The 71,790-nt window shown below is 33.4% G+C and overlaps 4 protein-coding genes across 13 annotated transcripts; 2 read left to right on the top strand and 2 right to left on the bottom strand.

Moving 5' to 3' along the window:
• Positions 1 to 2,895: 2,895 nt before the first annotated feature.
• On the bottom strand, positions 2,896 to 6,101 carry LOC126689172 (acyl carrier protein 1, chloroplastic-like). The gene is made up of 4 exons (XM_050384238.1): positions 5,864 to 6,101; positions 4,685 to 4,792; positions 4,109 to 4,231; positions 2,896 to 3,250 (listed from the first exon to the last, which is right to left on the bottom strand). Exons 1-4 carry the CDS (start codon positions 5,915 to 5,917, stop codon positions 3,122 to 3,124), a joined length of 414 nt encoding a protein of 137 aa, XP_050240195.1. The 5' UTR covers positions 5,918 to 6,101; the 3' UTR covers positions 2,896 to 3,121.
• Positions 6,102 to 19,889: 13,788 nt separating this feature from the next.
• On the top strand, positions 19,890 to 25,450 carry LOC126689171 (vesicle-associated protein 2-2-like). Of its 2 annotated transcripts, none has more exons than XM_050384235.1 (9): positions 19,890 to 20,247; positions 21,340 to 21,392; positions 22,055 to 22,125; positions 22,377 to 22,458; positions 22,877 to 22,992; positions 23,062 to 23,244; positions 23,489 to 23,683; positions 24,123 to 24,200; positions 25,125 to 25,450. In XM_050384235.1, the coding sequence occupies exons 1-9, from the start codon at positions 20,234 to 20,236 to the stop codon at positions 25,245 to 25,247; spliced, it is 915 nt and encodes a 304-aa protein (XP_050240192.1). In that variant the 5' UTR covers positions 19,890 to 20,233; the 3' UTR covers positions 25,248 to 25,450. The 2 variants fall into 2 exon arrangements, with proteins under 2 accessions (XP_050240192.1, XP_050240194.1); XM_050384237.1 differs by having other exon boundaries at positions 19,894 to 20,247; positions 25,137 to 25,450.
• A 1,545-nt stretch (positions 25,451 to 26,995) lies between these two features.
• Positions 26,996 to 32,993, bottom strand: LOC126689170 (sodium/hydrogen exchanger 1-like). 2 transcript variants are annotated; one of them, XM_050384233.1, is made up of 15 exons: positions 32,970 to 32,993; positions 32,260 to 32,608; positions 31,659 to 31,777; positions 30,839 to 30,936; positions 30,295 to 30,354; positions 30,145 to 30,191; positions 29,863 to 30,057; positions 29,741 to 29,787; positions 29,379 to 29,445; positions 29,176 to 29,276; positions 28,945 to 29,046; positions 28,670 to 28,808; positions 28,517 to 28,579; positions 28,144 to 28,227; positions 26,996 to 27,708 (listed from the first exon to the last, which is right to left on the bottom strand). In XM_050384233.1, the coding sequence occupies exons 2-15, from the start codon at positions 32,431 to 32,433 to the stop codon at positions 27,382 to 27,384; spliced, it is 1,623 nt and encodes a 540-aa protein (XP_050240190.1). In that variant the 5' UTR covers positions 32,434 to 32,608; positions 32,970 to 32,993; the 3' UTR covers positions 26,996 to 27,381. The 2 variants fall into 2 exon arrangements, with proteins under 2 accessions (XP_050240190.1, XP_050240191.1); XM_050384234.1 differs by lacking the exons at positions 31,659 to 31,777; positions 32,970 to 32,993 and having other exon boundaries at positions 32,260 to 32,438.
• Positions 32,994 to 54,868: 21,875 nt separating this feature from the next.
• Positions 54,869 to 68,051, top strand: LOC126689168 (uncharacterized). 8 transcript variants are annotated; one of them, XM_050384230.1, is made up of 13 exons: positions 54,871 to 55,210; positions 57,519 to 57,624; positions 58,013 to 58,099; positions 59,923 to 59,969; positions 61,261 to 61,318; positions 61,800 to 61,913; positions 62,167 to 62,283; positions 64,203 to 64,296; positions 64,738 to 64,826; positions 65,510 to 65,617; positions 65,870 to 66,084; positions 66,826 to 67,039; positions 67,704 to 68,051. In XM_050384230.1, exons 2-13 carry the CDS (start codon positions 57,540 to 57,542, stop codon positions 67,754 to 67,756), a joined length of 1,281 nt encoding a protein of 426 aa, XP_050240187.1. In that variant the 5' UTR covers positions 54,871 to 55,210; positions 57,519 to 57,539; the 3' UTR covers positions 67,757 to 68,051. The 8 variants fall into 8 exon arrangements, with proteins under 8 accessions (XP_050240189.1, XP_050240187.1, XP_050240188.1 ...); XM_050384231.1 differs by lacking the exon at positions 67,704 to 68,051 and adding an exon at positions 67,491 to 67,604 and having other exon boundaries at positions 62,161 to 62,283; positions 64,185 to 64,296; XM_050384227.1 differs by having other exon boundaries at positions 54,872 to 55,210; positions 64,185 to 64,296.
• Positions 68,052 to 71,790: the final 3,739 nt, after the last annotated feature.

Genomic DNA, 71,790 nt, shown 5'->3' with positions numbered 1-71,790 from the left:
GAAAGAGAGGGTGAAATGGGAGGCCAGTGAGGGAGAAAAAGAGTTTTGTGTGAGAGTATAGAAGACAAGGAATAATAAAAAATTGGCATTTTAAGGAAGAGAAAAGTTTGGCTCCAAACTGAAGTGGAGGTTATATTATGTAGCGATTAAAGAGACCATTTATATGTAAATTATTCCCACGCATTTTTAAGTGAATCGTATGATTGTTTAAATAATGCATATGCATAGTCTTATTGTTGGAGGATTGATATTTTAATATTTTAATAAATAATAAGTTTTTTTATGAAATAAATAATAAGTTGATAATTAAATTTATTGAAAAAGATACGAGAGTTTAATGGAGTAATTGAGTAGTTAGTGTGTTATCAAATTTGTAATCGCACACAAATAAGGAAAGAAAGTCCTTATTAATTTATAAGCAAGGGAAATTTATTGGGCTAGAATGTAATGTAGGAGTAGTGGCGACTCCAAGAATTCTTTTCTAGGGAAGTCAATAGTGTCGGAGTTAGGAATAGTTCGGAGAGAAGGTTTATTTATTTATATTGTTTAACGAAGAATTGACACAATACTTTCATAATAAAATCTAGGTGGTAAGTCGTTAAAGGTATGTAAAAAATTGATGTCAGTTGTGAGTCTAGATAAAAACCAATTACAACATACTCTCCGTCCCAATTTGTTTGTCATCTATTCCATTTTGGGATGTCCTAAATTATTGTCTTATTTCTAAAATTAAAAACCATTAATTAATTATTGTTACTATTATGCCCCTACTTTATTTCCAAAACCATTTTTGATAAATTTATTTAAGGATAGATTTGAAAACTTACACATTTTTATACAATAGAATACATAATAAATAATGTTCCCTTAAAAAGTTGAATTTTTGAAACGGGATAAATAAATTGGGATGAAGGGAGTACCACTAAACCATTATTGTAAAATTATTGTGAAAGTTGAACTAAGATAATTATATTTAAACTTATTGTAGCTGGGTTTAAACAAAATTTAGATTCAAGGTGTTCAAATTTTTTATTTAGGGGTAAAAAAAAATTTACATATAATTTTTTTTTTTTTTTTGGGCCAAGTCAGGGGTTCAAATGAACCCCTTGGGCTGGCTGTAGCGCCGCCCATGTGTAGGAGAAAATGGGCCAGGCACATGCATAGGGGAAGGTGAAAGAAAGAGATATGAGAATTTAGTTTGGATCCCGTATGCATGGAGTGTTTAACAGAATATCTTCTGGTGTTTAATAGAATATCTTCCTTCAAAAGCCAACTACATCGAAGCTCATCACATAAATCCAACTACTTTAATACCCCACTTGGTACAACCCTACGTAACAAGGCTCGGCAATCAGAATTTTATTTAAATCATATTGATTGACATGTTGGATAATTTAAGCCCTAACTTATTAAGTTATAATTGGTTGCAACTCTGTCAAAATTATCAAAGAAAAAACTTATGTAAAATACCATATTATTTAGCATGGGCCCAAACTAGATATTTTATGCGAGCCATAGCTTCAAAATTGGTATATAGCAACATGGGCTTTTATTGCCAACGTTCTCCGCCTACTGGCACTGCACTTGATTAGCACTCAAAGATCTCAATTGGAATGGATATATATATATATATATAGAGAGAGAGAGAGAGAGAGAGAGAGAGAGAGAGATGCTCACTTGTACATAGTTTTTTTTTTTTTTTTTAAATCTCACTTGTACATAGTTATGCATGCTTGCTACCATGCTTGAAAATGTGAGTGAAAAGTTTCATACTAATGACAAAGAAATTCTTAGAAGGTGAACTTTTCATTTTATTTAAAAAGTGAAAAAAAAAAAAAAAAAAAGCGGGGGGGGGGGGGGGGGGGGTCAGGAAATTGCAATTTAAACCTAAAGTTTTTAAATTTACAAATTAAATTCTGAACTTTTAAGTCATTTTGAGTCAAACTCCAACTCCTTCTATTGGTAACAGGACAAGAGATAAAGAGAAAGTTTGAATCAGAGTAGATTTAAAATTTTAGGGTTTAATTTGAAATCCTAAATTATAAGGTTTAATTTTAAACTATCTATAAATGATGGGATTTAAAAAATGTGAGAAGGATTAGGCTTCGAGAGAGGTAATCAAATGATAAGGAAGAAAGGCAAACCCCAAATCCCAATAGCTCTTGCCATGCAATTTAGTATCCACGCCCTATGCCAATACCTGATATCAAAATCCTACCTTCAACACCTGACTCCATTATTTATATGGAAGATCTAAATGGTCACTCGAATCTTCCTAGGAAGTAGAAAGTAGAAACTATTATGGATAAGTGGATAACATAGAAGCGTCTTACATTGAACCTAGATTAATGTAGTCTAGTTTGGGCAAGTAGACCTACTCATAGAGTTACCCATTGGCTTGGCTAATGTTCTTGGTTGCTTTGATCCAAAAAGAGTACTTTTTCCCAAAGGCCGCCTAACTCACTCACTTCCAAAAAGAGTACTTTTCCCTTTGAAAGCTCTTTCGGTAGAAATTGCCCAAAAGAGTACTTTAAAAGCTATTTTAGTAGATATTGCCAAACACTAACGTTGCATTTGAATTTGAATTTTAAATCAATAGTTTTGAAATGTTTTGATTTCAAATCCATTGATTTTGGATAAAAGTGGCAAATCCAAATTCAAGTCCTTGAATTTTTTTTTTTCATTAAAAAAAAAAAAAAAAAAAATCCTACTATCCAAACGTGCTATAAAGAACTCGAGTCTTTAAAGCTCTATATCAGAGGCTATATTTCCTATAGCGGGCACTAAATCCATACTATATATCTAGATAAGTAATTTATGGACAGAAAGCTAGGAATCCCAACCTTTGGACCAAAATGAGAGAGAGAGAGAGAGAGAAGACATACCCAAGCAAGATATGAAACGGAGGCATCAAAGTTCTAGACAAATAAAAAAAGTGAGGGACATAAGAGTCCCAGGTGAGTTCTTTTGGAACGCTACAAGCTCCACGAGCAAGACATGCAAACTGAGTTTAAAAGAACTGCATGAAATATAAAACTCTAGATAGACTAATATAGAAAAATGTCTGACATTCTCTCAAACTATTTTAAGCAACCTTCTCAATGATCTCTCTCAAACTATTTTAAGCACCCTTATTCTCAATGAGCTTCTCAATCAGATCTGCTGCATCTTGAACAGTGGCAATGCTCTGTGCACTATCTTCTTCCACACTGATCCCAAACTCCTCCTCAAGTCCCATCACAATCTCAACCTGTTCGGAAAGAGGTATTTTCATGAGTTAAGACTTACAATGAATAAGACCATCCACATGTATTAAAATCACATGATTCATTAAATCAAGAACCCCCCACCCAACCCACTCTTTTCATTCTAGTTTCCTCTTATATTGGATGTCACTTCATTTTTATACCACCATTCTCATGAGATGTATGCTGATTGGTAGTGGAATAAAGTATAAGGATTTTTTTTTTATTGTTACATATTCTTCAGTGAGGTCAAGCAATAAAATAAGTAGTGGCACAATATTGGCTATAGAGATTGAGTGCATTTTATCAGGAAATCGATTCAGAAGGAAGACAATAAATACAGTTTGATAAAGAATCAATCATTATCAATGATAACTCCATGTATATTGCTTTCTTTAAGGCAGCATGTGAAGTTAAATGTAAAATGCCTCAGCAAGATAAACAAAATAGTAGAAATAAGCTGAAGCAAATTATTGACTTATTGTTATTCTTGGAGAAGGTACAAGTTAAAAGGTTAAGGGAACACATCTACATTCAAAGAATTTGGGGCCCATTTGGTAGAGGAGTTTGAGTAATGTTGTTTGTAGTTTTTTGAAATACGTGTGGGTGAAAAAGTGTGTACTATTGTTTAAAACTGAAAATGTGTTGTTTAACTACTCTACCAAACAGAGCCTTGATTTCCCTCTCATTTCAGATATATTCAAGCATTACCTTTCCAAACAAGTACAACAGCAATATCAAAGTTGCTTGATGGTTGTACAGTAACAAAATAAACAATGGGCCTTTAATTAAGAGTTGCATCAGAACAAAACAATATGTACAGGCAAATATAACAGATGTTTCTTGGGTAGATATTAGGGTACCGTGTCAAGAGAATCAGCTCCAAGGGCAGCAAATTTTGACTCTCCAGTGACTGCGGAATCATCAGGTAGAGCTAGCTGCTTCTTCACAATTTCACACACCTTTGTCACTGTCTCTGGTTTGGCCTGCACAGGAGCATTAGCATTCTTGTTGCTGGTTACATCAACATACAAACACTATGCTTGAAATCTATATATATATGTACTAGTTTCATTATTTAAAACCACATAGTATGTCCAAAGAAAACAAATGTTCACATGGATAACCCAAAGACAAAAGCAGCTTATACAATAGGTCAGGAGAGAAACACCCACTTATGAACAACCCTGACAATCACATGTAGCACATTGTTCATGATACATTTTAGATATTTAGGAAAACTTTCTGACTGACTGCCACTGGACTCGTAAGGTTAACCTCGTCAAGGTTATGATAGGCTTTTGTTTGACAAACAAATGATGAATCAGTTAATACAATGCTAGTGAACATATCTAGAATGCAAAGAACAATATACCATGAGTGTTGAAAGGTCAAAATATTGATAAATTTGATATGTTCTGGAATAGTGAAGAAATTACCGCACAAGAAATACGGAAACGTGCTGGCTGCATCCTAAGAGTTGTGAAGCTTTTCCCACTAATAGGAAAGGAAACTGATTTCAGATTAGAGGTCCTGCTGCTTGGTGCCTGGTTAGCCAATCAACCACAATAACTGAATTAAGACCAAAAATGGAAAGAATTTTTATTAAAGAAAAAATGATTATCCTCATATATTTTCAACAATTTGAAAAGTAAAATCCAGTCATCAGTTCTGGCAACTGACAATATTTGTTTAGATTAAAGTAAAAAAATTGGCTTAATCTCTCTATTTTTACACAACAAGCATCAATTAATCTACTAAACATCTAATTTGAATGGTCTTATCTCCAAACAGTCTAAAGCCATATCCGCCAACCATAAAATGGGATTTTCTAGTACCATCAAATCAGGCTGATCACGCAAATGGGTCTCCTTAATACATGGCATGCTATGAACATTCAAAATTATATATATATATATATATATATATTCACTCCATGATAATTCCTCTTTAGTATTAGGCCAAAACGCCAATTGATTTTTGGGATAGGTGTGATTCGAAACCAGGTCCTTTGTTTGACCACAAGAGAATTTACGGGTTGACCAATGAAATAGTTATGTTCGAAATTAAATAATTCAAAGTCCAAACTCTGAATAACATCAACAGAAAACAAAGAGTTAGAGAGAGACTAAAAACGGTCCTGTATATTTTACCGACTACAAAATTTTCTTTGGTAGAATATAAAGTAAAAATATTTGTCTCATAAATCATTGATACTTTTAATCATACACAACATATCAGAATCTTAGTCACATAAATTAAAATAATAGCCAGTAAACAAGAACTTAATTGAAATTTAATCATTCCTTAGTTATAAGATGCAAATTATAAACATCAATATTGAAGAAACCGATCCAATAACACAAATTGCAACAACCACAAATACATAACCCACTTTAAAATTCAAGATCAATATCAAACATTTCTAGTTTTCCTTCAATTAAAAAGGAAAATAGAGCTTATAAAACGAAGATCTGAATCACTAAGCAGAACCACAGTATGATTATAAAACAAATATCAAACAATTAAAAAAAAATCATAAATCTGAAAACAACGATTCACTGATTGAATTATAAAAGAAAAACAAATAACAAAAAAGAAGATCGAAATATCATTACCAAGCTGGCCTTGAAGGAGGCCATGGAAATCGAAGTTCCTGTAACAGAGGCCATTGAGAGAGAGAGAGAGAGAGAGAGAGAGAGAGAGAGAGATCTGAGGTTGTAGAGAGAGAGAGAAATGGGGTTTTGGGAGAGACGGAGAGCACGAAGGTTGTGTGTTGAGTGTGTGTGTGTGAGAGAAGAGGGGTTTTTGACAACGTTATATATAGAAAGCCCAGCTCGTTTTTTTCTGTGTTGTTTGTTGAGGTTTGTTGAGCATCGTTAGTATCGAACACTCTTATTGGGGAGTGTTTGGCTTCTCCTTTCTTAATTTTTGCCTTTTTCAACCGTTTGCTTGCGGAGATTATTATGCAATACCTACAACTTTTAGGTGCACTAATTAAGGGCCAATTGACTTCTTAGTTAAATTCAATGGTCCTTTTAAAAAAATAGCACATTTTTTTATTATAGATTTTCTCTTTTTTTTTACTGGATATGTTTTTTTGTTTTAAATATATAATAGCAAGTGATAGTGTGTTTTAATCTCCACACTTTATTTAGTTAGTGGGTGATGTGACAATTTCTCATTAAAATAAAATTAGATTTTTTAAAAAAAAATATTGAAGGTAAATTTAACCCTTTTATTAAATACCGGTCAAGGGTTAATCAAAAGACGACAGTTACATTCACAACATTTTCTTTTTTGAAATTAATTGAAAGTCCTTAACAACATTTAAGAAATTGTATCTAAATTTTATTATTGTATATTGAATTCGAAAAATGCTAGAGTTACAAACTTTTTATAAATTTCTTTACAAACTGTTGATGTGATGAATGGTTATTAATAAATGAAAAAGTGATATTGGTGGTGGGCCTAGATAAGAACTAGTAAAAAGTTGATCATGATAACAGTTTGTAAAAATATTTTAAAATAAGTTTATGTCTGTAGTATTACTCATTGAATTTAATTTATATTTTTTTTTTTTTTTTTGGAAAGCGTATCTTGACAAGATTCTACTTTCTTTTTATGTCATTCAAATTTACAATTAAAATGATCAGAGGAAAGTGACAATCTCAACTATGAAAATGTTTGAATTTTCACATATTATATGCAAAATATGGGTTTATAGATTAAATAATATTCTATCAATATGAAATTTAGTATACAAATTAAGAAAATGTCTAAATGTGAAAACACCCCATTTGATTTTGGTTAGTTGTAAAAACATCCCCTAAGTTTCAATTATTCTTTGTAAGTCCCTGAGGTTTTCATATTGCCAATTTTGCCCATGACACTAAATTCCATTAATTTTTGTGGATTAAAAAATCTTTTGACCATCAAATGACCAATGATGCGATTCGCGAATCAGTTGGTGAAAAATCCTAATATCAATCAAATTTTGAGATCTTTTGAAATGTAAAAACCAAAAACTACGTATCTTTTTTATTTTGAATTATTCGTACAATTTTTTGTAATTTTGGGGGAAAATGTAAATTATTTTACATATATTTTCTTTAAGTCATGTAACCATTGATCTTTTTTTCCCTCTCCAGTGGAAAATGATGACTCTTGAAAAATTATAATTGTGCCAGGGTGAGTTATTTGCTTAGTTTTATTGTTGTTGTTGACAACAAAAATGCTAAAAAAATAAATGTTAAAATGCCAAACACACCCCTAAAACTTGAGGTCTTTAGATTTTATACTATTAAATTTCAAAATTTGAATTTTACTATGTAAAAGTTATATTTTATTTGCATAAGTAGCCGTTTTGTCCATATTTTCAGTTAAATATCACACAAACTTGTCATGTAAATTTAATTCATCTAATAAAATGATATTACATCATTTTCATTATGCCACGTCATTTTTTAGCCTAAAAAAACTTTAAAAAATCAAAATGAAATTTCTAAAATCTAAAATTACAATGAACTAAATAAAAATAATAATGAAATTAAAAAAAAATAAAAAAAAAAAACTTTAGGGGTGTAGTTTCACCCGTTTGCAGTTTAGCCCCCAAAAAAAGCAAAATATTGTAAATAATACCTTAATATTTCTAAAAATCTACAACTTTACCCTATAATATATCCGATAAGTTTGCTCAGCCAAAGGTTATGACGCCAACATGCTTTCCTTTCGACGTGGTGATAAACAGAGTATATAATAAATGGATTTAGAATATTATATATTTCATTTACAAATGCACTATGTAAAGAGAGCTGCTATATAGACCGAAATTTTCACTCTTTCACATAGGGTGTCATATTGTCATCAACTTTTACTTGGACCCATCCACCCAAAAAAAAAAAAAAAATTGTGAAAATTTCGATGAAGTTTTCTGTCCATACAGACTTATTGCTTTGGAATTAGACATTAATGAGAGGTGCCTTACTTTGAAGTTTGTCAAATTTCCCAATAGATCCTCCCATGCCATGATTGGAGTGTTTCAAGGTTTTTGCCTTTTCTTTTGGGTGGAAATGGAGATTCACCATAACTCATTCATTGATCAAGGAAACTCACTTTGGGGAATTTAGCTTCATAAGAAAGAGTCGTATTTTCAAGGATTGCACTCGATTGTTAATGGAGAAGGTATCTTATGGGATGAAAGTAGCTCTTCCAACTATGGTCAATATGCTCGCTCACAGCACAAGGCAAAATGGACAACCCTCTAATTGCAAGTAAACAATGGTTCATCAATTGAAGACCTAATAGATGATGTCATTTAAACCAAACCTCAATACAGAAAGATACACTCTCCTAAATTAAGATCTGAAATTCTAGCCCATCAGGCATTAACCCTTCAATTATTGGCCTAAATCACTAGATTTGTGCTCCCCATAAATGTCATAGTTCTCATTATTCCAAGACAAAAGATAATGAAAAAGAATAAAGGAAGGAGTGGAGATATTATTCGATACTCATAGTGGATCACGTCATCTGTCTATCATTTCACTACAAGACTTACACTTGTTTAAAATTATTGAGTTAGTCAAACTTTTTTTTCATAAGCTAACTTAGCAATTTTAGAAAGATGAGAGTTTTTTAGTGAAATGAGAATTGTATAATTTGTCAAATGAGTGGCCTTAAGAGACCTCTATATAAGCAACAATCCGCACAGTCCCTAAAATATAAGAGAAAACACCATAAAACTCATCGTTTTCTTCACATCTTTATTCCTTACGGAGTTTTGACTTAAGCATAGAAGGAATTTACTTCAGCATTACACTGGTGCTCTCCGATTGAGTGTTTACATTTTATAGGTCTTCTGGGCTCTTGTTTGGACAAGTGGACCTCTAAAAAAAATTTATATGCTTACCTTTTCCATGATGAGATGTTGAAGTCAGTTAATAGATCTTTTATTTGTAGGTTTATGCAGAATGCAGGGACAGCTTGATGCATTTAGGGGCCTAAGACGAAAATTTATTATATTGTTTTAGATGTAAAATTACTACTAATTAACATGAACAACATATAATTTTTTATTTAGAAATTTAGAAATTTTATAGACACAAAAAATTTGACAAAACTTTTCATACTTGTTGATGTAGCAGATTGATAATGGTAAGTAAAAGAGTGGGGTTAATGGTAGACTTAGATGAAAATTAGTAAAAGTTTGCTAACTCAACTCTTATTATTGTTTTATTTTTTAGAAGTGCAACATTCACAATATTTTTCACAATAAATCCTAGATTTTAAGTTGCTTTTTGTTTTCTATTTGAAAACATCACTATAATTATTTTTTTTTGCTGTCAATAACAAGTTATAACAACCTATTATTTAGCATTTGTTGTAAAAGTATTGTGAAAAATATTGTGAACATAACATTTTTCTCTCTTTTTTTTTGTTTGTTTTTCATTTGATAAAAAAAATATTATTTTATTTATTAATTATAAATAACACTATTGATTAAAATTTAGGAGCTTTTTTTTATTTGAGGGCGACTGCATCTATTGTTTTTACTGTTCAGCCGGCCTTGGCAGAATGGTGTTGGTGTTTCACATTGCAAGGAAATGTGAAACATGTGTGGTGCAGCGTGTGAAATGCCATGGTAGGTTCTGCTCGCAATGTATGACATAAAACACCCATGTGGAAACCAAGTTACAGGTGTCCTCTCGTAGAGTTCCAAGAGAAGCACGTGCTTAACATCATAGCCACAACAACTTTCAACCACTATTTGCATCGGCCTAATTATAAAATTAAGCTAAAATTTAAATTGGTCTAGCTACATACTAGCCCAATACTGGTCTTTTTCTTTTGGATTGGGCTTTCAAATATTAATGAAATTAGCCGAATGGGTATTATATTACTAATGTTCTGAAGTAATATAAAGTTTGTTCCCTCAAAAAAAAAAAAAAAAAAAGTAATATAAAGTTCGAGCAATTAATGAGTATCCTCTAGAATTCCTATTATCTATCCATTTTAAATAAGTGTGAAAATAAATCAAGTTGTTTATAAATAATTTGAGTTTGACTTCTTAGAAATGTTTGTTTATATTAATTTATGTAACAAATAAGTGAAGTTCAAGTCCAAGTCCAAGCCTAAGTTTAAACTAGACTGTTAAATAAGTAAGCTCAAATATTATAATGTATTCGAGAACAAGCTCGTAAACATTGAAACTCGATAATAATAATGTTGTTGTTGTTGTTGTGTCGTCGTTGTATAGAATTATACTTAGACATACTTGAGATTAGAATGTGTAAGTTTGTAAATGAGTTCGCATAAAATCAAATTATTATTTGGAATTTGTTGATAATATAACTATCCATCTGTGGTAAAGGTTCATACATTTGTGAATTAGTAAAAAAATTTAGTCATGGTTTTATCAAATGGGAAATTAAGTAATTTAAGAAATAACTTGAGTTTGTTTAACAAAAAAGAGAACCAAACTTTTCTTCTTCTTTTTTGAGAAGGAAAAGAGAACCAATCTTGAACATGTAAATAAAAAAAAAGTGTGGTGGTTTATATAAGAACAGAGAGAGACTTGAAAGCTAGAAAGGGACATTAGCCTCATGAATCTTGAGGACCAATCCTAGCACTATGCCGGTGAGCTCTACCTAAAAAGGAGTGTCCTCCATTCAGCTCCACCTCAAAAGAATGATCAGTTGCCATACGCAACCATCTCAACATTTAATGCGCCACAATCCTTTCCATCAATTTATGGTGTTGCAATCTAATCCCTTATTAGGTAGGACGGAACTGCCTAGTTGCACTCTACAGGTCATTATGTTAGAATGATAAAGGTCATGTTAGTCCCAAATCTTGAGATTGGTGAGACATGTCCACATTGGAAGCCTATAAATAGTCCTTCCATTTCTACATAAGAGTATGACCATAAAAACTCAAAAAAAAAAAAAAAAAAAAAATTTTGATTACTCTGCTGATATGGACTCAATCTGCCTTTATCACCATATTGTCATTGATAAACCCCTCAGGGAGAGCCATGTTCATAAAGATTTGGGTGAGCGTATGTGCTGATTAGTATCAGCGAAACGCCCTGGCTTTTGTGGTCCTTCCAAAAGAATTCCACCTCCCACAATAATGATAGTGAACGTTTATTTAAATAATGATAACGTGGTATAGAATTTTAGGAACTTCATGATATAGTTACCTTAATAACTCTATAAGATGCTAATCCAATTTTTTTTTTTTTTTGAGAGAAAGTTTCAACCTATGGCGTCCGCTCCTGATAATAGCTTTTTATTATCAGACCAAGACACCAATCAGTTTTGGTGTAAGCGGGGATTGAACCCCATATCTCTTATACAATCATCAGAGACTTTACCAGTTGAGCTAACTGGAACCCACGATGCTAATCCAATTTTGAATTATGTTAGAAACATACTTTTTCGTGGTACGTTGCAATTAATATCATTATTTTTTATTTTCATACAAACCTACAATTGACCTTTAAAATATATATATATATATATCACAACTGTCCATCTGGGCACGTTGTGAAATTGCCTGTGTATAAGTGCATGCCTAAATGCTTTTTTTGATAAAGTTTTGAACTTTTTTTTATTTTTTTATTCTTTCTCAGTTTGGTATTTATTTTTATTTTTTAAAATAAGAGAGACTTTACTATCTCTTTTGGGGTTGAAAAAAGTCATTGCAAAAAAGAAAAAAAAAAAAAAAAAAAAAAAAAAAAAAAAAAAAAAAAAAAAAAAAAAAAAAAGATCAAACTAACTTGGTAGTTCCCTAGTTTAGTCTAATGGAATGCATCAAGCCCTTGGGTCCGTAAAGGTTGGTTGCACACAACGGCACATTATGCTAGACTAGAAAAAATTATTGTATAGTCCAGAACTATGCAATAACAGCCCCTAGACTAGAGCCCATAAGTGTGTAACACATTAGAGCATTCATAGCAGTGGAGCTAAATTTTTAGCAATTTAGCTCCACCAAAAGTTACTTTATCTATTTTACCTACACACATGCTGCAGCAGTTGATCTATTTTATCTTTCAACACAATAAAATAATATATTCATCACAATAAAATAATAATATTTCTACTACAATAAAATAATATATCACCACCACCACCACACAGCACAAACATCCTCCACCACCACCACCACCAGTCCATAGCAGAGAAAAAAAAAAAAAAAAAAAAAACCCAAATCCTCAATCCAGACCAAACAAAATCACCAACCGGAGACAAATCCAGCACAAATTGGAGACAAACCCACGTGTCGATGCTGCCCACGCTGTTAACATCCTTGCCAACGCTTTGGTTTCTGATTACGCTACATCGGAAAGTGACGGTGAGAGAGGAGAGTGGGACGGCAACGGCGTGGGCTGGGATGGCGTGGGACGGCGACGGCGTGGATTGGGACGGTAACGGCATGGGCTGGGCTGAGACGGCGACGGCGTGGAGTGGGTTGGGAGATGAGAGCTTGAGAGAGATGAGAGTTTGAGAGAACTGAGAGTGCATGGTAAGATAGAATAAAAGAATGAAAAAAAAAATAAAGTGAGTTATATTATTTTAATCAGAGTTGGAATAAAAAATTAATTTTTTTTTTCAGATGTGTGCTACAATGCACATCTATCTATAAATGTGCACTGTAGCAAATAAGCTAAAATTTATAGGTTTGCCTCCACTGCTGCAAACCTTTTTTGGTATATTGGTGGAGCTAAAATAACATTATAGTTTTTTAGCTCCACTACTGCAAATGCTCTTCTGGGCTGTGACATGCGTAGAGCATTTATAGCAAGGCTCGATAAAGTCTAGTTAAATTCTATACAAAACCCATTCACTCTTTTTATTTTAGATAACTCTCTATATTCACTTTTTACGGTTACACTTTCTTGACGTCATGGAAAACGTTGCCGTGGAAGGTTGGCGAGAGCGACATCGGACAATTGAAGACTTGAAGTGAAAAATGCTAAAAACAACAAAAAGATTAGTCAGTTAGGTAAGAATATACAAGTTGTACAAATACAATAAATTTTGGCCAAACTTAAGCGAGGTATCGTAGCTTTCGAAAATTTTGGCTAGCTTGTTCTTAACATGATATGGGATATTTTAGATCTCAGTTGGTTGACACTTGACAGTGAGTAAGAATTTAATTGAAACTTGCAAATACCTTGCCTTATATGAATGTTCTAAGAGGCCTGAAATTTCCTAAGTTGCATTTGCATCTATTCAGTTCAACATCATGAGTTTGCTTAATTTTACGTTTGTACTCATTTTATTTTGCTATTATATATCTATCATTTGTCCCTTTTTTTTTCCTTAATGGAGAAGCTTTAATAGCTTATAAATATAAGATTAATATAGAATTGCGTGTTTTTTTTTTTTTTTTTGGATAATTCGATAGTTAAAATGGAAGAGACAAATTTAAATCTTGGATGTCTCCCTTCAAAATATCAAAAAATGTCAACTAATTAAACTACAAAGTTTTTGACTTTTTTATTATTTACTATAGAATAGTATCACATAATTTAAAATGGATTAGAAATGAAATCTTAAATGACATAACATAATATAATGTATAACTGTATATCCATAAAAGCTTAAGCTCTGTTTGGGTAGTAAGCGTTTGCGTCTGCGTTTAGAGTAGTTGCGTTTTTTGGCTTTTTTTTTTTTTTTAAGTCCAGTGCAATCAAGACGATGAACAGTAAAATCATTAATGAACAGTAACCAAAAGATTTTTTTTTTGTTTTTAGTTTTCAGTTTTCAGCAAAATAAGTGGTATTCAAACGCACACTTAGCTTTTCTCATGAATTAAACCTTTCCAATTTCATAACAATGGAGAGAAACTTGCCTCTTGCCAACCTTTTTTTCCATCACACCTAACCCCATTACCCAGATATCTTGCCCATATCCCTTAAATAAGCAATACTAATAGATAGTAAAAAAGTAAGGACAATTGGAAAATTAACAACGGATTAAGGGCATTCGCCCAAGTTCCTTGGAACATATTAAGGACATTCTATTAGGGTGGAGCTCCTCTTTCGTGAGTAATTTTTCTAGGAAATATTTAGGTACTTTTGAAGTATAGTGAAATAGTGCTCATTTCTCTCACATTTATAGTAGACTCTATCATAAATGTGAGAAAAGGAAACAACATTCATCGTATCCCGAGAATACCTAAGAATTACTCGTTTTTTTCTTTAACTGAAATATAACTTAAGGAGGGAAAATTATTGGATGCTTTCATAACATGGTGACGTGGTGCTCTTCCTTTTCATATTCATAATAGATTCCACCATGAATTTAATTAGTGGAATATATTATGATTGTGAGAGGAAGAATCATATCATCATACTTCGAGAACACCTAATAATTACTCCAATAGGAGATCATGCCCCAATGCTATGAGCATGCACTCTTCAAGCTGGGATAACTGGAAGTGTCATCCAAACTAGTGGTTCAATGATTAATTCACTACTATTAAATATGCAGGTATGCTTTTAAAAAAATAATATTTTGTATTATTTTTTTTCATATTTTTTTTTATTATAAAGAGATAATAGTAGATCCGAATCATACTTACGCATATATTATCTATGATTTGAATTTATTGTCTATGACACATATTTCCAAATGTGATTTTTTTTTCATGAATTAGAAGAATATTGAAAATACAATGATATAATAAATATGAATTTATAAAATTTGTATATTTTTTAAATGTTATTTTTCAATTTGAAATTTCAGAAATATTTTTATTCGTTCTTTAACCCCTGAAAATGAAATTAGGTTGCATACATGGAGGAAGTGAGAGTTATATATATATTAAAAAGTGAGAGTTAGCTATTTTAGGTTAACAAGAATGGTGGTGCCAATGGCCATGGGTCCCGTTAGACCCCTCAATAATTCTGCTACGAAAGTATGGCTTCAACTTCTAACCAACTATCCCTTCCACCAATATAAGTACCAAAACAATAATTAAATGTGACCGACATCTTCTTTTTTTTCTTTTTCTTTTTCATTTTTTGATTTTAGGATTGGTTTGAAACTTTTACTTAATTAAATAACCCCAACACCCATGACCCAACCTCTACCTCCCTCCCCCCTCTCACCCTAGGACCACTCAAACTTAGATCTTCAATCCTCTAGAGCCTAAAGGCTTGGGGAAGTACCAACTCGCCCAACACAGACGGTAGTAAATGAGACCGACCTAAAAATTGGAAGTTTAGTGTAGTTGCTAAACATATTGCCTAACTTGGCATATCTTGCCATGATTATATGCTAATAACAGTATAAGTGAACTAGGTAATATTTATATGTATTTTTATTAACTTTTTTCCGTTTGTTTATCTGTTTATTTGTTTATGTATAACTTTTTAGAATCTCACTTCTTTAGATATAATTATAGTTTTTTTTGGGGGGTCAATTTTCAACAAATAAACGCATAAGTTTTTTGGCAAAAAAATAACCCAAATGCAAATCATTTTCATTAGTTGTAAGGCTAAAAGAGTACAAAAATGATTACTTGTGAACTTGTGTATATTTAATTTTAAAAAAATAGTTTCGTCTTCCCTTATCTACTGGCCTCTATGCTTGTAAATGACCATACAACAACTTAGACAAATTTTTTGTAGAGTGAGGAAAAAAAGGGAAAAAATTGCTTTGAAGAAGCTACACTGTTATCCATTTTTGGAGAAGCATAGTAACACAATTTTATTTTAGTTAATAGTTGCTGATCCTGATTCCTGTGTTTTTTTTTTTTTTTTTTTTTTTTTGGGTTTGTTAGACATATTTGGGCAAAAATGCTATATTGCATCACATAGCTTCATGCTACTTTATTCTTGAGTTGTAAAGATAATGGTACCCTATGATATTATACATCTACCATGTTGTAACTCATGCTTACACACCAAAACATTCAATAATAGTAAAAGGGGTGGTTTTATCTAAGTGAGTGAGGTGTTTTTTTTTTTTTTTTTTTTTTCGCATTAAATATTATAAATTGGTCACTTGATATCAAAGAGAAGAAAATTAAAATAGACACTTAGAGCAAAATTAAATTACAATTAGAAGTTAATTTAAATTATGTTTATGCTTTGACTTTAATATAATAGATATAATATATGATTGTTTAGGTGCCAATCCTTTCGTGGCATTATGCATGTGGCTTCTTCACTATTGCAAAGTTGCAATGATAGTATAAATTTCATTTTGTGGCCGTGTCTAAATAATAATAATATATTATAGAAGATATATATATATATATATATTAAAGTTTTACACTTTCCATAATAGCAAGTGTCAATTACTTTAGAAAATATGATAGGAGAGAGGAAAGAAAAGGAAAATAACTACAATTTCTTCTTCCATTCCATGTACTTTATTAGTTTGCGAAGGAGGAAGAGAAGGGAAAAATAACCATTATGTGGGCCTTAAGAATCATTACTCTCTCCTTCTTCTCCCAAATTGGGAAGAAATAAAATAGTAGGTCAGAGAGGAATATAATAGTTTGTATGACCCTCCCACCAAATAACAAAATTTCCTTATCCTCTCCTCATTTTCCTTTCTCCTATTCCCTTTCCTCCTCTCTTCCCTCAAATCAAATAGTTGAAAACAACTTCATACCTTTTTCCTTTCTTCCATACTAGTTCCCTTAACCAAACAACAAAATTTCCTTATCATCTCCCTTGTTTTCCTCTTCATATTTCTTTTCCTTCTTATTTCCCTCAAACTAAACAGGATCTAAAATGTACATTGAGCATGGTGAAAGTTTTTTTCCTTTACTTTCTTTTAAAATTATACATTTTCAAATGAAGCCATTATTTAGAAGAGTAGTCAATTCCTCCCTTACTACACTATAAAGAAAATGGAGGAAAAAGAGAAAAATAGTAAGTCAAATTAGAAACTTTTATTCCTCGTGTTGAAAAAGGATTCTCTTGTTATTCCTTTTTTTAGTTCACTTTTGGTGCTTCCTTTTCTCCTTTTTACCTTCTTTTTGTTATTTTAATTTTTTGTTTGTTCACTTTTGGTGCCCACTTTTTCTTTCAATTTCCTGATCCAAAAAAAAGAAAAAGAAAAAGAGAGCCATTTTTTATTTTTTTCTTCTTAACTTTCGGTGGGTTTGCTTTTATTTCTTCGTAATATTTTTTTGGTGGGAGAACTAAAAGTGCAGCTGCATATGTCTATTTGGCTTGGCTCACGGATTCACGGCTAAGCTACAAAATTTGTACTTCCTACATTTTTCTGAGATTTATAAGAAATATACAAAAGAGAAAGATGATCCAGTTCATATCTCTCCTCTAAACAAAACAAATGAGAACTAATGGAATGAATGAATGTGAGCCTTATCACATTACAATCAAAACATGTTCAATTCTACAAAATGATTTTTGTTTTTGTCCCAGTTTTGGATTAAACTTAAATTTACCAAATAAAAGTTGGCTAAAGTAAGTCATGAATTCAAGTATATCAAAATTTTAACATTTAATAGTGGATTATGCATGAATCATGATATATAAATTGGAAAATCATTCCACTCTAGTTATATTAAAATATGGTACATTTGGTTATCTTTCCTTCTCTTCTCCTCTCCTCTCTTTTATCTCACTCAATTTAAAGCATAAGAACTATTAGAAAGAGGACTTCCAAGTTTTAGTGTCATTTTTGAGTTTCCAACAATAACTCTATAAATATATGCTACTAAATAATTAAAATGTGTGTATTTTTTTTAAATAAAATAAAAATAGGAAATATAAGTAAAAAGAGCAATTTAAATTTATCTAGAATTCCTAATACAAAATAAATATTTTTATATCTATTAAATTTAATAAGAATAAAGTACATTTTGACCATTCAAGTCCATGGTTGTTTTCATTTTGCAACATGAAATTTAGTTAAGTGAAAACGGGCAAAGTTCATTTAACAATTAAGATTTTATTTTACTAGATTAATAATATACAAAGTGTCACATCATTTTATTGACAATATTGGGGGAATTGAGTAATTAGTCCTTCCTCTTGTTTGGATGTTTTAAAAATTAGGATGGAGAGGAGAGGAAATGATTTAAATAGACAAATTTATCCATATTTGAAAATGGACTTGCAACATTGGTCTATGATTAATTTATCAGTTTTTTAAAGTCTTGAACCTGATTATCATTCATCCAAATCTTAGAATATGTCAGTGATTTTTTTTTTTTTGGAGAAGCATAAATAAAATTAAAAACAAAAAAAACAAAATAAAGTATATACCCAAAAACTAAAAAAGGAAAAAACATATATATACCACTAATACATAAATAAAAAATAAACAAATAATCCACACCCACACACACCAATAATTAACCTTTGCTTAAAAAATGAACGTATTTCCATTTTTTTGGGTTCAAATTCTCCATCTTTCAAATACCCATCAAAGGAAAACCCCTACTTTACAAAACCTAATTAAGGAAACTGCAAAAAAATAAATGATTGAAAATGTTCCGTTGACTTTCTATCCCAATATTCTCAGAAAACAAACAAGAATAAAGAGAATCAGAGAGAGAGAGAGAGAGGCAATACAATGAGGGACTGGACGAGAGGGACGATCTCGACGAGGTCTTTGAAGAGGACGCGATCGACATTATTGCCACTTGGAGTTGGAGTGAGTGAGGAGTGAGTCGTCGGGAGGTGAGTCGGGGACGAGTTAATGTTGTTGTTGTTGTTGTCACTTGAAAGCCATGACTTTGGGTCTCTGAAATTCGGATTGTCTTGCAAATCCATCAAACGTTGTGCCTCAAACATTCTTTGGTTTTCTTTGTGATTTGTTTGTAGATCAGACGACCCACGACTTGGCGGCGTCTAAATAGTGAGATTCAATTTTTTTTTCATTCACTTAAATTTTCTCAGGAAACAAACAAAGATTATTTATATAACCGGTTTGTAATTTTGTTAATTTAAAAATGGTAAATTGGAAAATTCATTTGGTCAATAATTTATTTACTCTACTCTCCCTCCAAATCTCTCCAATTTGGGGGAATTAAAAATGAGGGGTTAGAGGTAGTTGAAACCCCTCCAAATCTCCCCTTCCCCCTTCATTCCTTAAAAAACTTCCAAATAAGGTAATTGAATTACTCTCCCTCCCTTTACTCTATTCTCCCTCATTTTCTAAACTTCCAAATAGGTCATTATTCTTTATATTGGCTTTTAAAGAAGGCTTGAATTTAATCTTGAAATTGACAGTGTGGTATTTATTATGATATGATAGTCTTTTTATGCTCTTTAAGTTGAGATTTCTTCCTTGAAAAAAAAAAAAATTCCTTGGGAAACAAGTAGAAGATGCATGGTGTACCACCTCATGTAAAAGTCACGCGTCTTTGCAAATATTTTTTTTATTAAACTTAAGACCAACAAAATAGTGTTACAAGTACAACTTACAACATTCTCAAATTGGAGGGTCAATGACTCAATTGTACATTTCTAAATTTTGGAGGGACATTGTAAACGAGGGTGAACAATTAGGATTGAAAAATAATAATAATAATCTCCTTAATAAAAATACAATAAAGAACTTTTAAATTGGAGTGGCTGATGAGCCAAGCCGACTAGTAGAGAAAGCGGGTTTGGTTTGAAATTGAAAGAAAGAAAAAGAAAGAGAAGAAGAAGAGACACAAAGACATCGGTTCGCTCAGAAAAAGACACCAAGTAACCACTAACCACTAACCAACACCTCTTCTCTTCTCTTCCTTCTTTCTTTGCCTTCACTACTCTCTTTGCTTTTTCTACACAAATCTCGTTTCAGATCACCAACCCTAAACATTTCAACACTACTTCTCTCTCTCTCTCTCTCTCTCTTTCTGTGCAGTTCCAATTTCAATTTCAAAGCGAAAGCGTCGCAATCCAAAAACCTCTCTGTAACTCTTACTGTTTCTACTGCGATTAGTCTCGTAAGTTTAATTCGCGTGTTCTTCGTCTCTGATCCACATTTTCCAAATTTTAGGGCATGTCCACTTCCAAGTAAGTTTTTTTTTTCTCTGTGTTCATAACCAACTTTGAGAGTCTTTGATTGTTTAATCTCTCTGCTTGTGCTTGTTCTTGTTCTAGATTTTTGTGTGTGTGTGTGTGTGAGAGAGAGGAAATGAAAAGAGTTTGTTAAGGGCGTATTTGGGGTTGAGACGAAAATTGAACGGCCTTGTTTGTGTAACTACGTTGAAAGTCCAAACACGCCTTTAAATAACTGAATAGGCTGTTTTTGGACTCACATGGAAAATTAAATGGTCTCGCTGTTTATAACTAAACTGGAATCAAAATAAGCAGAAGTCAACGTTGAAAGATTGATTCTAATAAGTGTTTTCATGAATTGGCAACATTTCAATTTTATTTTGGAATGTCCAAACAGGTCCTAAGTAATTGTTTGTGTGTGCACGCCCGGGCGTGTGTTTTTTCTTATTGGCATCTGAGAAAATGTGATTTATTCAAAGAAAAGGAGTGGGGTCATGAATACAAGATGTGTACGTTAAATCCCTACTAAAAACTTACAATGGAGGAAAATTACGATCTCAAAGAGAGATTAGTTAGTTACAAATGCGTATTTGGGGTTTATACGAAAATTGAACGGCCTTGTTTGTGTAACTACATTGGAAGTCCAAACACGCCTTTAAATAACAATTTTAGGCTATTTTTGGATTCATACATGGAATCAAAATAAGCAGAATTCAATGTTGAAAGATTGATTTTTAAGTGTTTTCATGAAATGGCAACATTTCAATTTTTTTGATTCTAAGTAATTGGTTTTGTGTAGGTGTGTGTGCGCCCGTGCGTGCATGTGTGTGTTTTTCTTTATTGACATCAGAGGATTTTAGAGAATTTTTGTGTATTTAAAAAAAAAAAAAAAGATTTATTCAAAGAAAAGGAGTAGGGTCATGACTCATGAATACAAGGTGTGTACAATAAATTACTCCTAAAAGATAGATCATTTAGTTACAAATGTGCTTTAGTGGGTTTTGAATCTGCTGCATTATTATGGTCAAATGTTATTACTGATTCATGTTAAAGCTTGTTTGTCAATTTTTGTTTATTGATTTAATTGGTTGGTTTATGGTGATCTAGAGTCATGAGTACGGAGATTTTGGAGATTCAACCCCAGGAACTCAAATTTACATGTAAGTATCTCTTACAAAAATCTACGACTTGCATATCAATAATTGTGTGGTTATTTTCCCATGTCAAAAGAAACAATAATGAACTAGCTGGAAATTAAGGTTGTATAGTTTCATGTATTAATCTATATGGCATGCTTGTAATATTTAACACACATAGGTTGATCACTTATGGTTCCTACCTTAGTAAGTTCCGAAACGGAGATTGAAAATGATACCTTGTTTGCATAAGACTGATTACTCCTTGAATGTCCGTGGGGAATGATTAGTTAAAAAAAAGAAGCTGTGTCAAACTTTGAAGATGGACTCACATTGACCTTTGGAGTTGGTGGCATTCAATTAAATCTCCAATGAACTTTTCTTTTTCTTTTTTTAACTTGATACATGTTTTTTTGTTTGCACCAGTTCATGCTGCTCTTCTTATGGAAAAGAAATCCTCTTCATATTACATGACCTGCATTTTCTTACTAATTCTTAGCTGAAGTTGTACTTCAAAAAATAAAAATAAATAAATTATTGGCTTAAGTTGTCTATTGGTTTCAGAAGCAATGCTTGTGATCGTTGTTCAATACAAAAATAATGTAAATAGATTTTGTTATAAGTTGATTTGTATTTATCTTAAGGCTTATGATACTGACAAGCTCTCTATCTCTCTCTCTCTCTAGTTGAGGTGAAGAAACAAAGTTCATGCTCGATTCGACTGGGCAATAACTCTGATCAGTATGTTGCTTTTAAGGTACTAAGATTAGTCATGTGGATCATGCAGTATTTTTGTGTTTTCAAAACTTCCAAGCCTCTAAAAAAAATTTAAAAAAAAAAAAAAAAAACTCTTTATAGTAAAAAATTATGATCGATAAACTTCCCCAGCGTTTAGTCTGATATGATTGATACTCCAATAATTGTGAAAAGAATACCCAATTGAGGAAACTTTAGTTTGATGGAGTAGATAGGTGGATAACTATAAGACTTACAAAATTTTGTTGGCAGGTCAAAACGACATCTCCGAAGAAGTATTGTGTGCGGCCAAATACAGGTGTTATTAAGCCAAAAATGACATGTGATTTTACAGGTATATGCCCAATATTGCCTTGCCCTGACTTATTTTCACCTTTACTTTTCTATTACTGATTCAGTATGTGCTTTGACATATTGCCTTCTGCAAAGTTTTTTGCTGTTTATGTCGTTGGCTCATTTTCTCTATATATACTGCTTACATCATATGTGCCATTACTTTAAGCAACACAGTTTTTTGAGCAACATTTTGTACAACAGAAATTAAACAGCTTTGGTTTATTAAAAAGTGATACCTAGAAACGTCATGTTAAACATGTTGAGAGAGAGCTAATTTGAACAAAGTAGTAGAATTCCAACAAAACGTCTACTGAACAGAACTAGAAAATAAAATCAGAAATTAATTCATGCCATCCCCAAATATCTGCTACCAACTATAGTAGATCTTTTACTCTTCACTTTTTTGGTATATACAGTTACCATGCAAGCTCAGCGTGCAGCTCCACCTGATATGCAATGCAAGGACAAGTTCCTGATTCAGAGCACTGTTATTCCCTTTGGGTCAACTGAGGAGGATATTACTTCTGACATGGTAAGATTTATGGTTACCTTTCTAATTAGGTTACTCTTGATTTAGTAAACTAATTTCTTCTTTTGGCAGTTTGCAAAAGATAGTGGCAAATACATTGTAGAGAAGAAGCTTAGGGTGATCCTAACTGCTCCACCTCCTTCCCCAATACTGCTACCAATTAATGGAGTATTGAAGCAAGATCCATCTTGTGAAGCTTCAATGCAAAAAGACATAGTACGGAGTGGAGTTGAAAACATACCTCCACCTCAGAGAGTAATTACACATATGCTATTGGTTTGAGCTATAGTCTTTTAGCATTGTTTACAGTTGTGTTATTTGTGTACTATGCCCTATGGCTCATGTCCATATTGGCATTTTTCTATGGTTAATCTATATATTTGTAGAAAATGTGATCTTGGAAGCATAGAGTATTTGGTTTGCCCCTGCTTATAATGGAAATAAAAAGAAGCATGCCTGATGACTCTCAAAAAATTATGTATTCTTTTTGTTGTGCCAGGTCGATGAGGATGTTAAGGGGATTGAAACTGCGGAGGATATGGATGAGTTAAGAGCAGTTGATTTTGTGGACTCTAGACCTGTTTACAATGTGGAGGAATTGAAAGTGGAGAAGAATGATGTTGAGCTGAATTTAGCCAAGGATTTTGAGGATTTGAAATTGAAGCTAAATGTGATGGATTCAACGCTAAGAGAGGTCAGTTTCTTTCATTGTGGATTTAACATATAGCAGGGAACCTCGAACTGTGGTCTTACATGTTTTCTAGTACATGTTTGGAGGTAGAAATTCTGGTGTGATAAGTCTCTTTATAAGGACTGTTTGGGAAATTATCTGGGTTCCATGAGTAATAATATGCTTTTTCAAGAGCGAACTTATCTGGAGATGGCTATATCCTATTGGTTGTCAACTTTCTAGCCAAGTCCATGAAGAGTGGGAAAGGTCAATCATGTGTCGATATGCACCTAATTTGGGCTAGAAACACGACCCTTTATTATATAGTCCAATTCCAAATTGAGTTCCTCAACTTTACTGACCGGAAGTTCCTATTTCTTTATACTGCTCTGAAATCTACCTTTTTGCATTTTGCCCTTGAAGCCAAGAATGTAATAATGGAAATTTGTGGGATTCTTGGCAGGCTGAATTTACAATCATGAAGCTGACAGAAGAGAGGCGCATGACCAATCTAGAGAAGGATAGACTAAAGCATGAATTGGTGAGTAACACTTTCCAGGACCCTTTTCTATCATGTTGTTCACTTAAAGGCTATAAGTTCAGTATCAATTTCTCTATCATCACCAACTTTTTGAGCCTGAAAAAATGGTTGAGACAAGTAGATAAGCTAACACAAATAGCAATGATTGTAGGTTTGAGTTTACATTTTACTTACACCTCCCTTTCATGCAGTGATTACTTGAAGGGAAAGGTAAATTAATATAAATGGGGAAAAAAGATGATTTATTGATTTGATTCATTATATACTGTGGAAAGTTGGTTATGCAATTACAGTGCATGCCCCTCTAAAAACAGAAATCTTACTGAATACTTCAAGCTTTTTTTCTGTTTTTGGCTAAAAATTACTATTAGCATTTAATCTATAAAAAGGTGATTAAGTTTATAGTTATTAACCTATTTTAAAATATGAGAGTTTCACCTGATGAAATTTCATAAGAAATCCCTCCTTGAAAATGTAATTACTTATCCACGACTCCCCTACATTAAATTTTTTACGTAGAGTTAAAATAATAGCTTTACCATAACCTTTCCCAGGATGTGGCATGAAATTATTAAAATTCAATCAAAATTATGAAATACCCTCATACCCCACTAATATAATTTAGTACTAATCTTGAGAACTACTTTTGGTTCCTCTGGTGTTTGTTCTTCAAGCTTGCCAATATTGCTTGATCCACATCTCATTTTTTATCCTCTTTTACCAGCAATTTTATTAAGCTTCATTTCCTTCTTGCTCCCTCCATTTGATTCTTGCCGCTTTTCATGTCCTTGCCATTGTTCTAATGCTTGGGGATGCATAAAAATTAAAAAGAGCAGCACCAAATGTTAAATTGAAAATTTTACTCTTAGTTGATTGCTGGTCATTTTTCAAAGTTTGTTTTCCATTTTGAGAGACTTCAAATAGGCTTCTATGCAGGAGATGTTGAGGAAGAACAGTGTGAAACGAACTCAAGTGGGCTTCCCCCTACTGTATGTCTGTATGGTTGCTCTTGTCAGCGTGGCACTTGGATACCTTATGCATCTATAGAGGCGTTCTGTGGCCCTGGCATTGGACATTCTGAGAAGGAACGCGGGTCTTTAGTATACAGAAGAGGATCCGATTTTATGTAATTAAAATGGTCTGACACCAAAAATACTGTTTTGGTACTTAACATGTGATATAGTAAGCCTCTATGAGTTGTGCATAAAAACAGAAGAGATAAGTAATAGAAATATCGGAAATTTTCTTGTGGTTGGTTGTATTCATATTGCAATGAGATTATTGTGTTTTTAGATTTTTTTTTCCCCTAACACTGTGATTCTTTTTTGGATTTTAACGGTTTGGGATCGAGAAAATATTAAAGGACTTTATTTTAGTTGGGTAACATATGGCTTTTCAACCACAACTTGCAAATCAAATTTGATGCCAACCATTGTTAGGGTTTAAACCCTAACTAAAAGATTGGGCTATTGGAGAGGTTTTTTTGGTGTGCACCGCCCTGCCGGAGAGGGGTGGGGGGTTTTTTTTTTTTTGGGGGGGGGGGGGGGGTGGTGTTGTTGGATAGGAAATAAGAAATTATATGAATAAAAGAAAGGGAATTTTGTCTCTTCTTATGTTGTCGTTGTCCCCATCATGCCTTCGAAGCCCTTCAACCATTGCATTCATGTTCTTGATCCTCTTCTCCGGTTTTCTTGTCTAACACTCTTTTGTTCCAACTTTCAACAGATTTGCCAATAGTTTTATAGCTTAACTTGGCACCTCCTGATATTTCCAATAGAGATGTATAAGGTTCAAATTCTCTTACTCTCAACTATCGAATTATCAAATAAATAAATAAGTAAATAAACTTTTGAAGGATTTGTGTTTGAATTAGGCGATGTTACACACCACATACACAAGCAAGGGCAAAGTAGTCAATCTAGAAAATAATGATTTTCTTATTTTAAAAATTATTAGCCATTAATGGAACATCTTGATATGGGTTAAAACCAACATGCCATTCGGCACAGCCATACATAACATAGAAATCATACTTGGAAAAGGTGGACAATTAGCTAAAGCAACAAGTGCTGATTGCAAATAGAAGGGAAATTAGGCACATTAAAATTATCATATGGGGAAGGTCCCATTGATATACAAAAACAGTCGAAGAAGTTGGTAATGTTGGGGTGGACCATAAGAAAATTTTGGGTATAGCTGGATCTTCTATAATTTTTACAAAATTGATGAGGGAGGTTAGCATAATATCCAAGGGAGTTTTAATAAAAATCTCGTCCCAGTCTTAGTGTTTCAAACTTTCCATCCATTTTATGCACCATCAACTTCGTGTGTTCTAATAAGTATTACATACTTCATGTTTCTCAAAAAAAAAAAAAAAAAAAAAAAAAAACTTCAATACTTTATGAGGAACAAAACAAGGAAAAAAAGATCATGCGGCAACATGTGATTGGTAGAGAATAAACTAAAACACTTGCACAGATTTTTATTTCGGAATTTGATACTTCAATATTTTTTAACTTCTACTTTCATTGTTATTTGGAGTCTTGAAAACAAAAGGCCAAGTGTCATCAACCATATATTCTAGAAATTCCATGTTTTTTAAGGAGCATGGATTATATTTTCCTTTTAACTCTTTTTTAAACAATAAATTCAACGAGTGAGAAAACTTTTTATTTTTGTACACTCTATTGACATGCACCAGATTCCACACCTTCCCCATTTTATTTACAGCAGAATTTAGTTACACAGCCATATGACCAGTAAAGGCGATCATGCTTCTACAAGACTACAATACATCAGGGAAAAAAATACATTAGAGAATATCATTGACCAATTACAGAATACAATCAATACATGTTTTTTGTAAGAAAATCAAGCAAAACTTGCAAAGCTGTGTATACTCTATACTGTCAAGGACACAACCTCTTTGACAACCTCATTGACAAACTATATAGATACAAACTTTCGGATCACCCCACACAAAATCAAATTTCACGCAGCCCAAGCTGAATCAAAATGCTGTTACCACCCTCTATGAAATCTCTTCAATATCAACATATTGCACACACAAAGCCGATTTAATGCCCTACCTTTTTTTCTTTCTTTCTTTTTGTCGAGTATCATGTCCTACTTGTAAGTTTCAGAAATTAGTACTTTTCATATCTTCAGTTGGATATAATTATCAATGCCACTGAACAACATCTTCAGTTGGTGAGCCAGGAACAAAGGGTACAAAACCCCGACCACCAAAAACAGGCCGCATGAAAGAATCATCAAATTTTCGCCAGTAATGGTGAACAGTGTGAGAAGGGATGCTCAGAAGCATCCGTAAGCTAGTTGGGCGAGTTACATGCTGGCTGCCCTTGTCAGCCTCTGATTCATGTCCATTGCTGAGAAGTGGCACAATGACGGATTTAGGAGAAGATGGTTCAGAAGAGATCATGCTGGTGATTTGTTTTGATGGAGGAAGCAAGATCCTCACAAGTGGTTTAGTCATCAACCCAAACACCTGCACAGTTCCACAAATAGGAGGACAATAAAAAATAAAATAAAAACCTATTTTTCATGCATGACGCAAGGAAAGAAATCTGGAATGAACTTCAAGTTTTCATGGATTCTCCCATAATATAATTATGACTACATTGTCAAAATAAGACCATCATTAAATGTAACATTTACAGTCCAATACCACAATGTCCAGTTCAAACTTTAGAACTGCAAAAGTAAGTTGAGATCATGATAAGATGAGGTACGTTTTCCATTCACAGTCTTAATTTCAAGCCAAGAATATGGATTTAAGAAGAAATTTGTTTAATAGTATATAATACACAGTTGAAGTTGGAGAAACCACAAGCTCTCTCTTGGGGCATGTTTTAAGCTGGACATGTGGGCTTGATTGTAGGTTGCCTACTGGTTTCTACAGAGAAATGAGGTGATGTCTTACCACTGTGCTGAAAAGAACAACTGATATAGTACTGGTGATCATGATTGCATTTAAATGCAATTGAGTATGCCCTGACCTAGTAAACTGCAAGCATAAAAATAAGAGTTCTTCATCATCATGATTATGATTATAATTATAATTGTAGTTCCCCATCTGTAATTCAGATTTCTGCAGGGTACCACGGAGCATAAAACCTCCATGGACCCCACCTCATTGAACAATTGGTATGAGGAAAAGACAGAGAACTACCAGAACTACATAAACTGAAGTTTGTGGCTCTTGGTATTTTCTAGGTGAACCTCATCACCCACTTCAGATTATGAAGTTGTCCAATGTAACAGTCCATAGAAAAGGAGATTATTTGATCTTTTACCTGATTATAAGCGAGTGCCATAGAAACAGCACCACGCATCAGACCAGCCCACCAAATTGTAACCTGCAAAAAAAAGATCCAAAGACACACATGTAATAAATCAATCTCTAAAAGCATCAAGACTGTAAGAGAAAATTTGAAAAATGAACATACTTGTTGCTTTAAGCTGATTCTATCATGTGGAGAATTCTTGGTCAAGTTGGATAAGAATGATAAGGGGAAAACAAAGGCCGCTCTTCCAACCAGAACCAGTCCCAGCAGAATTGAACTCACTGCAACTGATTTTCCAGGGCTGAGGGGAATGATCAACAGAAAACAAATCAAAGTTACCCTCACGTTTAACAAAAGGTAAACGTGCTCCCTTATATATTACGACCAAGAGAGGTGATTCATGGCAGCCAATCTCCTTCATATGTATTAACCTTTACCTGTCGCTTATAAATCTCCACTTATCAATATCCAAGGCATCCATTCCAACATAAAGAAATATAAAGATCTCAGCAACAAATGACAATGTGGCAAAAGCATGCCTGCAATAATTGATAAAGAGAACTGAAACATCAGAAATTGTACAGCTAACCCAGATTCTCCTAAATGAAAACAATGAACAAGAATGTGTGCCAATTGTACATAATAAAAACTTTGGAGATTAAACATACTTTGTAGTCACTCTTGAACTTTCAGTCACATTATGCCAAGTGTAATGCGACATAACAATTCCACAAAAGAATACTGTGAGAATAGCACTTAAATAAAATAGCTGCAAGACAAATTAAATATTTAATCATGGTTAGACTGTCAGATAAGTTCAAAAATAACAAAATGTAATGTTATATGCCTCATAAGTGGTGGAAAATCTTACTTCAGCTAGCATATATGAGAGGTAAGCCATGAGTATCATAAGAGCAACTTCACGGTCAGTAGAGTGCCTGTTTTGATCATTTGAAAAACAAAACAAAACACAAAATATAAGAAACTTATGAAAGCATTACCTGGAAACAGTAGGAATATTTCCTGTCATTTAAAAAAGATAATAGCTAACAACAAAACTCCCATATCACATCAACTATATAATGGCAGCTCAGGTAGAGATGGGGAATAAACGAGATTCTAATTCATTTGAAGCTGCACTGCTGTCACTGGTAACTTTTTTTTTTTCTATACTTCCATCTTGCATTAAAGAACAGTTAGGTATTTCAATGTAGACAACATGACGATACTGACCTGCCAAAATAGAGCTTTTTAATCATGAATGCACTAAGCAGTCCAGCCTGCAAGAGATAAACAAAATGTCATTAGATAGTGTACAATCACAAGTATGCACATGTGACCAGAGAGAGACTTACTAGAACTCCCAGCATGGTGCTTGTGATAAATAGATACAAAAAGCTTCCAATAAACTGCAAAGCAATAACTGAGTCGATGTGATACAGGTCAAAGCTCTGGATCGCATTGAAAAGCACCACTGATGTGGCATCATTTACTACACCTTCTCCAAAAACCACACTGTACAGCAAAGGTGTCTCATCCTGATTGAGCACCTGCACAAATGGAGTGGATTACTCTAAAGTATCTTTTTTGTAAATCGTAATAACTAATAAGGACCTCAACTTCAATGTCATTTATACCTGCAAGGTGCAAACAGAATCTGTTGCAGAAAATATTGCTCCAATTGCTGCAATCAAGGGAATGAAATAAGTAAACAGGAAGGAAAGCTATCCCAATAGAAGACAGGATGAAGAATAATTCTTATTAAAAAAGTGTAATAATGACTATACCGAGAATATCTCCTATCTTGAGGGAACCAATATTCATTTTCTGGAAAAAGTGTATAGCACCTAGGTCCAAAAACAAAATCATGAACATGATTAGAAACACAACTAGAATTCAGTACTTATCAATACAAAATAGCATATGCATTCTACATGATTAAAAAATGGGAAATCTATGTGATGAATCACTGATTACTTGACAAACCCACAAAAGAATGTATTTCCATCAGCAGTGACTTCCATAACTTCTGAATGAATTTGATTGTCTTACAAATACACAAAAAGAAGTTTAAAAGATTGTGTGTATGTGTGAAGTGAGGGGGGGGGGGGGGGGGGGGGGGATGTGTACAGCATGCATACACGTAGATGAAATATATATCTCCCAATTAGGAGCTTGAACACAGCAATAATTGCAAAGTTTAATTCGTGACATACACAATTGATTGAAAGCCATTATTTTTAAAGCATTGGCAGTCCTGAAACAATTAAGCTAAAATTTATGCACAAGCTAGAGCTGCAACAATTAATGATATAATGCTATTGAGTGTACCTAATGATATTATGGCAAATGATATCAGAGTACCAACTGCACCAAACAGCATTATGGTCATGAAGTTGCGAAAAAATTGCTTCTTCTTCACCTGGAACCTGGTTAGGATAATAGGAAAAAGATTAAAGAAGAAAAAGATCACTCTCATTAATGGGTGCGTCTGTCCAAACAGTTAATAATATTTTCTTCTGTTTTCTTTTGGACTTGATGCTTTTTTAGTGAAAGTTAACAGTGTTGCTTCAACTTTTTCTTCCCTGCTTGCACTAATTTAATCTTATTACAGGTGCTAGTTGAAAAATACAATATACAGTGGAAGCAGCTAAAAAGCCATAGAAATTAGTGAAACCAAGGCTTAATCATTTTAATGGAAAAAAAGGAGAGTTCATGTTCTTTACTTCTTCTTGGATGAGGCTGTGTTTTTCACCTTGCAAGATTGCAAGCTAAATCTATGTAGCATTTCATGATTACCAGCTTTATCAAGCTTGAGTACAGCATAATTCCAATTAACACATTAAGAACGAAATTCAAATCTTTAATCCTTAATTCCACTGGCTGTTATATTCATTCAACGCATAAATAAAAAATACAATAGTACAAATTCACTCATTAATAGAAATTATTATTATTTTTTGATAATTACTCATTAATAGAAATTATTTTAAACCAACCAAATAACCAATGTAACCAATCTCATAAGAAAGTCTCTCTAAAAATTCAAATTGACCCTCCTATAACACAAAAAATAACAAATGTGAACCCCCTCCCCACACCCCCCCTCCCCCCAAAAAAAAGTAAAAAAAGAAAAGAAAATCAAACTCACCCGGCATTGAAAATGATGGGCGGAAGAAGATAAATAAAGAAAAGATCTTCACTAAAAACCAATAGATGTGAGCTTTTCCCTCCTGTAGTGAGTAGTATAACAATTCCAGTACCCAAACCCTGCCATCAGACACAAATTTACTTTCACACTCATACATTTAAACATACACATTAACATATATACCTACATAATTCCAATCCTGCATAGTCTCTTGAGCACCCCAAAGTTTTTATTTTTTATTTTTTATACAAGATAGAATTTCTACTTTAACCTAATTTAAGTGTATATGTGTGTGAAGCTCCTTCCTAGAGACTTGAATTTCAGCCATTGCCTCTCACATCTCACAAGTATTTATATTTGTGAAGTGACCACCGCACTAAGCATGTGCGGCAAGCACCCCAAAGTTTTAAGACTGAGCCTTTGTTGTTGTTGTCGTTGTTGTAGGTGTATGTATGTATATCAACTCACATTAAAACATACACTTTAATATAAACACATAATTCTGCTTAGTCTATGAAGGATTCATAACTGACCCCAAAATTCTAGCACTGCATATATGACATGTTCGTGTATGTGTGTGTATATATAAACATAAACTTACAATAGCGAGTGCAGTAATGGACTCGTTCATCCAGCGATTCTCCTCCAACAAGTGGCCGATGACTATGCACGCGCAAAGAAGCGCGACGAAGAGGTTCATCGAGACAACTGAGCTGTGATCAGAGGTTGTCACCATCTCCAATTTCGTTAAGAAAGCTCCTGTGTCCATTGCCATATATTATATATAATTTTATATATACACCACCAGCTCTAGCGCTACTAGTCTACTACTAGTACCAGTAGCAGTAGCAGTAGTGGTAAAAATTTGAGGAAACAATATTCTTTGTTCAAAGCTTGGACTTTGGATCTCTCAGAACTCGCATTTTAGACGCTTCAACCGCCACCAATCTCTGCCCAAAAAACCAAACAAAACGTCAAAAAAAAACATTGAAAACACACACACCCACATACACATATACACTGTATACAACAACAAAAGTAAAATTAGGAACTTTCTTTTCCTTTCCTGAGTTTTCTCATTAACCAAACAGAGATGATTTTCTGTTGTTAATAATATATACTAGCTTGGAAGCTACTTTTTTTTGTTCTTAAGAACCAAAAAGAAAAAGAGAAATGATTAAATTTAGATCCAAATTTTGAACACCAATGAATCCATAGTTTAAGCAAATCTTTTAAAGAAGAGCAAATCTAGGAAGAGAAAAAACTGGAACTTTAAAAAAGAGAAAGAGAGAGAGAGATAGAGTTTATTACAGTTAGGACAGTGAGAGAAACACGAGCTATGGAAAGTGAGAGGCCGCGAAAGATATTTATATATAAGGGAAGGAAGTTTGAACTTGGAAGAATATTGACCGTTGATTGAGGTTGGCAAAATGTTATGATGAGAGATCTACGGCTGAGATAATCTAGGACAATGGTGACTCATTGTATGTGATTTTTTGCTAGGCCTGCTAGATTTTGGAAGTAAAGTCGGGGGAGAGAGTTAAGAAGGAATGTGAGTCCCACTTGGATCATTGTGTCGTTTGAATAGAATCTTATACATTTTTGGTAACTTTTGGCTTTGAAATTTTTCTTTTTTCTTTTTTGGGTTTTCATCAAAATTGAGATAAGAATTTAAATTAGTGAATTATAAGAGGGAGTTTCATGGGTATTCTTTTGAGAAATAATATGTTCACAACATTTTTGCAATATTTTTATAACAAATTTTAAGTGGTAAATTGTTACTGATTATTATTGTTGAGTTAAGAAAGTAACCTCAGTGGTAAATTTAAATTTGAACAAATAACAACTAACCACCTATAATTTATTGTAAAAATGTTGTAAACGTAACATTTCTTTATTCTTTTTACGGTTTAAAAAATGAGTGCAAAAAATTTGAAAAGTAAATAGTGAATTACACCAACTTTCGGTGTAGTGTAATTTGCAAAAGTACAATTTCAAATTGTGTACTTTTCAAAGAACTTTAACTTCAAACTATACTGATTGGTTTGACACATTTAAAACAGTTGCATACAATACATTAGTAATATAAGGTATACAAGTTGTATTAAACTTTTGCTTGTTTTACTGTGGAACAAGTAGTCAAGTACTTGTGATAGATGGTTCTCAAAATAAGAAAGTACTTGTCATAGATTGTTTGTCATTGGTTAGGTTTACAAACCAATGAAGAGTAGGTTACAATTTGTCATTTTGACCATGCTGGCAAAATTTTAATCTGTATTGTCTCTTTGTTTTTTTCCTTGAATGATTTCTTTCATCCACTAGTAATGAGGAGATTATCTGTATTATCTTCTCTCTCTCTCTCTCTCTCTTGGGTAATTTCTCAATTCAAAATCCAAAGCTGTTCACAGTGTGATTGGCTAATTACAAAGGCATTATACCCATAAAAGGACAAAACCCCTCTCTCTTTCGGTTTAATTTTTCAAAATATTCTTTAATTTTCATTTGCTAAAAGCTTATTTTCAACCTAAAATACAACGTATAACTTTTTAGATCTCAACTTTTTCTATATAAAAATTATATTTGTAAATGATAAACAAAAATAAATAAATTATAAATGGTTTAGCTTGGGTTCAATATCTTTTGCACTGAACCCAATAGGATCAGTGGCGGAGCTAGGAATTTATATTTGGGGGGGCCAAATATAAAATTAGACAATTAATTATTTCTGTGTATATATTAATTATATCCATACTAACAGTAATGTACATACAATTTAATAATCAAAACCCAAAAGTGTATTATTTCTGAATTACCAACTTCTAAACTTATCCATGAACCTAGATTTTTCAAATTAAATTATCACCCATTAAATATAATGACTAAAATTTTAAAAAATACTAATAATTTAAAGATTTTTAAATAAAAGACAAACAATCATTCAAATTTCAATAAAAAAAAAAAAAAAAAAAAGCTATAACTACAACCAAATACATGTTATATTATTTTATATATAAATAAAATGATAAACATAATATATTTTAATCATATACATTTATGATGTTATGATACATTGATTATTTTAATATTTTAAGAACAAATAAAAATATGAGAAAGTGAGAATAGCCTACACAGCTACACAACTGCTTTTACAGGAAGTATTTTAACCAAACACATGGTTATGTAGTGGAGAAAATTTTCTAAAATATTTTTACAACAATTTCACAATAAATCCTAAGTGGTAAGTTATTATCAGTTCTAATTTTAATCCACAACTAAATATTTTTTTTGCGCACACGTAACAGCCAATAATAACTTACTACTTAAGATTTATTGTAAAAATATTGTAAATATAACATTTCTTTATTAAAATAACTCTACTATATATATACTAATTTTTTCAAATATTTCCCGATGTGGCTCCGCCACTGAATAGGATGCCGTTATGTATCAAAAAATTGTTACATTTCAGTATCTTATTGGATTCAATGCAAAGAAAGCATTGAAGCCATGAACTCTAGCCTTTGCTTGAAGATAAGCACATCCAAACCCAAATTTTGTTTCGATGTGTTTCAACTTCAGCTTGCAATCAAATAAATCAAGTTTTATTTTTGGGTAAACAAAGCAAGTTGTAAATTCTTCTTTATTTATTTATATTTTTTTTAATTTTTAAGATTGGCTTAATGCCTGCATTAATTTTCTCTCCTCCTAGCATCTATAGATATATTTAAACGATGATATCATTCATGAGGGGACATATTACTACACGATTTTCTCTCCTCCTAGCATATATAGATATATTCAAAGGAAGACATCATTCTTGAGGGGACATTTTACTACACGATGTCCATTTGCGATAGTGTAATTCATTGATCTATTTCCATACTTGCTCAATGCTCCCCATCCTTTCCTTTCACAACTTACAATGCATGGCACACTGTAAAAGTACATTATTCCATTCTTCTCAATTCCCCTTTGTTTTTTCTTGTTTAAAATTAGTTCCATATGACTATGAGCATTACATATATATAGTGGAGAAAATGCAATGTCAATGTTCTTGACCCATTGGCATACGTGCAATGCAGAGGGAGAAGAGAACTAGGGGAGGCTTACATCTTCTAGTGGTTGTCAATATCATCGTCATAGGGTTAGGAAAGTAGCCTAAGAAAAGGACCATGCATTTTGAATGGAAGGATCATGTTCATGTATGTGGGTATTAGTGAATAATTGCGTACATGAATCAATTGGTGGCTGGTGCTGAAGAACCAAGAATATGGGAAATTATCACTAATCAGGAACAAGAATATTGTACCATATATACATAGCGTTATTGATTGAGGGGAACAAAGAATATGTATGCGTGGATTATATTGTTGGGGATTTTGGGTATACGTGTAAGAAAAAGTGAAGATTTCTGTGTGAGATGCTATTGATTTCTAAGTCCAATCACCCAAAACATAATTGATATAAATTTTGAATTTTCACCCATCCTATGCCGACTATGTTATCCTCGTTAAGCAATACAAGGCATATTGTGGTTGTTTGACATTAGCTATTAAAAAAAAAAAAAAAAAAACTAAAAATTAAAAACTTTTTAGGTTTTTAAGGTTTGAAAGTTATCAATTTTTGTTTGCCGGATTCGTTGATCCTGTTCTAGTCAATGCTCCTTTTTTTTTTTTCTTTTTTTTTTAGTCAATGCACCTTTGGTCGCTTTTTTTTTTTTTTTTTCACTTATTTTAATATCACTATTGCCCACCTCATAGAGACATGGTTTCTGTTTTGCAATATTTGGAAAAGTATAATATCACAAAATTTTTCACAACTTCTTGCCCATAATTATGAGGTGGTAAGGTGTGATTGATGAAGAAAAATTATGGATTTATGTGTAAGTAATTATAATTACTCGCAATATTTTTTACAATTTGTTAAAGTGACTTTTTTTTTTTTTTTTTTGCTGAATAAGTTATGATGTATTGCATAGAAGAAAATATTATAACAAAATTGTGAAAAAATTTCTGTTACTAGATAAATTGATAAGATTTTGCTTAAAATCCATTTGGATTGAGGAAGGAGGGAGGAAAAATAGAGGGGGTAGAGTAGAATTGGTTAAAAATAAGTTAATTCTACTCTACTCTACTTTACTCTTCTCAATCCAAATAGTCAATTACCGACTAATAAACACTTTATCTAAACCTCATTAGTCATTTTGAAAGACCATCTCACCAACCAATAAAGCTTCCCATACTATTTTTTATTTTTTATGATGAACAACCAATAAAGCTTCCCATGCTACGTCTATTATTACTTGAGCATGACAATGTTCCATATTACAAACGTTTTTTAACACTAATATATGTGCTTTCATATTCAACCTCGATAATTTAAAAAGCTGCTTCCACGAATTTAATCATAACCATACACAAATCTGCTACAATAAAAATAGAATTTGGAAGCTTAATTATATGTGCCATAGCAAAACCTTTGACATAGAGGACCCTCTTCTCTGCCCCATGCTGAAAGTAGCACTTAACTTGGTTTCCCACTTTGGATGGTTATTGCTCGGTGTTGTACGGCCCCGGCCGATCATAATAATCCTTAAAGAAACTCTTTGTTATGGGATATATATATTTCTTTTTAAACAACACTTTTTTTTTTTTGAATGGTACGGATTGTTACTTTGTTAGTCACTTTGCAGTATTAAATGAGTAATATTGGTGCATGTTTTGGCCAGCAAGCCATGATTACTGACTCTCTTAATTCCGACAAGGTTGTTAATTTTATACATATTGGGGGATTATATGATGAATCTAAGGTCCATATTATCACTAATCTCGCCACGTGGCTATGTTTTAAGGACACAAATTTTTTTATAACCAATATCAATTTTACCCACAAGATCACTTTTGGCATCATTTTTAGAGAAATACTATATTCACAATATTTTTATAATAAATTCTAAGTTGCAGGTTTTTACAGGTTGTTATCGGTTAGCAAAAAAATAATTTAAATGATAGGTTCAAATTAGAACCAATAACAACTTACCACCTATAATTTGTTATAAAAATGTTGTGAACATAGTCTTTCTCTTATTTTTATTAGCATCAATCATAATTCATAACATATGACAACTAAATAATTATGAAAAAAGCAAATATGGACATATTTGTGTCTATACTATAGACTTATTGTTTCTATTATGGTCCCATCTTTTTGAGTAATCTCCAACCATGTTGCCAAGATTTAAACTATGGACCCTTCCCACTGATTTAGTTTGTTGAGTCCCTCGCGTGGATCTTGTGTGATGATAGTGTCGATTATGGCTTCACCTAGCTAGGCATTGATATATGTTCACGTTTGGTTGAGTAATTATGAAGAAGGTGTGTCAGAAAAGTGTACCCTGGCCTTCTGGAATTTTAGATTTACTAATGCAAACAGGTGGAATCCTAGTAACTTGCCTTTTGTGGGAAATAGCCATACAAATTATAATTACCAAAAAGAGATACAATACATTGTGATGTGTATTCTTATCCATGCATAGGGGGAAAAGTAACAACTCTAGATAAAAATTTAGTAAATATATATATATATATATATATATATGAATTTCAATCGCCGCTTACACTAAAAATTAACGTAATGAATATTATTCAAAGGAGCACAATTATATATCTATCTTACTACTGCTAAAGAGTTGGAAATAAAATCCAAAGTTCATGCAAATTTTTAATTTTTTCATCTTAATATTGCCTTTTGTAATGCCCTTCACATATGCCTGTCGGCTTTCGTGACCCTTAATAAATGCCTTTCATTTTCATAGTTCCCCTGGAAAATTTGTACGCAAATTATCTATTATGGTGGGGAAGTGCCACTACATGAGAAAATTATTGTTGTCTTAGAAACTTTATTAGTGCCCCATAGGCCCTAGCAATTCCGTCACATAAGAAGTCTTTAATATATAAAAATAAAATAAAATAAAAAAGAATGTACCGCCTTAACAAACTAAAATAGGTTGTTTCATTTGACCAATTAATGTCAATGATACCCAAAACAAAAGCACATAAAATATTTCTTTTGATTTGGGTACCGTCAAAAACTATGTTTGGTTATGTTAGTGAAGAGATTTGGATGCTGTCAAAGGTTTTTCATAAATATAGTTTCAGACATGTAAAAACTAAAAAGGGATCCCACCAAAAAAAAAAAACTAAAAAGGGAGGGCAACCAACTTGCTCATTCCTTTGCTAGAAACGCAATTTTATCTACAAATCTTGATGTATGAGTAGAAGATTTACCGTCTGAGCTGGATAATGTATTTCAAGCTGATTTAGTTCATTTATAGAATCTTTCTTACCAGTTCCTCATATATATAAATAAATAAATATATATATATATATATATCTTTAGATTTTACTAACAAGTATCTCAAGGGTATAACTTAAACATATTTAATATTTCAAAATGAGTGATGTATTTTACCACAAAGGCTTTACAAAATCATGTGTCAATCTTTAACTACAAATTTTTTTTTTTTAAGTACATAACGGAATTTGTTTATTACTTTGTTCATGTGACATCAAATATCAGCAGCTTTAGCAAAAAAATTTTTTTTTAAATTAATTATATACACATATCCCTTCTCAAAAAAAAATTATATACACATATCAGTTACAATAAATGCAGCTATCTTGATAATTAATACACATGCATTTTTTTTAAATGTACATTATAGGCCAAATGATAATACCATCTTTTGAAGTGCTTTATATCTTGCGTTAAATTCTATTTTCCTCCCACTTACTATTCACCTATCTAAAAAAAAAAAAAATCAATATAATAATTCCACCCATTTGTCCCCCTCCCAAATCTTGCCTTGAGAAGCGAGTTAACTTAATTTGCCAAATTGTATTGTATACCGAACCATAAAACGTATTGAATAAAAATATCGACTTTACGAGGAGTATTTCAGGTGGTTTGATCATTCTTGATGTTTCGGCAAGTACATGAAGAATTTATTTGTAATAGTAATCTTGAAATAGTACGTCCTTATTAGTCTGTATTGGAATATTTTGTTCATTTGGTCAATACTTTCTTTGGTATAGTATTGACAACTCTAAAACTAACACGACACATAGATTGAAAGGGAATAATTGTTGGATCAAAGGTTTTGACTCCCTATCTGCAGACTCACAATAGTCTTTATTTTTATTATTATTATTATTATTATTATTTGAAATTGTCACATGAACTAAAATCATGTTTTTAAGACATAATTTAAAAAGAGAGTGTGTATGGAATGTGCAATAACAAGTGTGTAATAAATTTTCTATATATTTTTTATGAATGAAATCACAATAGTTGGATGACTCGGATCCCTCTATAATGTATAGTTTAATGGAAATGAAATTAAAAGTTTTTTATTTTTAAGGAAAAATAAATAAGTAAATTTTTAGGAGAGTATATGCAGGAAAACGTGGCTCTAAAGTGCTTGAGATTTTTTTTTTTTGGGAACGGGCTTGCGATTTTAATCATTAGCTTGTTGGGTCAAAACCTACCCAGAGGGTTCGTATGAAGCCATTCTAGGCCCAGTTGTGAGTCTGATGTTCCAGACCAATCTTCTAGTTCACAGGGCTTGCTCGTTCTCATTTGAATGGCGCCCAACAAGTACCATATGACTATGGTGGAAAATATTGGGCCAATATTGCTCTGAGCCTATGTTGAAATTGTTGTTTTCTTTGCTTCTTTTGTTAATTTATTCATTTTACCAAGAGTATTTTCATATTTTCTTACTCTATATTTTTTTAAAGGAATTCTTACACTATGTTTGAGAGTTTATAAAAAGAAGAAGAAGAAAGATTTAGAGTAGATAGATAGTAAATGAATGAAATTGAACGAAAAGTGGTATATTATTTCTAATGCATTTAAGAGTTTATAAAAGAATGAATAGAAATGAAATAAAGTTCGATTGGGAGTTTTGTCAAATAATAGAATTGAATAAAATGAGTAAATCATAAATAAATAGAATTGAGTGGAATCTATTTAAGTGATGGAAATTAAAGAAAAATAAAAGATTTGAATGAAATTAAGCAATTTTGTTTAGATGTTTTAAAATAAATGAATAAAATATAAGTAACATTTTTTGGGAGTGTCATTTTAATGAATGAAACGAAATTATTGTATAACAATGTTACTATAACATGCGGAATGTATTAAGTGTATTTTGGAAATTTTAGTAAACATTTCATAAATCTAATTTCATTCTCTTCGATTCCTCTAAACTTCGGTGGAATTTAAATTTGAGATTTTTATGGAAAATGCATTTAATATTATATGATTTTTTTTTTCTTTCAAAAAGAGTGATGTTCTAGCTACTACAAATTTTACCAAAAGGTTTACAATATGATGTTTCGATTTCTTCTCAAAACAAAAAAAAAAATAAAAAATGATGTGTCAATTTCTAACTACAATACAAAAAAAAAAAAAAAATACAAAAAGTACATAAGAAATTTGTTTATTACCTTGTTCATGTTATACTAATCACAGTTATTACAACGTCAATTTGTAATGTTTTATATTAAAACTTCCGGTGGCTATAGCATTTTTCTTCTAAAAAAATTAAATTATATACAAATATCAATTACGACAAATACAAGTATGCAACTATCTTGAATAATTAACATGTATACCTTTCTTTTTTCTTTTCTTTTTTAAATGTGCATTATAGGAGTGATGTCCCAATAATAAATTGATAATACCATCTTTTGTGCTTCATATCTTGATTTGAACTCCATCTCCTTCTTCTCTACTCTCTTACCTATCTCAATAACAGAAAAAAGAAGAAAAAAAGTATTATAATAACCCCACCCTTTTTTCACCACCCAAATCTTGTCTTGAGAAGAGAGTTAATTTTTTCTTTTTTTCTTTTTTGAGGGAAAATACTGAAATTTTCTTAAGCAAAGCTAGCTAAATCTGCTTGAAATACATTGAGAAATTGTTGAAGAACATCCTCCATCTACACAACATAATTTGATACATTTCTAGCATACTTGGCTAGACTGTGAACAATCATATTAATTTGTCAAAATGTATTTGTATTAGTGGATATGTATCGTATACCAAAAAATAAAATATATTTAATAGAGATATTTATTTACTGGGAGTTTTTCAGGTGGATATGTATTGGTCAATACTTTCTTTGGTATAATATTGACAACTCTAAATTAACATGACACATAGGTTGAAAGGGAATAGTGGTTGGATCAAAGGTTTTGACTTCCAATCCACGGACTCACAATAGTCTTTATTATTATTATTATTATTTTTTCAAATTGTCAAATGAACTGAAATCATGTTTTTAAAACATAATTTCAAAAGAGAATGCATATGAAATGTGCAATAACGAGAGTGTAATAAATTTTCTATTTATTTTTTATGAATGAAATCACAATAGTCAGATGACTTAGATCCCTCTATAATGTATTGTTTAACGGAAATGAAATTAAAAGTTTTTATTTTTAAGGAAAAATAATAAATAAGTAAATTTTTAGGAGAGTATATGCAAGAAAACGTGGCTCTAAAGTGCTTGAGATTTTTTTAAAAACTTTTTTGGGAACGGGCTTGGGATTTTAATCATTAGCTTGTTGGGTCAAAACTTACCCAGAGGGTTCGTATGAAGCCATTGTAGGCCCAGTAGTGAGTCTGATGTTCCAAACAAATCTTCTAGTTCACGAGGGCTTGCTCGTTCTCATCGGAATGGCGCCCAACAAATACTATATTGGGCCCCAATATTGCTCTGAGCCTATGTTGATTTTTTTTTTTTTTTTTTTTTTTGAGGGTTTGAATTTGTAGTTTTCTTTGCTTCTTTTGTTAATTTATTCATTTACCAAGAGTATTTTCTTACACTGTTTTTTTTATAATGGAATTCTTACACTATGTTTGAGAGTTTATAAAAAGAAGAAGAAGAAAGATTTGGAATAGATAGACAATAAAGGAATGAAATTAAACGAAATGCGCTATATTATTTCTAATGTGTTTAAGAGTTTATAAAAGAATAAATGGAAATGAAATAAAGGTCGAATGGGAGTTCATCGAATAATAGAATTGAATAGAATGAGTAAATCATAAATAAATAGAATTGAGTGGAATCTATTTAAGTGTTGGAAAGGAAAAAAATAAAATAAAACAATTGAATGAAACTAAGCAATTTTGTTTGGATGTTTTAAAATAGGACAAAATTTAATTACAAAATTGATTGTTACCTAAAACTACAACATTACTCAATAAAATAAATATTACTACATATTTTGAAAATCTAACTATTGAATTGCATGCTCTTTATGCCCTTAATACACGTGTCAATTGGATATTATTTACTATATGATCTGTAGGATCTAATTTTTCTGGTCCAGCCCAAGATGCGTGGGACCTTAGACCAACGAGCCTGGTACAATGAATTTGTAGAGAGTGGGCCAAAGAGTTAGGATTTGGTGTATGAACAAAAGTTATCATGGTGTTTTACTCGATTAGGATGAGATGGACTAAGTTCATCTGGGAGAATCGGTCCTCAGCACGGTTCTGGGAGCCCTTTCTGGTCCCTCTCGTGTGTTGGGGGGTCCCCACCCTCTGTCTCTTTTTACTTCCTTTTTATAGTAGATTTATTCCTCCTGAATGGGGTCCCTAGGGTAGGTGCTTGTCCCATCCGCCCTTCCCTCCAGTTGTTGGGAGTGATTGTAAGGATAGGGAAGTATGGCCATGTCAGGCACAAGGTCATGAACACAATAATGACAGCCTTTTCCCTAGACACCTCCCTTTTCTCCGCTATCCTTTTCTGCTATAGTACTTTTCCTGCTCCGTGGTACGATATAGAGTGTCACTACCAGTGGCAGGTTGTCTCCTTTATCCTCGGCTATATCCATGCCGAGGAGGATTCTCCTCATGGCCAAGAAGGGGTCTTTCCTCGAGTTGGGCCCTTGGCCCAAATGTAGACATTCGCATGGGCCTCCGGGTCTTTTACCCCCCACATTATCTATAAATTTATATTTTATGCATAATTTTAAACTACAAAAACTTGTAATTTAAACAATTTATTGATGACATAGCTATTAATTTTTTATTTTCTAGAAATTTTGCAAGTATGGAGGATGTAAAAAGAAAATGTAATTCAATAATGGATCTGTCAAAATTTACCTCCAATAAAAAAATATTGAGTAAGGTTGTAGCCTAAGGTTACAACTAATTTTATAGCTAAATTTTGTCCTTTAAAATAAATGAATGAAATATAAGTAATATTCTTAGGGAATGTCATTTTAATGGAAAGAAATGAAATCATTGTATAACAATGTTATTACAAAATGATGTGTCATTTTCTAACTACAAAAAAAAAAAAAAAAAAAAGAGGTACATAAGAAATTTGTTTATTACCATAATCATGTTATACTAATCACATTCATTACAATGTTAATTTGTAAGGTTTTTATTAAAATTTCCAGTGGCTTTAGCATTTTCCTTCTAAAAAAATTTAAATTATATACAAATATCAATAATAACAAATGCAAGTATGCAACTATCTTGAATAATTAATATGTGTACCTTTCTTCTTTTTTAAATGTGCATTATAGGGCTTCAAGTGATGCCCCAATGATAAATTGATAATACCATCTTTTGTGCTTCATATCTTGATTTGAACTCCATCTCCTTCTACCCTACTCTCTTACCTATCTCAATAAAAGAAAAAAAAAGTATTATAAGAACCCCACCCTTTTTTCCCCTCCCAAATCTTGCCTTGAGAAAGAGTTAATTTTTTTCTTTTTGTTAGGGAAAGACTGAAATTTTATTAAGCAAAGTTGGCTAAATCCGCCTGAAATACATTGAGAGATTGTGGTGAAATATCCTCCATTCACACAACATAATCTGAGATATTTATAGAATAATTAGCTAGACTATGAGCAATCATATTAATTTGTCAAAATGTATTTGTATTAGAGGATATGTATTTGTATACCAAACCATAAAACGTATTTAATAGAGATATCAATTTACTAGGAGTTTTTCAGGTGGTTCAAACATTCTTGATGTTTTGGCTAGTACATGAAGAAAAAAAAAAAGTAAATAAATAAATATATATACACACATTATTTTAATAAATAAAATTAGGTTATAAAACCTGCTATTTGGGCTAATAAATTGGACTGATGTACTTAACTAATTGTTTCTCAAAAAAGAAGAAGTACTTAACTAATATATTATAATTATAAAATATGTGGATTTTAACTATATTCATAAACAGATTTATTTATTTGTTTATTGATAGTAGTAATAGCAAAATAGTACATCCGTATTAGTTGGTATTGAAATATTTTGTTCACTTGGCCAATACGGTCTTTGGCATGATTTGACAACTCTAAAATTAACACAATGAGTAAATTGAAAGGGAATGGTTGTTGGATCAAAGGTTTTGAGTCTCTTGACTCCCTATCCGCAAACTCACAATAGTTTTCTTTTTATTTATAACTAATGATAGGAATATAGTCTCAGTACACACTGTCACATAGACTGAAATCATGTTTTTAAAACACAATTTCAAATGGATTGTGTATGAAATGTGCAATAGTAAGTGTGTGATAAAATTTTTTGTTTATTTTTTATGAATGAAATCACAATAGTCAAATCCTCTATAATATACTGTTTAATGGAAATGAAACTAAAAGTTTTTTATTTTATTTTTAAGGATAATAATAATAAATTTTTAGGAGAATATGCAGGAAAATGTGGCTCTAAACGTGCTTGGGATTATTATTATTATTTTCTAAAATGTAAAAACAACCCTCTAAGTTTCTGTAGATTTCATTTTAGTCTTTTAACTTTGCTTTTGTTCATTTCAATTCTCTAACTTTCAAGTTTATTCAATTAAGGGTTTTTCATAAAATTTTGTTATATGTTGTGGTTAATTTTTTTAATTTTTAAATTTATTTTCAAATTAAAAAAATTCAATTAATGATTGAAAAATATTTTTCTAGATTTGTTTTTTTCAACAAATTTTAACAAAATTTGATGAAAAATTTTTAATTGAATAAATCTGAAATTTAAAATACTAAAATAAATAAAAATAAAATTAGAGGACTGTAATGAAATCTGGAGAAATTTAGAGGTAGGGTTGTGCAGCAAACCCGCCAATCCACCAAAACTGACCTGACCCGACCCAACTCACCGGGTTGAGTTAGTTTTCAGGGCATAGTGGGTTGGGTTGGGTTACAATTTTTTTTTTGATAGCGGGTCGGGTTGAGTTCGGATCATAAAATTCCAAACTCGCCAAACCCGACCTTACCCACACATATATTTAATATATATTATATAATTAATATTTTTTTTAAATAACCAACTCTTCCTCCTATCCTATATAAAAGCCAATATTAATGAATATTAGTTCATATATTAATGTATAACTGAGTTGAAATAGTTCATATATTAATGTATATTTTGTAAAAATGAATTGCAGATTAATTTATATCTCTCAATGAAGTGAGTATGGCTAGCTCTTCCTTTCTCTCCCTTTCGCGTGAAGAACAGGAGGAACTAGCCTGCAACAACAAAAAGGTTAAGAATGTGAATCATGCAGGATTTAGCGAGAGTAGCGACTCAAGACCATCATCTCCCGGTATGTGGAGTCGAGCTACGTCTTCTAAGGATAAGGTGGTGGGTGAGATTCCTGGTGCCTACACCCAAGCTTTCAATTTTGGAGACCTCATGGAGGACGAAGAAGAGTCGGATGATGAAGTAGAGGCTCTAAGGGAAGGACTGGTTGCTGTAAAAATTCCTAGAGAGCTCAAATAGAAAATAAGAAATATGTGGGCAAGGGTTTTGATTGTTAAGGTGTATGGAAGGTCGATTGGACTCAACTATATCCAGTCAAGACTCCTGGCTTTGTGGAAGCCAGCAGGCAGACTTGATTGTGTGGATTTAGGGTACGGGTTCTTCCTTACTCGGCTATCTCTTAAAGAAGACTTTGAGGCGGTATTGCAGAAGGGCCCTTGGTTTATTGGCGAAATTTTTTTGTCCATACGACCTTAGGTACTAGATTTTAAGCCGAAGTTGGCGAATGTGTCCTCGATAGCAGTTTGGATTAGACTCAATGGGCTGCCAATAGAGTACTACAATGCTGAAGCTCTCTATCTAATCGGGAAAGCCATTGGGAATGTGTTAAGGGTGGACACTCATACTGCATTGGAGGCTAGAGGAAGGTTCGCCAGGCTGTGTATACAAGTCAACCTAACAAAGCCTCTAGTCACAGCTATTAAGATTGGAAAGATTGAGCAACCAGTGTGCTATGAAGGCATTCAGAAGTTGTGTTTTGACCGTGGAAGAATGGGCCATAAGCGGGAAAATTGTCTGTACTCAATCCGTCAAGATATGCCAACGAAGGAGACGGTGGTGATGGAATCGGAGGAAAATAGTACTCGGTCATGCATTTCTCGTGGGGCTAATGCTGACAAGGTAGGTGAGGGGTCCAGTGGGATCGTGCCTGATAACGGACAGGGCAACGTTGAGGAGCACGTACATGATATTACGTATGGACCGTGGATTGTGGTGAAGCGTAAGGTGAATGGAGCCAAAAACCAACGATCCAGTGTGGGACCACAGCTATGCCGAAACGTTGAGGGTGTTCAGTGGCATAGAGATGGGTTTACGAAGGGTGAATCGGTTGGGCTTTCAAGGGAGATCAAAAGGAAAATTTCTTCACCTAAGGTGAGGTTTGGGGCCCAGGGTGAATGTAGTGTCACAGAGTTGGAATGCCTTCAAGATTTAAAGGGCCTAAATTTTTCTAGCTTAAGCCCGAAACTGACTGAGAATGGGAAAAAGGGTACTAGGACGGAGAAGGCCAAATTGATAACTAAGCCTAGCCCACAAGCTTCAGTGAAGGGTAAAAAAGCATTAGCTCGGTCAAGGGCTACGAATAATCCAATTGACAGAAGTATTGGTTCCCTTGAATTCCAAGCCGCTAACAACCCTCTGCCTCTTCTCTTCACAGCTGCGTCTAACCGTGCTGCTCCCAATGGAAGGTCAATTTAGGAAGCAAGTACTAAGGCTCAGGCCACAACTTATAAAGAGTTGAAGAACGGTGGTGAAGGTTCTGTGGACGGTGTTCGTCGGGATTCGTGCACCTCTGATCTAGGTTTGGGGTTGGTTCAGTTAACGGAGGAGGAAAGCATGGAAGATGACTCTCCCATGGACTGTAGCAGGTACGATGATGGACAGATTCGCACTGGTGGTCATCGCGTGGAAGGGAATGAGCAATCTGTAAAGGTTATGGCCATTGGAGGTGCTGGGTATGAGTACAACTCCGAAGAATGTTTGGAAGCTACTGGGATGGTTCTTGAGGGTGGTGGTACAACACCTACCTCTTGTTGATTTTTGCCCTTTCCTTGATCATATTCTCATTATGAATATTATTGCCTGGAATTGCAGAGGTGTGCGGAAGCCTGCCTTTAAAAGTCATGTTAGAGAGTTGGTCCACAATCATGACCCAGTTATTTTAACAGTGATGGAGACTCAGATTGGAGGAGACAGAGCGAAGGAGATTACAGATGAGTTGTCGTTTGATGGAGCTATTCACACCCTCACAATTGGATACGCGGGTGGGTTATGGCTGTTGTGGAATGAAGATAGAGTGGATATATCCCAGTTAGCAAACACGGAATAGGAAATCCATGTGATTGTTAAGGTACGATCCTCTAACCTTAACTGGTTGTTATCTGCGATTTATGCTAGCCCTAGGTGTGCTGAAAGACAGGTTTTGTGGAGTAACCTTAAGGTGATGGCTGAAGTTCATGATTTGTCGTGGGTAATGGCGGGCGATTTTAATGAGCCGTTAATGGAGGGAGATAAATTTGGAGGAAGGGGATTGAGTGTAAATAGGGCTCTTCAGTTCAAGGAGTGTTTGGATGCTTGTAGCATGATTGACATAGGTTTTTCAGGTCCGCGGTTTACTTGGACTAACAAAAGGGATGTTTAGGCTCTTATTCAGGAGAGGATAGATAGATTCTTTGTTAATTCTCAATGGTGTTTGTTGTACCCTGAGGCTCGAGTGGTTCATCTCACAAGGTGCCATTCCGATCATGCTCCTGTTCTAATGGAATTGCAGCCTAGAGTTCATGAGAATAGGAGGAAATTATTTAAGTTTCAAACGTGTTGGTTGTTAAATTGCTCCTTCCCTAATGTTGTTACCCAAGCCTGGAGGCAGAGTACAAGGTTGGCACAGGCTATTGAGTCATTCACAAAAGAGGCAAACAGGTGGAATGAGGAGCAGTTTGGAAACGTATTTGCTAGGAAAAAGAACATCATGGCTAGGTTAAATGGCATTCAGAGAGTTATGGCTATGCGTCCTTCGATTTTTCTTCTTAACCTGGAGAATGACCTTTTTAGGGATCTCGATACTGTACTAAATCAGGAAGAGGAAATCTGAGCATTAAAACCTAGAGTTAATTGGATGATTCAAGGGGATAGGAATACAGCTTTCTAACATGTTTCTACTTTGGTGAGAAGAAAAAGGAACAAGATTTTGTCTATCAAAGACTCAGTGGGTGAGTGGATCTATAAGGAGGAGGATGTCAAAGAATTTGTGAGGAATGGTTACACTGATATTTATACCACTTCCTTCTCTAGTGTTCCAGTCCTTTCCCCAAGGATTTCTTCGTGGCAGGCTAGTTTATTGGAGGAGGAAAAAGGTAGCATTAGTGGAGAGGTGTCGAAGGAGGAAATAAAGGCCGCCTTATGGTATTTAAAAGCTTTTAAGGCTCCCAGGCCGGATGGGTTGCATGCGGGGTTTTTTCAAAGGTTCTGGCTTACTGTGGGCAACTCAGTTATTAATGAAGTTAAAAAAGTTTTTACTGACAGGAGAGTTCTGGATTACCTTAATACTACTCATATTGCCCTCATTCCTAAGATTCAAGGTCTGGAGACGCTCAGTAATTACAGACCTATCAGCCTATGTAACATGGTGTATAAAGTTATGTCGAAGATTATTGTTGCCAGGTTGAGATTGTACCTGGACAAGCTCATTTCCCCGTGCCAGTCGACTTTTATTCCGGGCAGGAAGGGTATTGATAATGCCATTATAGCGCAGGAAGTCATCCATTCCCTTAGTAAAAAAAAGGGGAAAGTTGGTTACATGGCCTTGAAGATTGATCTGGAGAAGGCGTATGATAAATTAGAGTGGAGCTTCATTCGAGACATGCTTATTAGAGCCAACATGCCTACTGATCTGATTGATACTATCATGAGTTGTGTGACGACGGTCTCTACTTCAATTGTTTTTAATGGGGAAGCGTTGGAGCCGATATACTCGTCAAGAGGGTTAAGGCAAGGGGATCCTCTTTCTCCTTATCTCTTCATTCTTTGCATGGACTTTCTTGGACAGCTCATTATGGAAAAATGTAGTGCCAAGCTTTGGAGACTGATCAAAGTTTCTCAAAGAGGTCCCTCAGTCTCCCACTTGATGTTTGCGGATGACTTGGCGCTTTTTGCCAAAGCAGATAATGTTAATTGTTGCGCCATTAGAGATGTGCTAGATGAGTTTTGCAAGATGTGTGGGCAAACAGACAATGAAGCTAAGTCGAGGGTGTTCTTCTCTCCCAATGTTGATTTGGATGATAGGGAGGCTTTCTGCGACATCCTTGGCTTCGCTTCCACTTCCTATCTAGGAAAGTACTTGGGTATTCCCATTAGACAGCTGGGTATGTCTTCTCAAGAGTACAATTTTATCCTTGACAGAGTGAAACAAAAATTAGCGGGTTGGAAAGCAAACTTGCTCTCCTTGGCGGGGCGTGCAGTGCTTATCTAAGCGTCCTCAGCAGCTATTCCTTCCTATGTAATGCAGTGTGTTGCCCTTCCGAGTAGAGTTTTGGATGGTATAGATAGGGTGAATCGCAACTTTTTGTGGGGTACTATGGAGAATTAAAGAAGGATGCATTGGGTTGAGTGGCAAAAAGTTACTAGAACTAAAGAAGAAGGAGGTCTTAGTCTTCAAACTGCAGGAGGGAGGAATACTGCTCTCCTTGCAAAACTGAATTGGAGATTGCACACAGAGCAAGATATGCTTTGGGCAAGGGTTTTGAAACAAAAATATTGTACTGGTAGGAGAGCAGGTGCTATGAATGCAGATCATCTCCCGTGCTCTTAGGTATGGTTAGCCATAAAGAGAGGCAGGGAGGTTTTCAACAAAGGTAGTATGTGGTTGGTGGGTAGAGATAGTAATCAGAGCTTTTGGTTTGGGAATTGGATCAAAGGGGGGCCTATTCGTCATAGGATTCTTGGCCCACTGACCCGTGAAGCTGAGTTACTTGAGGTTAAGGATGTGTTGACTGATTTGGGTTGGGATTGGGGTTGTATCCATTTCGTTCTTCCTATGGACATCAAGAATTTGATTCTAGCTACTCCAGTGTCGATCACAAGCAGAGGGCCTGACAGATTAGTTTGGGCTGGTAGTGCCAGAGGTGGTTTTGATGTTAAAAGTGCTTATAAATTGGCTGATCAGACTAATTTTATGTTTACTTTGTCTACGGGGTGGATTTGGAAAATTAACACCTTACCTAGAATTAAAACCTTTATTTGGAGATGTGTGCATGGTAGTATTAGTGTAAAGGGCTGCCTTGTTAGGAGGGGTTTTGGGACTGATGATTTATGCCCTATTTGTCAAGAAGAAAAGGAATTTGCTCTGCATGCTCTTCGAGATTGTGCTCGGGTTAGGGCTGTCTGGTTGCAACTGGGAGTTAGTTACATGAATCATGCCTTTTGGGGTTGTGACCTTCAAGAGTGGTTAACAAAGAATGGGAGTAGGGGAAGCAGGGCGATGTTTGGAAAAAATCAGTGGAGTATGTTTTTTTCTTTTGCAATTTGGATGATCTAGAAAAGTAGGAATCAGGCGGTGTTCTTTGGCAAAACTCAAAACCCGAAGCTCTCGGCTGAAATTGAGAATATGTGCACTAAGTTCATGTACTGTGCCAACTCTCTAAGATGCCCCGTGCCAAGGGTGGTAGTCGCTTGTCGTTGGAATAAACCTCCTAAGGGATGGATTAAGTTAAATACGGATGGATGTGCTGTAGGTAGTGTGGGTTTGGCTGGTTGTGGAGGAGTTGTGCGTGACAGTCATGGGGAGTGGATTTTTGGGTTTTCAAGGAATATAGGGATCACGAATAGCTTTGTGGCTGAATTATGGGGATTAAGGGATGGGTTATTGCTGTGTAGTAATATGAATATTCCCTCTCTTATTGTTGAAATGGATGCTAAATCCATTGTGGAGATATTTTGTAAGACAGGTTATGTCAATGATGTGATCTCCCCCATTTTGGATGACTGCAAGATGCTCATCACCAAGTTTCAGCAGGTGCAATTTAATCACTGCTTCCGCCAATCGAATCAATGTGCAGATGCTCTTGCAAGGTTAGGTGCTGTTCAAGATTTAGATTTTAGAATTTTTGAAAGTCCGCCTGTGGACGCCTTTGTTTTCTTTGAACAAGACAACTCTGGTCTGTGTTTTAACAAACTGTGTCCTGTGTCTGTTGCTCTTTCTTAGTTTATATTATTGTCTCATTCACCAAAAAAAAAAAAATGTATATTTTGTTTATCAACTTAGGTGGTAGGTATGATATATTTTTTTCTTCTCAATTTAATAATAATAGTAATAAAAAAAATTATCCAACCCATGGGTTCAATCCGACTTGACCCGGCCCATGTGGGTTGGACTTATGTGATGGGTTGGGTTGGATTAAATTTTTTTTAACACACTGGGTCAAAGAATCCCCTTAACCCGACCCATGCACACCCCTACTTAGAGGATTAGTTTTGCATTTTAGCTTCTTTTTTTTTTTTTTTTTTTTTTTTTTAATATTTAAAATGGGAACGGGCTTGGGATTTTAATCATCTGCTTGTTGGGTCAAAACCAGCCCAGAGCCAAAGGGGTGTGAAGCCGTTCTAGGCCCATTAGTGAGTCAGATGTTCCAGACCAGTCTTCTAGTTTACGAGGGCTTGCTCGTTCTCATCTAAATGGTGCCCAACAAATACTATATGACCATGGTGGACAGTATTGGGCCACTATTGGTCTGAATCAATGTTGAACTTATTGTTTTCTTGGCTTCCTTTGTTGATTTATTCACTTACCAATAATATTTTCATATTTTCTTACACTATTTAAAAAGAAGAAGAAATTCTTACACTATGTTTGAGAGTTTATTAAAAAAACAAAACAAATAAGAAAGATTTGGAATAGATAGACAATAAATGTTTAGTAGAAAAAGATATACAATAAATGAATGGAATTGAATAAAACAAGGTATATTATTTCTAATGTGCTTGAGAGTTTAAAAAAGAATTAATGGAAATGAAATAAAAGTCATTTGGGAGTTCATCCAATAATAGAATTGAATAGAGTGAGTAAATTATAAAGAAATAGAGTTTAGTTGAATCTATTTAATTGATGGAAAGGAAAGAAGAATAAAAGAATTGAATGAAATTGAGTAATTTTGTTTGAATGTTTTAAAATAAATTAATAAAATATAAGAAACCTTCTTTGGGAGTGACATTTTAATGAATGGAATGAAATCATTGCATAACAATGTTACTATAACATTAACATGCGGAATGTATTAACGGTATTTTGGAAGTTTTAGTAAATATTTGATTAAAATTTCAATCAAGGGGATGATCTAACAATTTATTTCGTTCGAGCTTTCAAACAAATGAATGGAAAGAATATTCCAAATGAATTATTTCCATTTTATTAATTTCCCTCCTCCTAAATGAAGGAATAAGTGTTCCTCCTAGAAAATGGGGAATTATAGGAAGAAATGGAATGCAATGGAATAAACATTCCCTCGTAAGCATTCAATTCATTTCTAATAAACTCCCAAACAATAGAATTGTTGGAATATCCCCAAAATATGAACGAAATATAATGGACATTCCCTTATAAGCATTCAATGCATTCCTACTAAACTTCCAATCAAGTGAATAATTAGAATATCCCTTAAAGATGCCATAATGCAACCTTGGCGTAATGGTCACTCCATTAAGTACCGGATAGTTTGTATAATCAAAGTTATGGGTTATCGTTTGTGATGTTAGTTATGGCCAAACCCTACCATGGTTGACAAACTCGGGACACATACATGATCACATTTTTATAACAAATTGACACCAAAACACAATCTAATATGCCAAAAAAATCCGCTTTCAAAAAAAAAAAAAAAATATATATATATATATATGTATATATATATATGCCAAAAAAAACCCTAAGGCAAGCAAGGAAACCCACTTTTATATCTCAACATTCATAAACTAACCAATCCACCCTTCCAAACTCAAGTATGGAACTCCTTTAAAGCCACACATCATTAAAGATGGACAAAAATTTTAAAATTGAAACGATTTTCTAAGTTTTGAGCTTTAATTGATAAAATTATGAATATGGGACCTAAGAAGAAACTTGATACTCACTCTAGGGGCTTGTTTGATTTTGAGTTTTGAAACATGTTCTAAAAAAAGGGTTAAATATTAGCTTTGAAATGTATTCATGAATCTTTTTTTAATAAATGTTTTCTTATAAAAAGTGGTTGGGTGTATGGTTCCCCAAGCCAAAATATTGTTTATCAATTTCTTGAATATGAATTTAGGATAAATAAACCTATTTTTACTTGTGCTTTTGTTTCACACCTCTTTTGAATGCGTTTTGAGAGCAAAAACATTGAGTTATAACATACATTTTTCACATTTCAAACATACTTACACACATTTTAACATACTTTTTCACTTACATGTATATCAAAAACACAAAAAATACCTTACTCATACTCAAACTTAGTTACCAAATGGGCTTTAAAAAAAATGAAATACAAGAAACTTATATTAATGATCAGCTTTCAGATAATGCTTCTTCCATTCACATTAACATATTTGATGACAAAGTAGCTTGGTGGGCCAAAGAATAAACTATTATTTAGCGATAAAATAAGAGTTTTAAAATGCAAAAGTACCTCATTAAAAAAAGAAAAAAAAAAAGAAAAGAAAAAGAAGCGAAAGCACGGGTACTATCCAAAAACTTTATTTTATTTATTTTAAATATAAAATTTGGTTGAAAGGAGTTTGGGAAGTCAAAACGACGACGGTTCTCCTCGAAAAAATCGAAATATTTTACTACTACATATCCAAAATTTGCGTCTGTTGTAAAAGTACAACAACACTGTCGCACAAACACAATTCAGAATTAAGTTTCTCTCTCTCTTTTTTATTTTTCTTTTCCAGCTTTGCCACCTCTTCCCTCTTCTCCTCCCTGAGGAGAGAGAAGAGCAGAGAGAGTGTAAAACACAGCTTTCGTTTCGCAAAATCAAATTCTCTCTCGCTCTTAGGGTTTCCGTTTCCTCCATTACCACGCTTTCTCTATTCGCTCACATTCACCTCCACTTCTTGTACGGAGATCGTCGTTTTCGTTTCCAGCTCTACGAATCCTCGGACAAAATTTTCGGGGTTCAATCGGTGTGTTTTCGTGGAGATATTTTTTTTCGCGTATTGAGGTGAGTTTTTATCTTCGGTTTAATTTGGTGAATTTTGAAGTTTCGGATTTGTTAGAATGCGATTCTTTGAGTAAGCTTTGGATTGTACGCGTTTGTTGCTTTTTGAACTTGGTGAGTTGATCTAGATTCTTCGTTCCTTTTGTGCCTGAATTGCATGATCCTGAAAACATTGTTTTCACAAAGATTATACTGCCAATGTTGGTGTTGTTGGATTTCTGGTGGTTAATTATGCGTGCAATTGTGAAATGCGTTTCGTTCTCGTAATGTAAAGTGTAAGAGTAATATTTGGGATTGAATGTATATAGTATGTCATTTGGTTCAAGGTTTTGAAAAAATGTTTAAAATTCGGCATAAAAAATGGAAATTAAAAAAAAAAAAGTATATTACGGATTTGAATGAAAAATTCTGGACTAAAATAACGGAAAAAATGTTTTAAATTTTGATACAAAAATGGAAATTAAAAAAAAAAATGTAAATATACATCTGTATGAGTATATTATGGATTTGATTGTAAAATTCGGGATCAAAAGAACAGCAAACATGTTTTAAAATTTGTCATAAAAAATTGGAAATTAAATCAATGTAAATAGACATCTGTACAAGTATATTACGGATTTGAATGTAAAATTTGGGACTAACAGCAAAAATGTTTTAAAATTTGTCATGAAAAATTGGAAATTTAAAAATTGTAAATAGACATGCGATGCAATTATATTAAGGATTTGAACAAAAAAATTTGGGTCTAGACGAACGGCTAAGACGGAGGGACATCATTGTTATGGAGTGTTGTTACGTGTGTAAGAAGAATAGGGAGGATGTGAATTATTGATTCTTACATTGTGATGTGGCTTGGGAGGTGTGGTTTGTGTTGTTTTGTATCTTTGGTTTCTGTTTGGTAATGCAAAAGTAGGTGCATGATTTGCTAGCTGCGGATTGGAAAGCATGGGGTTGGTGGTATTTGGCAAGCAGCCCCTCTGTGTCTTATGTGGTGTCTTTGAGAGAGGGTAAGACCCGTTGTCTTGCAGCAATTGACCTAAGTGCGGCGAAATTGAAGCATTCTTTGCTGAAGACTCTTTATGATTGGACTTCACATTCTGTGGCGTTTACTATCGAGGCTTTAGACTTTTTGGGCATTTGTTAGCTTTGTTTCTTCTTGTATTTTTGCTGCTGTTGTTGTTGTGTTTTTATTTTTTATTTTTTATTTATTATTTTTTTTTGTTGTTGTACCAGGTGCACACATCTAGTGTACCTGGGTAGTTCTTTTCGTTATTAATAAATTTTACTAATCAAAAAATAAAAATCCGATTTAGTAGCATTCTTATGCTATTTTAATATAATTTCATAAGATATTTTTTTATAAAAAACCAACTAATTAATTGTTTAATATATTTAGTACACTTTTCCTACTTTAACAATGTTTTCAAGCACAATAAAAAATAAGTAAATGAATGAGAGGATGTTTATTATATTCCTCCTTTCACTTATGTATCTGAAAAATGAAAAAGCAAACTAACAAAAAAAAGTATTTATTGTCTCATGTAATTTAAATAATTAAAATGATTTTTTTTTTGTTAATTTGAAATATAAGATTTGTGTACTATACTTACATTATATGTCCCAATGATAAAAAAAATTTAGTAGATCAAAGAAAAAAATCAGGATCATAATATAAAGATGAAAAGTAGTTGTTTAATTATAAACATTAGAGTATGAAACTAAGAATACCAACTTCAATAATTTTATTGTTGTATGTAATAATACTCATTGAAACAATAAACAATTATATTGCCAATAAGAGCATCAAAGTTTAGTCAAGTTGAAGTATTCTTGTAAAGTATATAGTGGAAATTGTTTTAAGAGAGTTTTATTTACTTATTTAAATACGTAATTATGTGTAACATATATAGCATGTCTATTTTAATTTAAGCTAGCAGCATTCAGAGTCAGATTGTGTAATGCATTCTTATGATGGACCCTGATACTAATATTATTTAAAAGCGTGAGCTTTCTGAATTTCTCTGCTCTACGAGTGTACCTATGATTATGTGTGTGATGGTCTGTTGTTTTGTTTGATGGAGTTGATTAGCAAGTAATATGTGGTAATGCTGATGTAATTGGGATTACAATACTATCGTTGTTCACAATTTAATATTGGCCATTCCAACCCCAAGGGGTATTACAATTGGCAAGGGATTGCGTTTCATAAAGCGGAGGTCACTGGTTTGAATGTTCCCCTTGGGGTTAAATTCACTCATTCAAGAAACAAAATGGGTCATTCTATGCTGATTTTGCTAATTTTAGTGTACAGATATACAAGTTACTTTTCTCAATGGTATGCTCTCTTGGTGGAAGTGGGAGAATGGCAGTCATGGCAAGGGTTCTTGCAGCTGGGAGCTACTCGCAAACCATGGCAGGTACGGTTACCATGAGGTTTTATAGTTATACGGTCTTTCTATAGTCTCACCTGTTTGCATAATGTGCAAGATAGTATGTTCAATCTATGCTAGTAAACATATTAAACTCCTGTTTGTATGAATTTTCGCTTCTCTCTCTCTCTCTATTTGTGTAGAGTGCGTATTTCTAGTTTTTGGAAAATATGGAATAAAAAGAGCTTGTTAGTAGAACTCTTATGCCAGAAGTTATGAAATGATGAAGGCTTCCAATAATGGGAACTTAGTTAATTTGTTTTCAAATTAACCTGTTCAACTTTTAAACTTGATTTATATCTATGCGTGTGTATACCTTTATGTATGTATACTTCTAACTTGAATTCTTATCACCATCTTCCTCCTCCTTTGGCAGAGGAAGTTGGGCACCTGAAATTAGCTGCTCAATACATCTGTAGAGAACTACGTGAGGCAGATGAAGCAAATTTGCTTGACGAAGAAGGTAATTTTTTCAATTTTCTTGAAGCGCTATATCCAACATTTTTTGCATGTTCTTCAATTTAATGATCATTTTTCCTTTTACATGAAAGTCATATACTGTTGTAGTCTTTAAAATAAAGAGGTGATTGTAGTGCGGGTTTCTGGCATAACTTTTAATATCATTTGATGTTGCAAACACTACATTTTTGTATCAAAAGAATTAAAGAATATTAGCAACGTGGCATTCATTTTAACTGGGAACAAAAACTGGATATGATTGTTTGTCATTAGAGGTCTGAGTTATCTGTAGAGAGGATGAAATGGTTTGTTGGCCCCTTTTCTTATAATTGGCTTGGGATGGAAGTTGACCGTCTAGTCTGTATGTTTCATAGATTCATATTACTTCTGATTTTTAAGGGAATTGTTGGGTATAATGCAAATAAACCCATTTGTTCCCATGCATGATGGTAGTTCGGGGGGGGCCATATGAGGTTTGAAACCCCATGGCACCCTTTGTCAATTTTTACAAAAAGTCACTTCCATGAACCGGTCAAACCAGTGAATGGTTCAGCAACTGGCAGTTTGGGCAGCCCGTTTTCTCATATGATTTAAAAATACACTATTTTCTAAGTAAAAAAAGCCGGCTTGAAATCAGGTTGTGGTTAACCCAGTTGGACTGGGCAGTTCAGTTTGGGTTTGAAAACCATCCTTTTTTCATTAACATAATTGATTTACTTATCAATAAAAAAAAGAGAGCAGTAGTAGTCCTTCAAGAAATGATGAAACTACTATGTAGAGGCCATGCTGCTTGGGAAAGCTATTCAAAATATATAAAATTAAGAAAGAATGAAAGAAAAGAAAAAAGATGTGTAGAGTGAAAGCTCTGCCGCTTTTTCCTCCTCATTTCAGATTACATCTTCTGACAAAGCCTCAAACTCTAAGCTCACAATGCCAAGCTGTGATGAATTAAAATATTTGAATGGATGCTTTTCTCCATTTGTTTGTACTATTGGAAAAAAAATTCCTTGATCAGTGCCTAACAGTGTCACGAAGCAGTAAAACGTTGGCCAGGTCATTTTCGGCGTCATCTGAATGGTCATTTATGGATGGCTGCCCCACATTGTTTGAAGTGGTGTCTGTGGACAGAGAGGAACAACTGGAGTTTTGAAGACATAGAGAAAACTATGCCTGATCTTTTATATATTTTTCTTTAGAACTTTGTTGGATTGGATGACAGTTTTGCACAGTCAGTCCTTATGGTCTGTTGTTGATTTGATAGATTCATGTGCTTTGCGTGACTGATTTGTCAATCACACACACAAAGAAGTTCCTGCACACCAGTGAGAAAATATAAAAGAAACTAATCCCAAGGGGTAGCAAAATCAACTGAGGACCATGCCTTCCTCCTCCCTTTGGGCCAAAACTTACTTATCAAAGATATATATAAAAGAAATCATGCTCATAGGGTTAATTAAGTGGCAGATTGGGGCATTCTGACCTTATTGCTTGTTGACTTTATTGCTTTATGTGGTTAGTATGGAAGGAACGCAATGCCCGAATTTTTGAGGACGTTGAGAGACCTATAGATATGTTGAAGAACTTGCTTGCTAGGACTTTGTTTGAGTGGTTTCGTATTTGGGGTCTTACGCATTGTAGTTCCTTGTCTGATTTCCTTATCTCTATTAGACGTTCCTTATGATTTGATTGTATTTGTTTCAAGGGCAGTGAGTTTACAATCATAAACACATTGTTCTTTTCATCAATAAAACTCTTATTATCTATCAAAAAAAATTGCTTGCTGACTTTATTGCTTTGGTGAAGTTTTTTGATGATTTCCTTTTGCAGATATGCATGTCTTTGGTTTGAAGCCAATGTCTGAACCTTTGAATTTGGTAAGATTTGGCATCTTTATAAATCATTTTATATCAACATTTTACTGCTTCATGACATTATGGTATAGAAGCTGGTCTTGTAGAGATTGTTTTCATATATACATGATAGTTCTTTGCCTTTTTTGTTTTCCTCCTAAAAGGCTACAATATTTTTCCCCGTTAGTTACTTATCAAAAAAAAAAAAATTTCCCCCTTAGTTGGTCTGGGTGATAGTTGAAAATTTTAAATTTTTGCTTATTTGTGATTCTTTAGGCTTCTTTATGTCAAATGTACATAAATTAGTCTGATAAAAAAAAAAAGTACATGAAGTAGTCTTCTTGCAATAAATGTTTCTTTACTTATAAAAAGAAAAAGGAAAAATAGAATTTCTATGAAGTTCAAGCCATTTTTTTGCATGCAAAGGATGGAAAATGCTTGCAAAATCTTTAATCTGATCATATGGGAAAATTTTAAAGGAAATATGGATTTTTTTTATTTATTTTAAATTTATATATAATTCTGACCACAAGATGGGTATTTTGCATGTGAAGGGTGTTAAATGCTTGCAAAATATCTAATATGATCATAAGGGAGCCTACTGTAATTTATGTGTGGTAATGATTTAGTAAGCTTCTCCAAACAGAAATTATTAGAAACTAGTCTTGATCATCTGGTTAACTTAATTAACCCTCTTTTCAAAGAAGTTTGAATGAATTTGTGATTATTTGGAGTTAGCAGTTGCTATGATCTATGGTCTTGAGTCATTGGTTTGCATATGAAATAAGTGGTTTGTGTGTTACTGTAATGAAGATAAAATGGGACTAGTGCATCCCCGGATAATGACCAAAAAAAAATAAAATGGAGGCTTAGATCAAAGGCTCGTTAAAAGCCTTTTGATTTAATGTATGTAGTTTATATGGCAAGCTGTAACGCTTTGCCTTTGCTTCTAACAGATTTTGAAAGAAAAAATCACATGATCCTGTGAAACTGTTATTTTTTAAAATGTAATCTTATGCCTGATTTAGCAATCTCTACTTGTTGCTTATTTCTTTTGGTGTCAAATAGTCATAGTATGTTTTCTCTTTATTTCATATTGAAGAGTCCTTTGTTAGGACAGGTTTTTATGTGAATTTGGATAAATACCTCACCTAAAACGAGAGTAGCTTGTTTAGTACATTTTTAAATTTGGACCTGTTAGTTACATCAACTAATTGAGAAATGTGATTGATTTGGATTCTGTTTGTAATTGTTCACATGGCAGATCTGCTTTTCACATAAGATTTATATTTACTTCTTTTATATGAATGTCAAGGTATGTTGCAATGCTTGCAAGAAGCCAGTAAAGGCCAGTCAATATGCGGCTCATGCAGGTTTGGAGGCTTTTCCCACCCTCCCCCTCCCTTCCCCATTTTTTTTATTTCATTTTTAATAATTTTTGTTGGTTTAGAAAATTAGTCTTAGTGTCGCTTCGTATGCTTTATAATCAGCCAAAACATATCCATGCACCTACATGGAATTTGAGAATAGAAGTTGTACAAAAAGGGAAAGGGTTGTTGGGCAGAAATTCCTATTTATTGGTTATTGCCTAAATTCTGATTGTCATTGCAATAGTCAGAGCCAAAGATATGTTCTGCATGTGATAAATTGTGTACATGACCCCCAATTTCACACCTAATTGAGGACCCAGTTTCTTTTAGAACTTAATGTTTGTTGACTTACATGGGGTGTTTCCCAATCGGTTGCCAAATGTTACTAGTTGGGATCTTAGCTGTAAGTCTTTGTGGATGTTGGTTCTGGTGCTTCACTAAAGGTGGATTTTTTCTTTTTCTTTTTTATTTTTTATTTTTTCAGAACTCTGTAGGTCACTGAATTGTACAGAAGAAGTTATTTTGGAGCTTAATGGCAGTACAGGGAACAGAAAACCTCCAAGGAAGGAGAGGAAGAAATTACTTACTGCTTATGCTAGTATCCTTTAAAATGAAAAATCTTGCACGGGTTTAAATGACAAGCTTCTTGGTGCCTCAGACAATTGTTCTCTTATGATAATATTTTCTTTTTCATTTTTTTTCCTGAAATGAAAAATACCCTAATATCTGGAGCAATTTAGCAAATCTATTGTTTTGTTTGGAAACATTTTCTGGATTATTTGAGTTTTGAATTTTATATTCTGTTGCTGGATGAAATTTATTTTATGGTTCTTGACATCTCTTAGACCAAGCTACTCCGGTTGGGGAGCAAGAAAAGTCTGAACCCGTGGATGCTGATGACACTGCTGCATCAGAATACCAGTTGGGGAGTCAAGTTCGAATGGCTTCCTTTGCCATGGATGCAAAAAGTAACATCATTTGCTCTATTTACATCCTCATATCCATTCAGTAATATATATATATATATATATATTTTATAACTTGGGAACCTTTTTAAAGAAGTGTCCTTTGGACTCGCCTCTAGGCTGTAAAACCTATGGCAAATGACCCCCCACCTGCCAAAACTGATATCCATTTAGTAATATTCTAGCCATAAAATAAAAGCTGAGCAAATTCGTAGGAAGAAATTTCAATATAGTAATAGTAATATTTAAGAAAGATAAAAGCTGAGGTTAATCCAAAATCACAAACAAGAGAGAGAGAGAGAGAGAGAGAGAGAGAGAGAGAGAGAGAGAGACTGAGACAGAGACAGAGAGGTACATCAGAAAGAATTAGAGAAACCTGTGCATTGTTACTCTAATCAATATATGGTGGTAAACACATCAATGCTTTGAGAATAGAACTTCCAAACATAAAGCATATCAGCAAAGGGATATATATCTTCGTCTATATCATTCAAAGGAATTATCCATAAGAAGTTTCCTTTATTTATATTCATTCTAGTTTTTCCCCTGCATTTGGATTTCAATTTTTTTGAGAGATCAAGTGTAATATTAGCTTCCATTGACAATAGGATCACCCTAATGATCATCTAATAGCTATTGAAGGTCAGATGTTATATTTCTCTGCTACTGTGGAACTAAGGTAAAAAATTTTGATCGAAAATTTTCCAGTTGTCAAAAAAAAAAAAAGGTTAAAAATACTCCATAGATTGAAACCATTATTCAACCATTTCTTGTAGCTAGATTTGGTGATTAATTCAGTAGATAACTGTTCTAAATTTCTTGTTTACTGTATATAAGGTTAGGACAAAAGAAATAGGAACTATAGTAGAACCTTTAAGATTAGACAGCAGCTACTATGGAAGGGCTCTTTGGAGATACTTCCACAGATTTTTATTTGAACACTTTATAAAAAATGTCATAATGAGATATGGAAGAGGCCTGTGACCTTGTATTCTATTTGATGTTTGTGGTGTAGATGAGATATTTGTTTCCATTTTAGTGGCTTTCTTTTGTATCTTTTGTCTTGGTTGATACGTAAAATCATTTTGTCAAACAAACTTATTGTTGTCATAATATTACTATCTCATTTTTTTTTTGCCTGCCTTAACCTTGGTTGATTATTATCCACACCCCCCACAAAAAAAAAAAAAGGCTTTGGTTGATTCCTGTAAACACCTTTCAAATCTAAGTTAATGCTGTAAACAGTGATGCTTATGATGTTTAGTAACTCCTTTGACTAAAATGGTATTATAAAGGACCCCTCATTCTTTTCTTGTCCCCCTTCCCTTTTAAATGATTGTTATATTATATGATTATATCGCTAGACCTTTGGTAGAGTAAACATGGTGATGTAATATACCACTGTATCCTACAACTTGAAAAGATATGTTCAATGTTTGTAGAGGGAACTGAACTTTAATTCTTTGTGTATCTGTGTGGCTTCTTATGGAAATGCTTTCTCACATAAGTAGTCATTTTTTTTTCTCTCATTTAAATAAATAATCTGTAGTCTTGTCCGTGAACATAAAATTTAGTCTATTCATTAGAAACATCATGCTGCAAACCCCATACAGTTGGGACTTGGGACTACAGATTTCTTGAGTTAAGCTAAGTTGTATTTATTTTTCTTTGCATTCTTTTTGGCTTAGTGATATAGCCTAGTATATGTTGTAAATTTGTTAATAATTCATTACTGTTTACATTCTGCGTACAAGTTTGTCTATAACTTTGTTGCAAACGCAAACTTTTTTTTTCCCTACCTATCAAAAAAAAAAGTTTGTGTTTGCAAAGAAGTTGTAGACTTCACTGTTTCAGTCTAGCTTGGTTAATTACTTAAACTTTTTTTTTTAATAATTTTTTTAAAGGAAACTCAGCACGTGCAGATGCAGCACCTATGATGGATGTTTCAAGAGTTATTTCTGGAAATATGGACCGCTCAGCCTGTGTAATGCCTCCTCCAACAAAACGTTCTAAATTGTATGCTTTCTTTCTTCCTGTGATGTTACAATTCTTTGAATACTTATTATCTGCATTTTTTCAAGTACTTGAAAAAATTTATATCTGGATTTTGAACATACATAGTGCATTAGAGTGCTCGTTTGTTTCATTAAGTCATCTATATTCTCTATACATTGTGGTTGGTCTCATGCCATCCATAAAAATATTGCATTCTTATGTTCAAGACACCTTTATCAATAAAGAAGTCAAAGATAGAGATCTTATCAAAGTTCTTTTGAGCTGATTGCAAAAGAATGGGTTGGAGGGTGAGGTGATAGGTTCAAGGCCTATTTGGTGCATGGTAACTTATCAATGAAAAAAGTTCAAAAAAATTCTTCATTCATGCTACTTCTATGGAACCTTATGAAATTTTATTGTTGGTTTTTAATATATTATGCATTCTCTTTATTGCCCTTGTAGGATAACAACTGCTCATGGACTTCTATCAAATGATCTAGAAACAGCATCTGTTGTTACAAAAAGCACAAGTACGTTGGATGTGTTCCCCTGTAAGGCTAAATTTATATTTGTTGAAGTAATGCTGTTTCCTTGGCAATTTTAGAGCAGAATATTCTCTAGTAGCGTTTATCTAATGAATAGACAGTCAAATTGTAATGCCTATCAAATCAAGAATCATCAATCTTATAATTTATATATATATAAATCATCAATCTTATAGGCATTGAACCTATATCTTATGGAAATTCTAGAATTTTCTTGAATTATTAAGGTGTAATGTAATTCAATAGCTTCTGCTTTCAACTAAGATATTTTGTCACCAATAGCTTTCTATCTGATGCTAATACTGTCTTTGGTGGGGCTTGGGAGAAAAATTTCCTCTTGCATTCTATTTCTTAGTTTTATCTTTATCCTTGTGGCTCTCCTTCTAATGACTACGTCTAGTGATGCATCTTCTGCTTTAGATGTTGTCTATATCATTACTTGATAAAATCTATGAAGACCACAATTACTGTTGAATAATAGATGCGGTAATTCTAATCATAGCAATTTTAAGAATGTCAGTTTTCAATCTTAACTTCATTTTTATTTTTTTATTGGAAATTTTTTCAATTCATTGTTATGGTTCATATATCAGACTATATTCATACATATTTTCACATAGATATTGGTACTCATGTATGATATTGCTTTGTATGTTCATGTGCAACTTGTTTCCCATGCTTGTGTGCAGGCAGGGATTCTCCGAAAGGGACAAATTCAGAAGGTGAAATGCCTAATGATTGTGTGATTGGCTATAAAAAGTGTGGGCAAATCCATCAATCGTGCCTGCCGACAAAAGGTTCTTTTTTTTTTTTGGGGGGGGGGTGGGTTCTGGTTTATATAGTCTGCTATATATATATATATATATATATTCTGCTATATTATTTCACTGAATCATGTTGATGAATATTGCAACTACTATCCTGTAGCCTAATACACATGTATTAGTTTTGGAAAGTCATCCTAAACTTTTATTTTTCTCTGATTTGTTGACTTTGGAGTGCTTTCTGGATCCACAGTGACAATGATTATTGTGATGTAATCCAATCAGATATTCCAGTTCCTCTTGCTACCAAAATATACTACTCACAAAGAAACAACCGTCTCCGTTCAGCACTTAATCATCTTTACTGTGAGGCATCAACTAAGAAACTTTGCAGTGACATGCCAAGTTCAAAAACAATACAGGAAAACACAATGCCTTTACAAGTTTCATCTCCAAGGGACTCTTCTGCTGAAACAATGGGTGACAAGCTCAACAGGAAGGTTTGTCTCTGTTCTTTATTACTTTCAGCTGATTGTGTACACATGCACTTGTTGCAGGGAGTTGTACGTGGCTTGTTCTTTTATCAATAGAAATTTATGAAAGAGAGATCATTTGAAATATCGAGTCGTTATGCATCCTCCAGGCATCACTTTGTTTTGATTTTTTGAAAGCTACATTTGTACAATTTCCAATATCTTGCTTTCTTTCAATTGAATAGCAAGAAAGGGTGCAAGGCATGTGAAATGAATTTATGAATCTTCTTTTTTTGTTTGTGATTTCAAAATTTCCTTTTTTGTACTCTCTCTTCATATTTTTAAGCATGTAGAAAGTTAAAAAAAGAAAAAAAGAAAAAGAAAAGAAAAGAAAAAAAGATGTAGTGGCTTATCGACTAAATTCACACTCTAAAAAAAAAAAAAAAACTAAATTCACAGAGTTCCTACTCATTGTTATTAACATATCTTCTTTTACAATGTTACTCATTTTAGTAATGCTGTTGTCATAACTCTAGAATTCCTGCAATATAATAACTTACTAATTGACTCTCTATGTTTGATGGTAGTAATCATAACAAAAAGAGATTAGAAGTGTAAGATGAACCTCTTATGTATGTGATATAGCCACATAAAGCTATGATTAGTGCATTTCATATATTTATTTTATCAGTACACTTCTTGACATCCTGCAGATTGCATGAATTTATTACAAAGGACATAAAGCTGTTATTATTCCTTGAAAAGCAGGGACATACAAACACCTTGTCTTCTGTGCGAAGTCCTGATCAAATTCTTGCACAGAGTTCGGAAGTATGCTTGGGTAAATCTGGAGGATACCTCTCAGCCGGTAGCTTCTCAAATCAGTTTACTGTTGATAATGTTCTGAGGCCTCAGCCTGCTCCTGTTGGATCAATGAGAAGCAACTATATTTCAAAGCCTTATTCATTGGCAGGCAATTCAGGTAGTCTGTTGCTAAGGTTTACTACAGTTCCACATTTATAAAATTTTCATTTGTGCTTATCAAATAAATATATAAATTTCTTCATTTCTGGATCAGCTGCTAATTCTAGGCATGATCTTTGGCTCTAAGCTAAGAAATTAGGAGCTTTTTTGTATTTTTTTTTTTTTGGGGGGGTGGGGGGGGAAACTTGTTTGCTAAGCTCATAAGCAGGTAGAGGGGGTGCAATGTTTTTGGGAATGAGCTCACTTCATTTTGACAATAACTGTTTTTACCACAACTTATGGGCCTTATTAGGTTCAATATCTCAAATTTTTGCATCCCTTCAACAGAAGCAATGCTACTGACAAAAATATGCACAGCTTATTTATCCCTTTTTTTTTGGTGACTTTGATAGATATGATAGGATTTCAACCTATGCTATCTATTCGATGATAATTGCTCTTATTATCAGGCACCAATCGGTTTTTGGTTTAGGCAGGGTTCGAACCCAAGATCTCTTATTCAACGATAAGAGACTGAGCTAACTGGAACCCACTTGTTTATCAGCATATGTATACTCCCTTCGTTTTTCATTTGTTTTCTTTTTCCATGTTATTTATGGTGCAATCTACTATAAAGCTGGCAAGTAAGTTGTACATATGCGTGATATCTTTTGGTCTTGTAGGAAAACCACTGGGGACCATGCAGCAGCCAAATGGAAGTGTTCCTGTTATATAGGAGTCCTGGTGGGATTTTTGCTAGGCAAAGGTGTAATTAGCCCAATACATGAGGTTAGGAATTAGAATCCCATTTTGAAACTGATAAAGCAAATGAGTCAAATTGTTTATTCCAGCCTTCTGCATTACTTGATCTCTGACCTATGTTCATAGTTAATGAAAATGGAGGAAATTTTATTTCGGCATTTTCTCCCGATTTAGATTGGAGTAGGAAGAGTTTTTTTTTTTTTTTTGGCTTTGCCAATTGTATATTTTCTCTTCCTTACAGTACTTGTATTGATCAAGTGTTCATATTTTATTTTGTAAAAAAGCAGGATTTGCCAAGGTAATAATTGGAAAAGAAAATTAAATAAATAAAATCTCAGCAAAAATAAAAATTGAAGAACCTTGAGTGAGTGCAACAGCAAGCACATTGCCTTCCATGTGTTCTGAATTTTTGTTTTCATTGTGAATCTGTGATAATGATTTATTATGGTGTTAGATCTTCTAGGATCTTGTAAAGGAAGAACTGCCCTTATCTGGATTTCAAGCTTCTGCTGAATTTCCAATCACAGTTGACCAACCTCTACTGCCAGAAGCAAAGGGGCTGGAAGTAAGTTTTTGAAATGAAATATTTCGCTCTTTTTGGACGGGTAGTAATGTGGGTAAGCTAAACGAGGCTGCAGAATGACGACAACAGACCATTGAGTTCCTCTTAATTCTTTTGAAGATTTTATTTTTCTTTTATTATTTTTTTTCAGGTGACAAAACTCACTTAAGATCTTTTATCTTTATAATGTCATTGATGATGGCAGCATCTGAAGGATAGTAAAGTGAATTTCATGAATACATGTCATTTTTGTTGTGGCTATTCAAGGTTTGGTGGGAGTGCAGACCTGGTGCTCCAATTCAATGAGATATCAATTAGGAATCTCCATCAGGCGGGACCTGGTAAGTTGCTATTCTCGATTATGCAAATTAAGTGGCATAAGACTAATGTTTGAGTGACAGCAACAGACTTGGACAGCTTCTTGTGTTTGTGCTAATGCCTGGGACTTGATTTAAATTATAAAGTAGTTTCTCGTACGTAAAAAAAAACCTACTCTCTTATGAACTGTAGGATACATTGGGCAAGCATTCAGTTGCAACTTTTAGGATTTATATTTTGTATAAAATGATCAGAGTATGTATTCTGATGGTGACATTACTCTACAGGAATCTGTGGTTTTGGTTCATGGTGCGGCACAAAGGGCCAGCTAGGGTGCTGCCACTCATTTTACCGAAGCTTGTATTGCTGATAGTATATGATACCTGATTTATAGCATCTCATAATCTCGAGAAATTATTCACTCTTACGGGAAGATAGGGCCTACATCTTATGAGAGGAGGGAGGACTCCTGCAAGACTGAATAATTTCTCCATAATCTCCACATCTATAGGTTTTAAATGCCTGCAACCCCCCCCCCCCCCCCCCCCCCCACAATTTTACCGAAGGTTGTACTGCTAATAGTATATGATACTTGATTTATAGCCTCTCATAATCTCGAAAAATTATTCACTCTTACGGGAAGATAGGGCCCACACCTTATGAGAGGAGGGAGGATTCCTCCTCTAAGACTAAATAATTTCTCCATACTTAACCAAAAAAAAATTTCTCCATAATCTCCACATCTGCATTTGACGGTATGGACCTTTTGTAAGCTTTAAATGCATGTACTCAATATGGATACCCAATATCCCCCCTCTCCCACCCCCACCCCCACCCCCACCCAAATCTTTTCTTATTTTAATTGGTAAGTTGCACATCCACTTAATGGGTCTCAAATGCCAATCCACCATGATTTAGACACTTAGTGTGCGTTTGCCAAGCAATGATTTTGCGTTTTGTGTTTTTTTATTGGGTCCTACGGCGTTGTTCACGGACCAGCCAAGTATTGAAAAACGTAGCAATAAAGTTTGCTACAGTGTTTTGTGTTTTAAAAATTATTTTGCTACAGTATTTTCAGTAATAAGTTTTCAATTTTTAGTAATATAAAGATATTCAAACAGACCCTTAGTTGTACGGATATTCTCTACTACCACATAATCATATGGCTTCACTAATATTTTCAAAATTTTAAATGTATAAACCTATTCATTAATCAAATGTGATGGAGGGATTCCACCCCCCCCCCCCCCCCCCCCAAAAAAAAAGGAGAATTGTTTGAGCAGCATAAAGTGTATTCTTTAAGCTAAGCCAAATAGGATCTAGACTAGGAATTGATTTTTGATTTGCCAATGATCTTTGAATCAAATTTCATATCATCTTAGCCCTGAGGGTTCAACTTATTGAGTACTCTAGCTACTCTTTCTTGGGGAAAAAAAGAGTTGGTTTTTGGTTAATCATAAAAATTACAAACAATGGTGAGGTAAATTTTTATTGCTAAGATGTTTTCTTAGCGGTTTTAATCTTGTCACTTCCCTAATAGGCCTAACGATGGAACAAACGTGACAAACGTTGGTCTTGTTCATAGCCCATCATGAAAATCATGTCACTAAATGCTTTGACAATTTGCTTATATTTAAGCAATTAAATAGTGGGGCACTAAAGATAAGTGGTAAGATTGTGGAGAGGAAGCTTCTGTCTTTGTTATTATCGTATTGTTCACATGGTTAGTAAGGCTGGTATCTGTCTTTTTCTTTGTTCAAAGTGTCATATATTTTTTTAACCTTTGAAAAAGAAAGTCACTTTACCAATGAATTTGTATCCACTTGCGTTTTCCCGAGCAAATTGAACGAGGGGTGGACATTGAGTATTCATATCCTTTTCCTTTCATAGATGCATATTCTTCGTTCCAATTGGGCTGCTATGCTTATTATATTATATTTATCGTTTCTAGTTGTGCTGTCCTATGGGGAGCATAGAAATATCTTGCTTTCCTAGGAAATATAATAATGAGAAATGACAGCTCCCAAACACGACGCCCACGAGGATACAAGTAAAAGAATCTTCTGTTTTGGTTTTGTATTATTGGTTTTTTGAGAATATTTAACGATGCATGGTAAATGGTAAAGGAAATGGTACGGTTTTTGGTTTGGAGAGCGTACTTTATTTGTTTTATGGGGTTTGAAAAACAAGTTGAATAAAACTGAAGTTTAAAAAAATATACTTAAGACTAAATAAATTGAATAAACTAGAAATAAACTTTGGGCAAATAATATAAAATTTTGAAACATCTAAACTGTTTTGGGCAAACCTGGATTGACTTAATGACACTTAAGGTTTCATGAGATCCTGAATTTGAGATCTCTTGCAAGCATCTTTGGGTTACCTTCATAAAATTAATTTGCGTGTGGGATATTCGGAGAGGTTTGGATATCTTCGTTTGTCCCAAAAAAAAAAAAAAAATTGGACAAATAGTTAGAACTTTTTCCTTTCTTATTTATTTATTTGTTTTTTTCGGTAAAACATGATTAATCATTAACTTAGGAATTCACAAGTCTATTACAACGTAAATTAGCCTTATCAAAAGCTAATATATCCTCCACCACAGACGGTGGGTTACAAAAAGTAACAAAACTATACAAAGATTGCGCTCCTATTTTAGCCAATGCATCAGCGCATTGGTTTGGTTCCCGGAATGCATGGATCACGCGCTTGTTTGAAATTTCCTTCAAGAGACTCTTGCAATTAGATAAGAGAGGCTTCATTAAGAGGTTTTCAGATTCATTGTTCATTAAAATAACAATACTTAAAGCATCAAGTTCTATTATAAGTTGCTGAATGTCCATTTCCTTAGCTAGCAGCAGCCCACCTCTAAGTGCCTAAAGCTCAGCCAAGGCACTATTAGTGAACCCAAGGCCTCTTGCAAAACCTTTCAGCCATGTTTTACTTTTACCTTGAAGCAAATTGTTTTAGGAATCCTTCTTAATATATTTTTTTAATGTAAAATTCATTGGCTTACAACCGCGTTTATTCTTCATGAGGTCTCGTATTCATTATTCGCTTTTAGTCGCCTTGCTGATTGATGGTCACTGTTTATATTGATGTTTATTTATTCATTTACTAGTCTCCTT

The sequence above is a fragment of the Quercus robur genome, chromosome 6 (assembly GCF_932294415.1).
Source record: "Quercus robur chromosome 6, dhQueRobu3.1, whole genome shotgun sequence".
In the NCBI taxonomy this organism is placed as follows: domain Eukaryota; kingdom Viridiplantae; phylum Streptophyta; class Magnoliopsida; order Fagales; family Fagaceae; genus Quercus; species Quercus robur.
Note: the sequence above shows the minus strand (reverse complement) of the source record. Positions and strands in the feature narration are given on the sequence as shown.

Bases quoted from the DNA above. Each gene is read 5' to 3' on its own strand.
- LOC126689171 (XM_050384235.1), top strand. The intron at 22,459-22,876 runs GTATATGCCCAA...TGGTATATACAG, and splicing joins AATGACATGTGATTTTACAG to TTACCATGCAAGCTCAGCGT. The intron at 23,684-24,122 runs GTCAGTTTCTTT...GATTCTTGGCAG, and splicing joins TGGATTCAACGCTAAGAGAG to GCTGAATTTACAATCATGAA.
- LOC126689170 (XM_050384233.1), bottom strand. From the start codon at position 32,433: ATGGCAATGGACACAGGAGCTTTCTTAACGAAATTGGAGATGGTGACA. The intron at 30,937-31,658 runs GTGAGTTTGATT...TATCCTAACCAG, and splicing joins CCCATCATTTTCAATGCCGG to GTTCCAGGTGAAGAAGAAGC. The intron at 29,047-29,175 runs GTATGTTTAATC...CAATTATTGCAG, and splicing joins AGTTCAAGAGTGACTACAAA to GCATGCTTTTGCCACATTGT.
- LOC126689172 (XM_050384238.1), bottom strand. From the start codon at position 5,917: ATGGCCTCTGTTACAGGAACTTCGATTTCCATGGCCTCCTTCAAGGCC. The intron at 4,793-5,863 runs GTAATGATATTT...TTGGCTAACCAG, and splicing joins CCTCCTTCAAGGCCAGCTTG to GCACCAAGCAGCAGGACCTC. The intron at 3,251-4,108 runs GTACCCTAATAT...CTTTCCGAACAG, and splicing joins GAGCTGATTCTCTTGACACG to GTTGAGATTGTGATGGGACT.
- LOC126689168 (XM_050384225.1), top strand. From the start codon at position 57,540: ATGGTATGCTCTCTTGGTGGAAGTGGGAGAATGGCAGTCATGGCAAGG. The intron at 59,970-61,260 runs GTAAGATTTGGC...ATGAATGTCAAG, and splicing joins TGTCTGAACCTTTGAATTTG to GTATGTTGCAATGCTTGCAA. The intron at 62,284-64,184 runs GTAACATCATTT...ATTTTTTTAAAG, and splicing joins CTTTGCCATGGATGCAAAAA to GAAACTCAGCACGTGCAGAT.